Source organism: Alexandromys fortis, unplaced genomic scaffold (assembly GCF_014885135.2).
Source record: "Alexandromys fortis isolate MF-2015 unplaced genomic scaffold, M_Fortis_MF-2015_v1.1 scaffold_62, whole genome shotgun sequence".
NCBI lineage: Eukaryota > Metazoa > Chordata > Mammalia > Rodentia > Cricetidae > Alexandromys > Alexandromys fortis.
In genome coordinates this window covers 8132062-8203475 of record NW_026067942.1, presented here as the reverse complement: position 1 = coordinate 8203475, position 71414 = coordinate 8132062, and the positions used below count along the sequence as shown (strand labels likewise).

The 71414-nt window shown below is 46.5% G+C and overlaps 2 protein-coding genes across 5 annotated transcripts in view; both read left to right on the top strand.

Moving 5' to 3' along the window:
- The first annotated feature begins 15524 nt into the window (after positions 1-15524).
- Hsd11b1 (hydroxysteroid 11-beta dehydrogenase 1) lies at positions 15525-38661 on the top strand. Its single transcript, XM_050148288.1, has 6 exons — positions 15525-15742; positions 16450-16580; positions 17670-17781; positions 17891-18076; positions 36606-36749; positions 38270-38661. Exons 1-6 carry the CDS (start codon positions 15658-15660, stop codon positions 38485-38487), a joined length of 876 nt encoding a protein of 291 aa, XP_050004245.1. The 5' UTR covers positions 15525-15657; the 3' UTR covers positions 38488-38661.
- A 20367-nt stretch (positions 38662-59028) lies between these two features.
- Positions 59029-71414, top strand: part of Traf3ip3 (TRAF3 interacting protein 3) — a 25060-nt gene continuing 12674 nt past the window's right edge. The window contains exons 1-8 of one of the 4 annotated variants that reach the window (XM_050148246.1): positions 59030-59261; positions 62069-62269; positions 62781-63181; positions 64669-64816; positions 64921-64984; positions 65222-65246; positions 65477-65506; positions 65590-65685. In XM_050148246.1, the coding sequence (XP_050004203.1) occupies positions 62840-63181; positions 64669-64816; positions 64921-64984; positions 65222-65246; positions 65477-65506; positions 65590-65685 (705 nt within the window). In that variant the 5' untranslated portion in view covers positions 59030-59261; positions 62069-62269; positions 62781-62839. Of the gene's footprint in view, positions 59262-62049; positions 62270-62780; positions 63182-64668; positions 64817-64920; positions 64985-65221; positions 65247-65476; positions 65507-65589; positions 65686-71414 lie in introns of all 4 variants that reach the window. The other 3 variants (XM_050148245.1, XM_050148247.1, XM_050148243.1) reach the window with 3 other exon arrangements.

Genomic DNA, 71414 nt, shown 5'->3' with positions numbered 1-71414 from the left:
ATATAAACCCACACAGTTAGGGCCACCTGACTTTTAACAAAGGTACGCAAGGCATCCACTGGGGGAAGATAACTCTTCAGCAAACAATGCTGGGAAAACTAGATAGCACTGCAGAAAAATGAAATTAAATAGATTTCTTTCTCACCATGCACAAAACTCAATAATGGATTAAAGCCTGATACTCCAAGAATGCTGAAGAAAAAAAAATAAACAAAGCACTTCGTGATATAGGCACAGGCAAGAGCTTTCTAAAGAAAGTTCTAACAGCTCTGGAAATAATCCCAAGATTGGCATATGAGGCTTCATGAGATCTCAAAGCTTCTGTATTGCAAATAAAATAATCAGAAGAATGAAGAGGGAGCCTACATAATGGGAGAGAATCTGCCAGCTACACACTGGACAGAGGGTTAGCATCTAGGATGGATAAAGAACACACAAAAAGACAAGTCATCTAGCCAATAAATGGGCTAGTAAATAAAATAGAGAGTTCTCAAAAGAAGAAATACAATGACCAATCAATACTTTTCAACGTCCTCAACATCCTTAGCCATGAGGTTTCCCTCAAAACAGCTTGAGAGTTCATCTCACTCCGATAATATGGCTGTCAGAACGAAAACGAATACCACAAATGCTGGTGAGGGACCGTGGAAATGTAAATCAGCATAGCCACTGTGGAAGTGAGTGTGGAAGGTTCCTCAGAAAGCAACAGAGCAGTGGGTCCCCAGATATCCCACTCCTGGATGTTCACCCAGCTCTAAGTCAGCAGACCAGGGAGGCACTTGCACGCCAATGGCCATGGCTGTGCTATTCACAGTATCCTAAGCCAGCCGAGATGTCTATCAATGGTGAGTGGGTAAAGACACAATGGAATTTTATTCATCCATAAAGAAGATTAAATTATGGCATCTTTAGGAAAGTGGATGGAACTGGAGAGCATTATGTTAAATAAAATAAAACATCAGAGAAACAGCAGGTTTTCAAAACCTTTTATATAAAGTAGAGCATTAAAGAGAGGGGGATGAGAGAGGGGTGTGCATGTGTGTGTACATGGGTGAATGTGTTGTGAATGTGTGTGTGCGTGTGTGTGAATGTGTGTATATGTGTGTGAATGTATGTGAATGTATGTGTATGTGTGAATTGTGTGAGTGTGCATGTATGTGTGTATTGTGTAAATAATTGTGTGCATGTGTGTGCATGTGTGTGTGAATGTGTGTGTGAGTGTGCGTGCATGTGTGTGTGTGAATGTGTATTGTGAGACATGAATGTGGAAAGGGGACTGTGAGAGGAGACAAGGAGGTCTAAAGGGAAAGAGAAGGTTGAGAGAAGGTAATAGATTATGTGTCATGAAAACAGAAGGGGGAATATTTGGGGGAATTAAAGGGATAGTAAGAGGGGAAGGGGCAGAGGAGAGAAGTAAAATAAGAATAAAGTATAATGCCATATATAAAATGATATGTATAAAAACAACCCAATAAAACTGATTTCTTTGTATGCTATGCACCCCCTTCCCGCAAAATAAAACCTTAAATTCTCCAGCATCTTTAACCCAGAAATGGCCCCCTCTTCTCTTCCTACTAGATCATTTCTCAGGGCTGCTGCCAAGCCCTCAAACTCCATGAACCCTCCTGTCAGACATAAAATGGAAAATCAAACATGGGAAAGACTCTCTTTCCAGCTAAAGCACATTAAGATTGGGAAGGCAAGGAACAGAGCAGAAACAAGAATGAAAGATCCACACAGTGGTCAGGGCTAAGTTGGCAACATGGAAGGAATTTCCCTCCCACCTTTTCTCCACCCTTTCCCAGGATTTATGGGTATCTGGGGAAGCCACATTCGTCTGCTTTCCATAAATAGAAGGACGCAAACGAGTTGAGCCAAAGCTCCCTAGACTCGGGAGCAGAAAAGCAGAGGGCTCAGTATCCACACTCGCTTGTTTTCCTCGACACTTAGATGTGAGCTTCTTCGCCAGCGCCATGTACCGTGACGACTGGACTCGGACCCCATAAATCATAGCATTCCTTGGCTCTGACTTCATTCTCCACAGGATCTTCCTCTCTGCTTAGGAGATGCTCAGCATGTGGCTCAGAAGTATTTGCATGAGATCTTAAATGTTTCTGCCTCTTGCTTCTGAAGGTCCCTTAAAGGGCACATGCACATAGACGCACATACGCAATATACAATGCACACATATATACAGGACACACAAACACAGGCTCATGCACACAAAAACACACATATGCAACATACAAACACATGCTCACAGATACACACAAAACACATGTTCCTAAATACACACTCATACAATCATACACATATGCACATATACACAAATGAAGTTCACACACAACTCACACATTATAGTATTTCCTCATGCTCCTTCACTCCATACTCCTACTTCAGTGCCTTCAGAATTCCCCTCATAGATGCCCAAAGACTCCTGTGGTCTATGACCATTGTGTTCTTGTCCTGTCCCACTCTGCATGAGCTCTGTGACTCCTTGAGATTTGTCACCATTGGTTTCTGTATTCCTTCAAGTCCTCCTGGTTCTCCCCCTTTCTCCTTCACTGGCTCTCCTCTTCCCCATGACTTTAAATGTTCGTTTGATAAACCCTTCAGCCTCTTCTCTCTTCTTGTTAGTCTTAGGTATGCCTATAGTTTAGATGTCAGCTGGCTCATGCTCTCAAACTCATATCTGTAGACTGAACCTTTGCTAAACTCAAAATATCTGCCAGATACCTGCATCTGAGCCATGTCACACACTAGTACACCAAAGATGCTTACTGAGTACCTGGTAAGTGTAAGCAAGGCGCCAACATGAGAGATACAGTGTTGGCAAGATAGGCCGGGCATTGCAGGGCTGACTAGGTGGGCCGGGCATTGCAATGCTAGCAAGGTGGGCTGGGCATTGCAGGGCTGGCAAGCTGAGCCAGGCATTGCAGTGATGTGCAAGATGGGCAGGGCCCTGACCCTTGACCCCCTCAGAAATTCAGCTGTTGGTATGAAGGAAAGCTAGGAATGAAAGGAGATTTGGCTGGGAAGAGAAGTGGTCAGTTCTGGGCATATCTTGTCTGGTCCCATGAACAGTGAGGCAAACTTTCTCATGCGACTTTGAAGGCTAGAGTTTGAAGCACAAGACTGATGAAGTGGAATAGAAACTCCTGGGGAGAAAATGGGAGCCTTCTGGACTTTATCTTAAGAACCACAAGGAACCACTGGATCCTTCTACACCAGTGTGAACTGGGTGGGACATCAGGGAATTGATTGGCCTATGTTGCAAGCTGATTGGCCCACAGAATTTCTTTGTATTCTTAGACTTCATAAGTTATGTTTTCATATATTTTGGGCACATACCAAGCATTAACTTTTTTTAAGATTTATTTTAAGAATGAGTGCTCTATCTGCATGTACAACTTCATTCCAGAAGAGGGCATCAGATCCAACTAGAGATGGTTGTGTCTCTATGTGGGTGCTGGGAATTGAACTCAGGACCTCTAGAAGAGCAGCCAGTGCTCTTAACCACTGGGCCATCTCTCCAGGCTGAGGTCATCTTTTAAATAAGAGAGATGGTCTGAATTTGGAAACGAAGACGTATCCGAAGGCAGAATAGTTTGCATACGCAGAAAGAGTGGTAGCCTGGGTTAGAACAATCACCACGAAGCCGATGAGAAGGTGGTTCTAGAGATACTTGGGAGGCAGAGTTGGCAGGAAGGAGCATGAGCCTATGAAGAGAAGGGTCTATAAAGGACTTGAGGAGATTCAGATTGTGAACTGTATGGATGATGGCCATCCATCAAACTAGACATCGCTAGGAAACAGAACTACAAGGTCACCGAGATCAGACTTCTGTCCTTATAACATTAGACATAAGATGGCCATAAAGCCAACATCACCCTAGGCGCAGGCCAGGAATTAAAACCAAATGGCTACACGTGTTCATGCGGCTACGCATGTTCATGTGGCTACGCGTGTTCATGCGGCTACGCGTGTTCATGCAGCTACACGTGTTCGTGCGGCTACACGTGTTCATGCAGCTACACGTGTTCGTGCGGCTACACGTGTTCATGCAGCTACACGTGTTCGTGCGGCTACACGTGTTCATGTGGCTACACGTGTTCATGTGGCTACACGTGTTTATGCGGCTACACGTGTTCGTGCCAGTTCCTGTTAGGCTGGTCTTGGCAGACAAAAAGTGGATCGCTCCAACTGCTTGTGCTCTCTCTTGAGCAGGAGCAAAAGCAAGAGTCGGCACAGCACAAAGGAACAAGGGGCTGTGATGTGAGATGCCCTTCTGTGTGCTGTGAATATGTTTTATTACCTAATTGGTTAATAAAGAAGCTGATTTGGCCAATAGCCAGGCAGAATAGTGAAGTGGCATTTCATTTGTATTTTAATAAATACAGCTTGCCTGGAGATCAAAAAGTACAACAGCCCCAATGGTCAGCCTTACAGACCAGGTAGTGATGACACACACCTTTAATCCCAGTAGCCACTCTAGTTGCCATAGAAACTGGGCGATGCATGCCTTTAATCCCAGCCTTAGAAAGGATTATAAAATGGGAGGAGACAGCTGTCAGTCTCAATCTCATTCTGAGATGCCTGGAGGCAGGATCGCCATTTTCAGACTGAGGTGGAGGTAAAAGCCAGTGGCTGAACTGCTTTGCTTTTCGGATCTTCAGGTTGAGCCCCAATTTCTCTCTCTCTGAGTTTTTATTAATTGTGCTTTCAGAATAGAGCCAGGTGTAAAATCCAAGCAAAGATAAAGGGAAAAAGAAGTGGAGTCTGGGAAACACTAGCAGCCACCAGAGAAGCAAGATGTGAGGTAACAAACCACGAGCCGTGTGGTAAAATACAGAATAATAGAAAAGGGTTAATTTAAGTTGTAAGGGCTAGTTAATAATAAGCCTGGGCTAATAGTCCAAACAGTTTGTAATTAATATTAAGCCTTGGGTGGTTATTCAGGAACTGGCAGGCAGGAGAGAAACTTCCAGTTACATTGCTGAGCCCTGCAACCTCAGAGTAACACACAAGGTGAAAGAGTCAAACACATGAAGGACCTGTCTGGTGGCCCCTATGCTGCTGCCAGGGAAGGTCCAGAAAAAAAACAAGCCTACAAAGGCTGAAAGAGGGACTGTGGTTATCCACAGTTGGGGACTATCAGTTGATGGTGAGCTGCAGGAAAAGGTCTGTCAGGTAATAGGAATGGTCTAAAGTCGGGTTGTTGCAATGATAGCTTTTTCCTCCCTTCCTTCCTCCCTCCCTTTCTTCCTTCCTTCCTTCCTCCCTCCCTTCCTTCTTTGTTTTGTTTTTTGAGACAGTTTCTCTGTGCACACCTGGCTGTCCTGAAACTCACTCTGTAGACCATGCTGGCCTCAAACTCACAAAGATCTGCCTGTCTCTGCCTCCCAAGTGCTTGGATTAAAGCCACGTGCCTCCCACACCTGGCAAAATAACAGGTAACTCAGCAAATTATTAAAGACTATCCATTCATACACAAAATAAGGTAGTTTTCTGATACATATTGTACTTCAACAGTAGAACTGTTAAAAACTAGTTTGGGTCAAGATGGCTCAGTGAGTAAAGGTATTCTCTGCCAAGCTTGGCAACCTGAGTTCAATTCCCAAGACCATGATAGAGAATTGACTTCCACAAGTTGTTCTCTGACCTTCATATGTGCGCTACATCATGTACATACCTGCTAGATAAATAAATGTGTAACACTTAAAAACAGGTCAGTTTCAGCGTGTTGGATTTGAGGTGTGTGTGAGGCACTCTAAAGGAGGTGCTGTGTGAACAGGGCCTATGCTCCCTACAGCTGAGAAAGTGCCCAAGAGAAAAATGGCAGTAAGCAAAGCCACAAGAATGAGAGGCGCTAAAGAGAGAAGAGAAAGAGTAGAGTCAAGGCTGAGCCTGGCTTTTAAGGAATCAGAAAGGAAAGTTTATAGAGCAAGCTAAGGGTCAGTCAAAAAGACAATAAGATAAACCAGCAGAAAAACTGACTCGGGCCTAAGGAAGGATAGAAATGGAGGGCGGGAGAAGAAGAGGAGGAGGAGGAGGGTCACCAAGAGTCAGGCAACAGAGGAATTTGGTGGGCCCTGAGGATCCTGACAATGAGATTGGACATAACCACAGGGACATGACCACACAGGAATGGTGTGGTGGGCAGAGTGAAATTCCAGAGGGCAGGGAAGGGATGGATGAGCCTGAAGAACAATGAAGGGTGGAGTTGAAGAGGCACTGAGTTCAAATCTACATAGCTGGAAAGAAATGGAAACTAAAGAAATAGAACTAGTGAGTTCTAGAGGTGGCTGTTTAAGACCCTCAAAGGTCTGGCGGCTGCTTGTCTTTCTAACGACGCTTCTCACCTTGGAACCACTGTGCAAAATGTAAATGGTCCAGCAGACGGTGCCGTCTGCAGTTCTCCAGACATGACATTCTCTTCCACACTCCTGTCTGTTTTCTCCCACAGCTCCTTTACATGGAGTGTTCCCAAAACAAGCCTCCCCTCTCCCCGACATGTTTCTGGGCGCCTGCTCAGTGTTCATAGTCACCCTTCCTCCTTTGTCTACACAGTTCAATGCAGATCAAGGATGAGTTCTTTCCAAGATTTTCCTGCTTGCCAAACCCACACATCGATGATCTGCTTCCTTCCTGACAGCCCATTGCACCATAGACTTCCCACGGTGGACGTGTATGGTTGACTTTGGCACTGTCTTCTTGTAAGGCCTGGTCCTTTCATTCACAGAAGTAGACTTGTGGTGTCTTAGTTAAGGTTTCTACTGCTGTAAAGAGACACCATGATCACAGAAATGCTGAGAAAGGAAAACTCTTAGTTTGGGCTGGTTTACAGTTCATAGATTTAGTCCATTATTGCCAAGGTGAGAAGCATGGCCTTGTGCAGGAAGACATGGTGCTGGAGAGGCAGTTAAGAGTTCTGTGTCTGGATCAGCAGGCAGCAGGAAGAGTGAGCCACTGGGCCTGGCTTGTGCTTCTGAAGCCTCAAAGCCATTCACAGTGACACACTTCCTCCAACAAGACCATACCTCCTAAGAATGCCATTCCCTATAGACCATGGGGGCCATTCCCATTCAAACCACCATAGTCCACTCTGTGGACCCCACAGGCTCATAGCCATATCATAATGCAAAACACATTTAGTTCAAATTCAAAAGTCCCCATCGTCTCTCACAGTCTCAACAGTGTTTTAAAACCTACAGTTCCAAGTCTCTGATACTCATGGCAATCTCTAACCTACAACTCTGTAAAATCAAAATGACAAAAAGGAAATCACATACTTCCAGCATAGAATGGTACAGAATATACATTGCCATTCCAAAAGGGAGGAAAGGGAGCAAGGGAGGAAATTCTGGATGAAAGCAAGATGAAAAAACAGCTCGGAAAACTCCAAACAGCATCTCCATGTCTGATGTCAAAGCACTTGTGAGAGCTCCAACTCCTTTCAGCTTTGTTGACTACCACACATTTCTTGCTCTTGGGCTGGTTCCACACCCTGTTAGCAGCTTTCCTTGGCAGGTATCCCACAGCTCTGGCATCTCCAACATCTTGGGATCTCCAAGGCAATCCAGGCTTGACTACCACAGCTTCACAAAATAGCCTCTCTGGGCCTCCATGAAGGGACTCCCTGACACATGCCTGATCCCAGCAGCTCTTCTTAGTCACAGGGGGAGATTCCATAACCCTGTCTTGTATCCTTGACTCTAAAGCCAGAACCATGTGGCTGAAGCTGCCAAGATCTGCTGCTTGCTGAGGCTGGAACATGTCCCCCTTGTTCAAATATATTTTGATTATATATCTGCATAAGAAAATAGCCACACAGCACAGTCAATGCTAAATTGTTTGTAAACGTTCTCTGCCAAAGCTGTTAATATATTACTCTTCAATTTGGCCTTAGGCAGGTTTTTTATTTTAACAGGGGCAGAAAGCAACCACTCTTCACCAAAATATCACAAGAACTATCTCCAAGTAACATACTAAAATTCTTTTCCTCTGAAACCTCTTGAGCTAGGCCCTCACAGTTCAAATTATCTTCAACACCACCGTCTTCCACGCTCCTGCTAGTATGGCCCATTATTCCATACTTAAAGCATTCCATGGCTTTCCTAACCCAAAGTTCCAAAGTCCACATTCCTCCTAACCAAAACATGATTCAGCCTTTTACAGAAATACCCAAGTCCCTCATACCAACTTCTGTCTTAGTTAGGGCTTCTATTACTGTGAAGAGACACCATGACCATGGCAACTCTTATAAAGGAAAGCATTTAATTGTGGCTGGCTTACAACCCAGAGGTTTAGTGTAAGGGAGAATTGTCTGTATTCTGTCAATCATGTTTTAAATAAATACTGATTGGCCAAGCAGGAAGTAGAGGCAGGTCAACCAGACAGGAAGTAGAGGTGGGGCAATGAGAATAGCAGAATTCTAGGAAGGAGGAAGTCCATTCCTCTCAATCCTGCCCAGACCACCGAAGAAGCTGGATGTGATTTGCTCCACTGAAAAAGGTACCGAGCCATGTGGCTAACATAGATAAGAATAATGGGTGAATGTAAGTTATAAGGGTTAGCAAGAAGCCTGAGCTAATGGGCCAATCAGTTTTTGGTTAATGTAGAATTCTGTGTGGTTTCTTTGGGGGCTTACTGGCTGTGGGAACTGGGCAGGACATAAACCCCAATGAGCAGGCCCTAATGTTACAGAATGGCGCCCAACGTGGGGTACTGCATCCACAGAAAGCCTGAGAAAGCTTGGGAAACAAAAAAGTAAAGCATATTTTCTTGGTAGCAGCAATTTCTCAGGTCTGCACTGCTTGCTAGAGGCAAGTGCTCTCATCTAAGAGAGGCTTCCTGACTCAGCTTTAGCTGTAAAACTTTACAGCTCCTTTAAAATGTCCTGCCATGAAACACTTAAATGTTGATGAAAAGCTGAATGCATGCTTTTTGGTTTTCAGCTGTAGCAGGAAAAAAGCTGTGCTGTTTTAAAATGCTGGTGTTCTAGGCCGTCCTGCCAGTGCAAATGCTGACTCTTTGAGGCAGGAGGTCCAGCTACAGAGAGAGCATTTGAATGTTGTTTGTGGGCACACTGTTGCAGCTTGCTTGTTGGCTGGGACCTTGAAATGCCATAGAGTTGTGGCAATAAACATGGCTCTGGCCAGTACCTCTGCCACCAGGCTGGAAAGCTAAGGAATGGACTCAATCCAGCCGTCAAAGCCATGGCTTTAATCCTAGCCATAGTGCTTGGCAAATTAAAGACTCATGTGGTCAGAAAAAGAGAGAGATACGTAAGAGAGATTCAAAGATGAAGAAAACCTCTAAATGGTTTACACTGTGTTAAAAATATATGCAGGCTAAAGATTAAAGTCCTTAAAATAAAAAAGAAAGAGAGTAGTTGGGTGTGGTGGTACACACCTTTAATCCCAATGCCTGGGAGGCAGAAGAAGACAGACCTCTATGAGTTCAAGGTGTGGTAGCACAGACCTTTTATCCCAGCACTGGGGAGGCAGAGATATGCAGATCTCTGTGAGTTCAAGGACAGCCTGGTCTACACAGGGAGTTCTAGGACAGCCAAAGATACACAGAGAAACTGTCTCAAAAAGTAAAAATAAAAGAAATAGAGTTTAAAATAAAGCCACATAAAGATGAGAAATACACATAGAATCATGATACTGTATGTTATTATGGTCTCTTTGAATTGTTTGAATGCTGAGGAAGGAGCAACCGCTGCTAAAAGATATTTGCTATATAAATGCTGTTGAATTAATTCAAGATAGATATTTTGAAAATACCTTGACTTCAACATTGAAGTCAGAAGGTATGCTACTTTGGAGAAGAGATTTTGCTTTTGTTTCCACAGGAAATGAGAAGCTGTAGATTCATTCTGAGTTATGAAAAATCTGAGTTTTGTCAAGGAAGACTACCTGAGAAATCTCCGTTAGGAACAGATGGCCCAGGTGACAGAGTGCAACATCCAGAACAGGTTCAAGACTGCTACCTGAGATGATCAAGCCTCACAGGATACTTCAGTCAGGACTTGATCATAATTCAACATTTTCTTTAGGTTCCCATAAGATTATCAGTGCCTCTAACCAACTGAAAGTAGCCTGGAATACTATGCCCATGTTCTCAAAAAAATGGACTATGGATATTTTCTTTGTTAAAAGAAAAAGAGGGAGAAGTAGTGTGGGAGAATTGTCTGTATTCTGTCAATCATGTTTTAAATAAATACTGATTGGCCATGCAGGAAGTATAGGTTGGTCAACCAGACAGGAAGTAGAGGTGGGGCAATGAGAACAGCAGAATTCTAGGAAGGAGGAAGTCCATTCCTCTCAATCCTGCCCAGATGACCAAAGAAGCTGGATGTGATTTGCTCCACTGAAAAAGGTACCGAGCCATGTGGCTAACATAGATAAGAATAATGGGTGAATGTAAGTTATAAGGGTTAGCAAGAAGCCTGAGCTAATGGGCCAATCAGTTTTTGGTTAATGTAGAATTCTGTGTGGTTTCTTTGGGGGCTTACTGGCTATGGGAACTGGGCAGGACACAAACCCCAATGAGCAGGCCCTACTGTTACAGTTTAGTCCATTATCATCATGGTAGGAAGCATGGCAGCATGCAGACAGACATGGTGCTGGAAAGATAACTGAGAGTTCTACACCTGGATCAGCAGGCAGCATGAAAAGAGAGTGAGCCATTAGGCCTGGCTTGTGCTTCTGAAACCTCACAGCCCACCCACAGTGACACACTTCCTCCAACAAAGCCACACCTACCCCAATAAGGCCACACCTCCTAATAGTGGCACTCCTTATGGGTCCTATGGGGGCCGTTTTCATTCAAACCACCACACATGGTAAATGCCTTAATAAATGTCAGCAAATGGATATCCCTCTCAGCCTCCATGGGCCATGTGCCCACTTCCTCTTTTCCTATTGAGGCCCTGTCTGTGGCCACAGTGTTGGGCTCTACTATAGTGAAGGTAGCTGAGATGTTCTTAGAGGTCATGGCCCATAATGGTTTTTGTCCACATCTGAGACATAATTGCTCAGTGTTTCCAAAGCTCTGTCTTAGTGATTTTTCCTGTGCTGAGATAAAACACCCTGACAGAAACAGCTCAAGAGAGGAAAGGTTGGTTCAGTGCACATCTCCAGGGCACAGTTCATCACAGTGGGCAAGCACTGATAGCAGGGGCTTGAGGTAGCTATGTAGTAAGGGAGCAATGACATCTACCAATCAATCTATCATCATCTATCTACCTACCTATCATCTGTCTACCTCTTATCTATCATTCATCAATTATCAGATTGCACACCCCCTAGGAGGACCATGACCACAGCACTCTCTTCCTCACTTTTAGAGGACTCTGTGGCCACCCCCAATGTCTCAAGGTTGTAACAGACTTTATCGGATCACCAGCTCCCAAATTATGACAAAGAGACTTATCATTAGTTATGAATCCTCAACCTTACCATATGATTATCCCACTAGCTCTTATAACTTAATTTAATCTCTTTCTCTTCACCTATGTCTTGCCTTTGGGGATTTTTATCTTTCATTCTGAATGTTCTACTACGTGGCTGGCTGGCTGGCAGCTGCCTGGATGTCTGGCCCCAGGCATCTTCCTCTCTTTCTTCCTCATTCTTTAACTTATTGAATCTAAATTCCTCCTCCTCCTTATTCTCTCTGCCCACCAGCCCTGCCTATCCCTCTACTGTTGTAGGAGGCTGCTTGTTTGTCCCAGCCTCCCAGAACCTAAATAACCACACAGAAACTATATTATTAAGTCACTGTTTGGCCCATTAGCTCTAACTTCTTATTGGCTAACTTTTACATCTTAATTTAACCCATTTCCATTAATCTGTGTATTGCCACATGGCTGTGGCTTACCGGGTAAAATTCTGTCTGGCTCCAGTGGGCCACATTGCTTCTCTTCACTCTGCCTTCTTTCTCCCAGCATTCAGTTTAGTTTTCCCTGCCTACCTATATTCTGCCCTGTGCGGGCCTAAGACAATTTCTTTGTTAACCAATGATATTCACAGCATACAGCGGGGAATCTCACATCATTCTACTGCCTGGCTATTTGCTGTTCAGCTTTTAATTAGAACAACCAGGTGCCTAAGACACACAAGGTAAAATAGCAACACATCTTTACATAATTAAGCAAATGCAGCGTAAACAAATGTAACACACCTTTGTCTAGTTAAACAAATGCAAAATAAACAAAACACACCTTTACATAGTAAAATATTCCACAACATAAACAAATGTAACACATCTTTATATAGTTAATTTAATACTCCCCAATGTAAGGTCTGATCTCCGGGGATGTTGGTAGGACCTCCAGAAATGCTGTGGTGTATTTACCAAAGAATATTGCCCAAGCATGAGTTAAAGCCAGCAGAGTCTTTATTAGTCATTCAGTGACCACTGGGTGTCCGGGATCCCAGTGCAGCACTGAGCCTTTCTCAGGGTGAACTTTGAAGCACAAAAACCGTATCTTAGGTTGACAGACTTCGGTTAACAAGAGCAGTCAGCCAGAGGCTGAACTACAGAAGCCAAAAAGCAAACTTAGTACATTTAGAGAGTTTCCCAGAACTATGGACTTTGATGGATTAGGTCTTTGTTTCATTTTGGCCAGTGGTGTTATCTACAAGCTAAGTTTTATAGCCTGAATGGTACTTTCATCATGGAGTCTGTTGTGCGAGGGGCTGGGGACCTGTTAGAATGCTGAGACATTTCACTTTTACAAAGATCGCAAGACAGGTAACATTATTGCCCTGACTGTGAATGGAAGCTAGCCTTGTTATTTTTCAATTTTAAACAACACCTGCTACATTTCCGCATCAATATTAATCGGAAAAACACATGTGGAAGCTCTTTGACACTGGGGACTTGTGAGAGAAACAGCGTAGTTGGTAAAGTGCCTGAGGAAGGATCACTAGCCTCCACGTACACCTGCACCCACACTCTCACACGCAAACACTTGCACACACGCACACACACAGAGTTCCTTAGCACCATATGTGGTGGTACACAACTGTAACCCCAGCCCTTAGGAAGCTGAGGGAATAGAATCACAAATCCAAGGTCAGCCTGGGTTGCAAAGAAATACCTTGTTTCAAAACACCAGATCACACACACAAAAATAATAAATGTAAATAGATAGATAACTTTCTTTGTTAATCTTTAGGTGTGGAAAGAGGTTTGGAGACTCAAGCGTTTGAGAAGGGCTAAGGGCTGATTGTCCCTAATGTTTTGTATCCTTTCTCTTTGATGCAATTCTGTATGACAATTCTTTATTCTCAGTCCTGGAACCCCTGCTGCAAAAGTGGACTTCTGCTGCCCTCAGCTTGCCGTCCCCACACCCTCTGTTGGTATTTTCTCTACTAAACTACAACCCTCTCCCTTCTCCCCACTTGCTCTCTCTCTCACCTCTTTCTCTTTGGTCTCTCTCCCTTTCTCTTTGTTTCTTTTCTCTTTCCTTTCCTGTTTTTCTGGGGTTTATTCGCCCCATCTTCCTTTTGTATCAGCATAATGATATTTTAAAGCGACTCTTTCTTGTTCCCTATAATTTCTCTGTTAAGTACCTTTTTAAAATATAACTTTCTACAGCCAAGTCAATGATTCCACTGTTAATCAGATGAGGCTAAGACATGGGTCTTATTTTCTCCCCGTAGAGAAGAAAAAGGAGTCCAGTCTGTCATGTGTCTTAGTAACATAGGGCTTTTCTAACGACAGTCGTCAGCCTGGCAGTCCTGACAACTGAATGCAGCTCCTACTTACATTTCAGCCTTTCTATTTTGGTTTACTGCGCCCTCGGCTCCTGCTCTCTGCTGTTCTCAAACCCTATTGTCTTCCGGAAGCAACCCTCACAGCTGTGGCCTCTGTTGACAAATTGTTTCATCTCCTCTGGGCCTTAAATTATTTTCTCTGAAGTGAAAAGTCACTGGATATTTCCAGAGACTCTTGGGGTCATCATTTGGCTTCTCGGAACTCTGAGTGGTTCCAGTCTCTCCCACCCTCCGCCCACAGCCCGTCTCAGAGGACTCACTCTTGATACTACAACTTCCCTGCAGCTCTACTGTAACTCCCAGAGTCGAGGATTGCCTTTGTACTGGGGTGGCTTTCATGGTTTGGATAGTTGGTTTTACATAGAAGAACTTAACAATGACAAGTCTTAAATTCTTTAATAAAATCTTGCTGCAGATATACAAAGGTGGTTATTTCTGTCTTGTCATGATAATCAGTTCTTTATGTCTGGGGTGTCTCCCCTCTCGATCCTTCTCTTGGATCATTTTTACCTGCATTATTTTGCTTCACACATAGAACCTTAGGACCTTAGGACTACAGTCCTGAAATCCCCACTGTTTAAGAGGCTGAGGCAGGAGGATCACAAGTCTGAAGCCACAGAGCAGGTTCAAGGCCAGCCTGGGCAATTTACAGAGACCCAGTCTCAAAGCAGAGGTAAAAAGAAGGTTGGCACTGTGGCTTACAGGGGAGCAGACTGGCCATAGTCAGGAATAGTCGGGATCTTCTGGGCTAGCCTCTTCTTCCCAGCATCCTCTGTGCCCCTTGCTCCTCCCTAGTATTTGCATAACCCAGTTTAACAACCTGCTGTCTTTCTTCCTGTTTTGGCACCCACCGTCCCCTCTTTATTCTCTGTTAAAGTAATAAGGGTATGTCCCGTTGCACTTGCCTAAGAGTCTTGAACTGAGCTTGGGTTTCCCGCCATCTGGGTCTGGCTCAGTTGCAACTTCCCTTTGATGTTGTAATGCCTTTTCATTGAACTCGAGTGTGGCGTTTATATGGCTTGTTTGCTTTAATTTTTTTTCTCCTAAGACATGCACATTTTTTTCTTGAGCTTATTTTGCTGTTTTGTGCTGTTACTTTTAATTGCTTCTGACTAGGGGTTGGGGCTGAGGGTGAGATTTGGCTTGAGTTTGCCTCTGTTTGGTATTACTCACACACGCCCCCCCAAAGTCCCACATTCTTAGGAACTCTTAGGTGCATGTCTCTCTCTCCTCCCTCTTCCTCTCTCTCTTTCTCCCTCCCTCTTCCTCTCTCTCTCTCTCCCCCCTCTCTCCCTCTTCCTCTCTCTCTCTCCCTCCCTCTTCCCCTCTCTCTCTCTCTCTCTCTCTCTCTCTCTCTCTCTCTCTCTCCCTCTCTCTCTCCCCCCCCCCCCCCCCTCCTCTCTCCCCCTCTCTCCCTCCCTCTTCCCCTCTCTCTCTCTCTCTCTCTCTCTCTCTCTCTCTCTCTCTCTCCCTCTATCTCTCCCTCTCTCCCTCTCTCAATCTGACAACCCACTCCTGCGAGGCCACTGATGCCGTATGCAGAGGACGTCAGTAGGAGATGCTCAGGATCCCAGCCCTGCGCAGTCATGAGCCTGGCCATCTGGAACTCGCCTCTTACTCAATGAAATGGAGTAAACATTGTCCATTATGAAATCCACCACGCAGGCTGCCAGAGACGAATGGGATCCCACCCAAGGCCAATCGCTGCTCTGACAGGGAAGTTGGCTGGTGCTGCCTGAGACTACTCCAGCCTCCCCCGTCCCTGATGTCACAATTCAGAGGCTGCTGCCTGCCTGGGAAGTTGTAGAAAGCTCTACAGGTTTTCTCTGTGTGTCCTACAGGGCTCCCTGAGCCAGGTCCTTGACTGATGGCATTCCCGAAAAAATACCTGCTCCCCATTCTGGTTCTCTTCTTGGGCTACTACTATTCTACAGTAGAAGAGTTCAGACCCGGTGAGTACCAATGTGTCTCTTTCAGAGGAACAGGCTTAAAACAGAGGGGTGCTGGAATGTTCCTGAGGATCTAACTGAGTTTTTCATCCCTAAGTCACTGGGAAGGAGGGAACCCTAATGTGGGTCTGTAACTCTGTGCCCTCCAACTACAAGCTGGGCAAGAAGGGGTATAGAGGAGTAAGCCACACAGCCAAGTAGGCCTTGCTTCGCTTGGCACCCAGCTTGGAAAGCAATTTCAGACCTACAGAAGTGAGACCCGCAGCTCAACTGGAGATAGCTCGTGGAGAAACTGATATCTGAGAGGCCAAAATTTAAAAAAAAATCTAAGGGGTTATGAAGTTGATGACTAAGCAGAAGGGGCTGAAATCTCTGTGAACACATTTTTGTGATGCCTTTTAAAATTCCCTTTCAATTTAGCAAAACTGAAAATCATGCTGAAAGTGTCAAACTCGGGCAGTTTAGCCGAACTCTGACCTTTCTGGCCTTGTCTCTGTGCTGTCTGCACATGGAGGTTTTTCAGAAGAATGGCAGGAAGATTCGGCTCTGGACATCCAGGCCAAACCCGACTGAAGTGCCTGTTTATGAACAACTCCAAGTGTTGCTTCAGTGGTTGACATTGTGAGGCAAACTGATCTGGGCTCATGGCCTTTCAGTATGGACAGTGAGACAAGGCTTTTGGGGGTACTCACAGCCTTTGTGGTTCCCAGAAATGCTCCAAGGAAAGAAAGTGATTGTCACGGGGGCCAGCAAAGGGATCGGAAGAGAAATGGCCTATCACCTATCACAAATGGGAGCCCATGTGGTACTGACTGCGAGGTCAGAGGAAGGTCTCCAGAAGGTGAGCTTTCTGTACCCACGTAAGTAAGTGTGCCCTCCTCCCTCGTGGCTCGTTCTCTGATATACAGGCACAGATACTCACAGCAATATAGGACTGCTGCTTTTAAGCTTACATACACACACGTGAGTGCATTTACACTTGCATGCATGCACACACACACATGCATTCATGCATGTGCGCAGTGATAGCCACAGAGTTCTCTGGTTGCATATGTTCACAGTCATACCTGTTCACACACATTGCTCATGGACCTGTACAGATGCATACATTCGGGGACTGAGATTCCTGTACCTGCTCATGCATTTATGTTGTCATGCCCCATAGACTCGCAAACGTGAAAGTTCTGGGTCATACCAACATTCACAAGCCCCACTCTATCTCCATAGAAACCTGCTCCCACGCCCATAACGCATTTTGAAACATCTGTTAATAAACTCTGCAGAGATGAATCATGGACTCAAGCTCTAACACAACAATGATTTATCCTTTTAAGATATGTCAGAGAACCCACACACTGAGACAATGGGGATGTTCTATCGGGAACTCACCAAGGCCAGCTGGCCTGGGTCTGAAAAAGCCTGGGTTAAAACCGGTCTCGCTGAACATAGCGGACAATGAGGACTACTGAGACCTCAAGAACAATGGCAATGGGTTTTTGATCCTACTGCACCTATTGGTTTTGTGGGAGCCTAGGCAGTTTGGATGCTCACCTTACTAGACCTGGATGAAGGTGGGTGGGCCTTGGACTTCCCACAGGGCAGGGAACCCTGATTGCTCTTTGGGCTGACAAGGGAGGGGGACTTGATTGGGGGAGGAGGAGGGAAAGTGGAGGCGGTGGTGGGGAAGAAACAGAAATCTTTAATTAATTCATAAATAAATAAATAGAAGAAAAACCAAAAAAAAAGATATGTCAGAGAACAATGATCATCTAAGACTATTTAAGAAGCCCTCCCCGAATACACGCGCGCACACACAGCTTCTTATTTAAGCAGCTCTGTGAGCAAACTCTCATGTAAGCCCCAGTTACTCCAAAACTACACATGAAAGCCCACAGCCAAGATGGCCACCATTTCTGCTGTTTCTCTGTAGGTGGTGTCTCGCTGCCTTGAACTCGGAGCAGCCTCTGCCCACTATGTGGCTGGTACCATGGAAGACATGGCGTTTGCAGAGCAGTTTGTCCACAAAGCAGGAAAGCTCATGGGTAAGACTCCCCTTCCCTTTTCCTCCTCTGGTCTTAGAGTGTTTCAGGAATGGGAAAGGAACAAGATGGGCCCCAAGTGGTCTCTCTCAACCCAGACATCTCTCTTCAGGTGGATTGGACATGCTCATTCTCAACCACATCAGTTACTCCCCTCTGGGTTTCTTCCGTGATGATATCAACACCGTGCGCAAATCCATGGAGGTCAACTTCTTCAGCTACGTGGTCATGAGTGCTGCAGCCTTGCCCATGCTGAAGCAGAGCAGCGGCAGCATTGCTGTGGTCTCCTCCGTAGCTGGTGAGTGCATGGGGCAAGGGTATACGCTGAGAACAAAGTAAGGCCAGGATTATGCTAGGCTCTGTGACAAGGCAAGGTGATAGTATGCAAAAGCCAATAGAACACAAACAAGGTCACTCATGAGGGACTCGGGGTGTAAACTCTGCAAGGGACATGGATGTTGAAGAAAAGAGACACTGAGGAATGAGTGGCCCCCAAAGTAAGGATGGGTCAACGTAGACTGCAAAATCCCTGAGAGGAACCGACAAAAGCAGCAGTCCAGGATGCCCAAGGGAAGCCTGAAGTGTGAGCCATGCCTGGGAGAGGACGGGGACAGGAAGAGCCACTAAGGCACAGCAGTCCTGTCTCTTCATAAGAGAGACCTGGTCATACTGGATGGGAAAGACTTTGCTTCCATCATAACCAAAAGCCACAGATGGCCAGGTCAGTGGAGACAAAACAGAAGTAAGAATAAAACACCTTCGGGACATACGGTAAGATGCTGAGCTAGGGGAAAACGAACTGAAGACTAACTATGGAGAGGAAAATTGTTCAACAACAGTGGTTTCTCAACCTCCCTAATCTGCGACCCTTTAATGCCTTTCCTCATGTTGTAGTGACCCCCAACCATGAAATTATTTTGTTGTTACTTCATAGTTGCACTTTTGCTACTGCTATGACAGCAATGTAAATATTTGATGTGCAGGATATCTGATACCGTGTGGTACAGGACTGGGGGTGCTTGTCCAGCATGCGCCAGCCTTGATGTTAGTCCCCAGTACTGTGGGGAGAGGGCTGGGGTATCAGTGTATGCTGAGTACATTCTTCTAAACCTCAATCTGTAGCGTTCAAAATGAAATCTAGTCTGAGCTTGGTGACACACGCCTTTAATCCTACCACTTGTGAGGCTAAGGCAGGTGAACTCGGGGACAGCCTGGTCCACAAAAGGAGTTCTAGGCCAGTCTAGTCTATATAGTAAGACCCTGTCTCAAAAAGAAAAAAGGTGATATTTAAGCAGGTTAAGAAATGTGCAAAGAAATGATCTCACGGCTAGAGCGCAGTGGCATGGAGGGAGGTCCCCAATGTCTTCCATGGTGGCAGCATCCAACATCACTGAGTCTCCAGAGATGAGGATTCCTCCTGGACTCAGGGCAGAAGTCCTACATGTTTGCTGATTAGTAAAGGCGTGGTTGAAAGATCAGAACACAGAGATATAAACCAGCCTTATAAATGTAGTTCTTCTTATATAAAAAACTAATGAGCTAGGCGACCATGGACTGTTAAATAGTTCGCCAATGTCAGTTCCCCTTGAAATGAACAAGGCCGTCCGTCGGTGTGGTAAAGCAACCTCCTTTCTGGCCCAGGAAAGGCCTGCCTGGTGACTGGATAAAGGGACAGTGTGTCTGTGTGATTGATATGCACCCCTGTGCCTCCAACCAGCACAGACTCAGGCCCCTCCTCTCCCACAGACATGCTGGGCTGGAAGCAAAGGGGAGCTTCCAGATGCATACTGAGTGGGAGGGTGCTGGGCACATCCCCAGCGAGTCCAGCACTGGCCAATGTCATGGTGTGGGTGGCTCTAATGATTCCCTATTCCGGACATGAATGGAGACATACAGTCCCAGCAAAAGCTGCTTCACCTTTGCCTAGAGAAGGTAACCTTTACAGGGTATATCATCTGCATGTGCTTGGAAGGAGCACGGGTCACTGTAGACCCTAAGGGTCTGTGGGAATTCTGACAACCTGTGTTTCTGGACAGCACAGGCATGTGCAGAGTGACACTTAGTACCTTCCATGGGCTCAAGGAGGTAGAAATAGGGTTGCGCAGGGCTCCCTGTGTATGTCTTCTGTGCAGCCCAGAGTTCAGCCTTCTTGCTTTAAATCACATCTCTGAATTTACAAAGTAACTTCTCACCCTCACAGAAGAGCATTGTGTTCCGTGGTGTGCATGTGTGTAGTGCCTATGTAATGTACAAGTGCATGCATGCCAGAGGCTGACATCAGGTGCCTTCTCCAACCCCTCCCCACCGTCCTTTTTGGAGGCAGGGTCTTTCACGAGAACCTGGAGCTCACTGATTTGGCGAGACTGGCTGGCCAACAAGCCCCAGGGATCTCCTGTCTCCTCCTCCACAGTGATGGGGTTCATAAATGTATGCTCGGCTTTTTTCTAATGTTGTGGTGGGGGCCTGCACTCAGGGTCTCATGTTTGAATGGCAAGCATGAGAACTGATGGAGCCATCTCCCCAGCCATGGTGTCTTCTTCTAAGCCATCAGGGAGTGTGTTTAGTTACCTTTATTTCCAAAACTCTGAATCTCACCAACATCTCATTAAAGAGCAAACTGACCCTGAGGTCAGAAGAAAGAATTCACTGAGTTAGAGTTCTAATCGCTGCCAGTGTGTTTCGTTTTCTCGCTGAGTAACAACACGGAGCAATCAACTTTTTCCGAATGCATTTCTGGGCATTACTTCACAGTGCACCTCTTTCTTCAGGCTTGGCTATGCCCTTAGTCCTCTCAGAGACGGTGCTGATGCTTGCACCCACAGCTCAGCACGTTTCCTGGCCCTACTGAACAAGTTCTTGTCTTTATCACAGACTGTTACATTAATCAGTCTCCCCTCTTCCCACCCTGGCCTCTTAAAACCTAAGTATAGCTCCTATAACTGAGGCCTTAAGCAAATCTAAACTCATTTTCTACTATGAACAGCCTAGGGTAGGCAGCCAAGGCTGGGAGGATAGCCCTTACCCCATGAAGCTATACAGCAATCAGCTGAGTCAGTACTACCAATTCTGTGGTGTTATGTCCATCTCCATGTCCAAGAAGGCTCACTGTTATGTCTGAATTCTAGCTACAGATAATGAAGGACACATTCTGAAACCTGTAACCCATTGGCCACAGCAGACTGCAGATGGGATCTGGTCAATATTCAACCAAGTATCAGGGTTTCTCCTTCTACAGAAGAACACAAATTTTGCTGAATCACTCCCTCCCTTACAACCCATGCCTGGAAACAGATAAGAGCAAAAGAAAATGATCCCAAGCATGCCTGTAAATCACACGAGTTACAGGCCGTTCTTGGTTACAGATTGAAACTTGGTCTTGAAAAAAAAGAAAGGAAGGAAGGAAATGGAAGGGAAGGGAAAAGAAAAAGAAAAAGAAAAAGAAAAAGAAAGGCTACAAGAAAATGTCCTCCCACACCCATTCTATTACAGTCAAGGCTGCCACATAAGTAAATCCCCACCCTGCCACGAAACATAGTGTCGAGGACAGGCGGGAAGGATGAGGCATGGAAAAAGCATGCCCAGCTGGTATTTCTGAAACTGAGAGCTAGTACCTGAATTTTACTTTTAAAAAAAAATCACTGGCTTTGAAGAAAACACTAGAAAATGTGTGGGAAAAGTCTACCTGCCGGTGGGTAAAGTGACGCCTCTGTTTTGCTCTAGAAGGTAATGCTGATTCCACTTTTCCTGGTTCTGTGGGCTCCATAACTATGACCCATTGTGCTAGTCACATGCATGGCACAGAAACTGGTATCTCTGTGGCTTTTCCAGTCCTCCTTAATGTGTGGTCTCTCTGAGGAGTCAGGGACAAGTCCATCATCTCTCCCTCCATCCTTTGCTCGGCTCCCTAAATCTGTCTATCCCCATGTCACAGTCTACCCCATGTATGTCACGGTCTACCCATGTATGTCACGGTCTACCCCATGCCATGGTCTTCCACATGCCACGGACTACCCCATGTTACAGACAGTCTTTTTTGTTTTTAGTTGTTTTTATTGAGCTCTACATTTTTCTCTGCTCCCCTCCCTTATTCTTACCTCCCCTTCTACCCTCTCCCATGGTCCCAACACTCCCAATTTAATCAGGAGATCTTGTCTTTTTCTACTTCCCATGCAGATTAGATCCATGTATGTCTCTTTTAGGGTCCTCTTTGTTGTCTAGGTTCTCTGGGATTGTGATTTGTAGGCTGATTTTCTTTGCTTTATGTCTAAAAACCACTTATAAGTGAGTACATGTGATAATTGTCTTTCTGGGTCTGGGTCACTTCAGTCAATATGTTTTTTTTTTTTTTCTAGATCCAACCATTTGCCCACAGATTTCAAGATGTCGTTATTTTTTCTTCTGTGTAGTACTCCATTGTGTAAATGTACCACATCTTCTTTATCCATTGTTTGGTTAAGGGGCATTTAGGTTCTGGTTATGACAAATAATGCTGCTATGAACATAGTTGAGCACATACCCTTATGGTATAATTGAGTATCCTTTGGGTATATACCCAAAAGTGGTATTGCTGGGTCTTAAGGTAGGTTGTTTCCTAATTTTCTGAGAAATCACCATACTGATTTCCAAAGTGGCTGTATCAGTTTGCACTCCCACCAGCAATGCAGGAGTGTTCCCTTTACCCCACATCCTCTCCAGCATAAGTTGTCATCAGTGTTTTTAATCTTGGATATTCTTTCAGGTGTAAGATGGAATCTCAGAGTTGTTTTGATTTGCATTTTTCTGATGGCTAAGGATGTTGAGCATTTCCTTAAGTGTCTTTCAGTCATTTTAGATTTCTATGTTGAGAGTTCTCTGTTTAGGTCTGTACTCCATTTTTTTAAATTGGATTATTTGTTCTATTGATGACCAATGTCTTGAGTTCTTTGTGTATTTTGGAGATCAGCCCTCTGTCTGATATGGTGTTGGTGAAGATCTTTTCCCATTCTGCAGGCTGCCTTTTTGTCTTGTTAGCTGTGTCCTTTGCTTTATAGAAGCTTCTCAGTTTCAGAAGGTCCCATTCATAGGCAGTCATTTCAGTGCACCAGAGAAATTTAAACAAATCCTCTGTCTTCACTCCATTCTGAAAGGTTACCTTTGGAAGTTATGTTCTCTCTCTCCTTCCCTCCCTCTCTCCCTCTCTCTCTCTCTCTCCACCTCTTCCCATCCACAATATTCCAATATTACTAACCATAAAACAAAAAATAAGCACCTGAGAAGATATAAATGGACAGATACAAGTTATTCCATATCAAGGAAAACAAAGGAAGAGCTTGAACTGAAACCAGCCATGATAATAAAGACTGGGTTTCTTAGAACAAAATGAAAATACATTGAAAGAACATTGAACCTTGTTAGTGTCCTCTAAACACTTAGACTTTCTTTCAAAGCTCCTTAACTGTTTTTTTTAAAAGGTTAACTTTTATATATCTCTGGATGGATGGATGGATGGATGGATGGATGGATGGATGGATGGATCGATGGATCGATGGATCGATGGATCGATGGATCGATGGATCGATGGGTGGATGGGTGGATGGATCGATGGGTGGATGGGTGGATGGATGGGTGGATGGATGGATGGATGGATGGGTGGGTGGAAGGATGATCCTGTCCAAATACATTTGTTCTCTGACTTATTCGACTATCCACAGCGATTTTAGCAGTGTTTTAATTTAGTTACGAGTACTTCGGGCACACTGTCAAGGTTAAATATTCCCCACGTCAGTACATTTGTGAGAATGAAATCACTTGTTGGACTGTAACTTTTGAGTCAGCTGAGAGCTGCCTGTGTGGTCTAAACCAAGCTCAAGAATTTAACAGTATAGGGAGGGAAGGACAAAAACAGGTTTCTCAACAGCAGGTTTCTCAGCTAGCAGGACTCAGAATCTCCATGATGTTTTGCATAGAGACAAGAATATACAGATGCTAATCTTGCAGCTCTGCTACTATGGCTTCCAGAAAGGAAGCTGGCTCCTCAGTGTGATACTGTTGCTCAGGATGGTGGTGGGGAGCCAAGGGCGGTGTTAAAGGGTGTGGGCACCAGCGTAGGAAGTCATTCACCCCTCACCCAACTACTTCTGATTTCTCTAAGAAAATGATCGCACATACCTTTCAATCCAATAAACCCAGAAGTAGTTGTCAAGATGAGTGGAAACATTTATGGTGTATTCTGGAGGTGGAGTGTTGTGGGGGTTTGAAAGCATGTGTGTAGTAGCTAGAGCATCTGCAGGGCTTGGAAGAATGCCAAGGAGGTCAGAGTGAAACTTGCTGAGGACCTAAAGGCTCCAGGAGTCACTGGAGATGAACTTTAAGGCACTGCACTTGGGCGAGACCTGAAGGACTGAGGCAGTACCCCTTGAATTATGAATCGTGTCTCGTCTGCCACTGAAAGGAGACAGGGAGATCTGGAATCAGAAAGTCTCTCTGATGAGAATAGCAACATTTGCAGGTTAAGAACAACATGTTACCCATGGTGACAGCTTCCAGTTTTCCCTTTACAAGGCTGGGTGGCCTGGCGTGGTGACACATTCCTGCAAGCACAGACCTTGGGAGGTGGAGGCAGGGTGTGGACTCTGCTCTGAAACACTGTGAGTTCCAAGGTCAAAAAAATGAAAAGCACTTTGGAGCTGCAGCCCTCAAAGCCACCTCACTGCTGGCCTTGACTTTATTCAGAGTCACTTCTAGGTGAAAACATCAACCTCTTTGTCAGGGGTGAGGGGCGCGACGGTGCTGCCAGCAAAGACATCTTATTGGAGGCACACAAATAGAACGCTAAGGCTTAAAGACAGAAGATGCTGTGCCTAAATTAGACTCAACACAGATGCGTATTTATTTTGTTTAAAATCTGGCTCCTGAATTTCTCAACAAAACATATGCTGCAAAATAAGACTGTCCTCAAAAAGGGAGCACAGAGGGCAACAAGTGCATGCTGAGATGAATTCCTCATGAAAGACTAAGACTAGAAGGCAAGAGCAACAGGAAAAGCAAAAACATCGACATTTAAAGTTATTTCTATGATAGAAGAGTCATGGTACGCACACAGGGAGAATGAAGGTTGTGTTAAAGCTGAAAACGGAAGTCAGAGGTGGCCTTGAAGCCTCAGCAGAATCCCACAGTTGCAGGGCTCTGAAGAGACTGGCAGGACACCACAGTTCACGGCTGTCCTGACTGTCCAAATGCTTCAAAACAAACTTACTGCTCGCTTTGGCATTTTAAAAATCCTATAAGGGTCACAGGTAGTAGTACTTATAACCCTAGTACTCAGAAGGCTGAGGCAGGAGGACTATGTGTTTGAGACTCTGGGAAGAACTTTTAAAGTTTTAATTGTTTTATATTGCTACTAACATGAGATCTTGGGGGTGAACAAGAAAGGGAAGATTATGGTTTAATAGAGATGTTTTTGTATGTCAAGTTGACCTTGTCTCAAAAAAAAAATCAGAAAACCAAAACTTATGGCTCGAGTCGTAACTCGGCAGAGTGCTTTTCTTCTATTCAGGAAGCCCTTGTTTTCATCCCCAGCGCTGCACAATGCAGGTGTGGGGGCTGCATGCTGTGAACTTAACCGGAGGAGAGAGAGAGAGAGAGAGAGAGAGAGAGAGAGAGGAGGGCCTGTGCCTGAACTAATGGTTAGTTTTTGATAGATTTGCAGTTCTCATCTGAGTGGAATATGTGATAAGTGGAACAATGGTCCACTTAAATGGAACATTTGAGGTCATCTGTATGCGTTACTGAACTGCTTTAGAATGACAGAAGACTGGGCATTTAAAACAGAAAAGAATAAAGCCCAATGATGAACAATAACATAACAAAAAATGGATCCTAGTCTATTACATGCCACAGAAAACAATGAGTTCATGATTACATAATCACATGAATAAACAAATGGAGAGAGGAGGCGTCTCCCCCACATAATGGAAGGCCAAATGATAAACACAAAAAGCAAGAAGAACCTGGAGAATCTCCAGTTAGCAATCATTATGGTAATCATTCATCGAGGACACATTAATGAATGTTAAAACCAGAGGGCAAAGGTTTAATAACAAACAGAATTTGCATTAGTCTCAAAGTGCTACCAAATTACAACAACAAAAAAAAAAAAAACCAATGAAGTCAATTGTCCAAAGAACTTGAAAAGTTACTTCCCCAAAGAAGATATTTCAAATGTCCAATAGAAACATGCAAAGGTATTCAACATCTCTAATCACTAGTGAAACCCCAAGTATAAGGAGGCACCAGCCCATACTCATTAGCGTGTTGCTATCACGACAGGCAAGGAGGCAGAACGGCAGACAGAAAAAGGAAGGGAAGCAGAAGAAAGAGATGAGGGAAGCGAAATGTGGAAAAATTGGAAGCCCTGTATAATAGTCGTGGAAATGTAAAATGGTACAGCTGTGTGGAGGGAAAAAAACACAGCCACTCCTCGAAACATTTGGAGATAGCATTGCCACGCAATCCAGCGGCTCTCCTTGTGGGTAGATACCCAGGGTTAGCATCGGTCTTAGAGCGAGATTTGAAAACAGCTAAAATGCAGGAGCAGCCCAAGCATCCACAAACCCATGAGAGCATGACGAAACGGGGATAGTGTGCGGTCCTAACCTGGAGGAGATCCTGACATACAACACAGTAAGGCAGCTACAAAATAAGACGTCGGGTACTGAAAATAGAGTAGTGTCCGCCAGGCTTAGGAGAGGAGAAAACAGGAGTTATTGTTTGATGGGTGCGAAGTTCAGTTTCAGCATAAACAGTTCTGGAGATGATAGTGAAGAAATGTGCCCTGATGCCACTGAACAGTGTGTTTAAGGATAGGAATACACTTTCGGAAAAAAACACCTAACATATGACTGATTGCAAGGGGAAAGAGTAGTTCCATGCTAGAGAAACCTCAGTGTTCCTCTTGAGTCTATTGACTCCTGCTTAACATCACCAGCCACAGAACGGACCAGAACCACGTAGAAATCTGGTGGGGTGGGATGTGAAGAACATAGAATTACTCCTGAGACTACCAGAACTGCATAGCTCTAATCAAACCACTGCCAGAATATTAGACAAATCCAAATGGCAGGACAGTCACCGGAACTTTGGTGGCATATGTCCAATGTCCAGCTTCCCAGAAAGGAAAAAAAATTTAACAACCTGATTGGTAGCATCTCTATATCGTCAAATAGTCCCATGATTGCCATAGCCTGACATCACCTTGCTTGCAAAATTTGTAAACAATGAGCCGTAAGTTCTTGTTAGCTGGCAAAAGCCAGGCACAGAATATCGGCTGGTACAGAATAAGTACCATGAACTTCAAAGGACACTGAAGAATTGTTTCAAATAGAAGTGGACTGAGAAGTCCCAGCATGCAATAGAACTTGTGTTTTTGCTATGAAGGATATGGTGGAATCAAGCCTTGGCACCCCATGGGGGTCTGTGGACTATATACCAAGAACACATTGCATTCCTGAAATGGGTTGGATGGCGACCCCTAGAAATACATCCATATCCTAACTCTATGAACCTATGGATATGACCTTATTTAGAAGGATCTCTGCAGGTTTAATTGGATGAAGGCTCTTGAGCTGGAATGACCCTGAATAACCCACATGAGCACTTAATTCAATCATAAATAAGCACCCCATAAGAGACAGGGGACAAAAGGAAAGAGGGGCCACATGAAGACACACCCTTAGAGACTAGAGCAGAGGCTCCACCAGCAATACTGACGTCCAGGGAAGATTCTCTCTTGGAGCTTTTGAAGGGATCATGGTCTTCCCGACTCATTAATTTCACACATCTCCAATTCACAACTGTGAGAATAAATCTTAGCTATCTTAAGCTACCCGCTCCATCACTAGTTCTTACAGAAGCCCTGAGAATTGAGTGAATGACTTCCTTCAGTGTTATGCTCGTATTGTGAACAAGTAGGAAGGCATGAACACTGGCATATTCAAGGTGGTAGAACATGGGGTCAGCACTGACCTCTGTTGTCATGGAAGCCATGTGTGGCAGTACATGCCTATCATCCTAGCAGTTGGAAGAAGGAGAATCAGGAGTCCAAGAGGTCACCCCCAATACAGAATAGTCTGAGGCCAATGTGAGCTGTATGAGACCCTGTCTAAGGCCAGTGTGAACTGTATGACCCTGTCTAAGGCCAGTGTGAACTGTATGACCCTGTCTAAGGCTAGTGTGAACTGTATGACCCTGTCTAAGGCCAGTGTGAACTGTATGACCCTGTCTAAAGGAGGCTGGGGGAAAGAAATCTCTTTTGTGTACAGTGTTTCAACTTTACGAAAAGTTGGACATTATTTTAAAAGAAAAAGGTATTCTCCATCCTAGGAACCCAGTAAGATGTAGGAAGTGTGGGAGTGGAGACTTTGGGGGTTTACTGTGGGGCTTTTAGGTGAAGTCTCTGGAAAACACGCCCATCCATCCCCAGTGGTTCCCAGGCGAACTTCAGTCTGATCTCTCCTGTCTTCCATAACCAGCTGCTTTGCTGGATTTTCAGATGACTTCAATTTCAAGGGCAAATTTTTAACTGCTGTAGCTGAATGCTCAGAAAGAAAAAAGTTATAATGAATTAAAAAGCTTCATTCCTGCCCTTCTTCAGACTTTAAGAGGAACCCAGGCAAATTAATCACAATTGCTTGCTCCCCACTGGTGGAACAAGCTCCTGCTTGATGTCTACTGTGTTTCCACGGCCTGAGAGAGAAATTCGCCTAGACCCTGCACTCCAAGCTCCCCTTTTCTCTCTGGTGTTCAGCTAACAAGTCTGTGTGCACAGCTGTAGAGCTTGTCTGCCAGCTCAATCTGACTGTTCTGCAGTGACTGGAACCTACTGTTTGGGGGACAGATCTAATCACGGGCACTCTGTCCCATTTACATCTGCCCTCAGACATGGCAGGCTCCTTGTCCTATGTTCTGCTTCATAAAATATGGTCACCACAGCTCTCTTTGTGTCTAAATCTTCCTGGAAAAGAATCCACTGCATGTGTGTGTAGGTGTACGTGTGTGTGTGTTCTGCTGAGGTTTTTTGCTTTGTTTTGTTTTGTCGGTTTGGGGTTTTTTTTGTTTTGTTTTGTTTTGCTTTGTTTTTCAAGACAGGGTTTCTTTATATAACAGCCCTGGCTGTCCTGGAACTTACTTTGTAGACTAGGCTGGCCTCATACTCACAGAGATCTTCCTGACTCTGCCTCCCGAGTGTAGGGATTAAAGACAAGTGCCACCAGCCACCAACCGACCAACCCGCTTATTCTGTTGTTTTGTCAACCAAAACTTGACCTTGAGCAAAATGCTCAAAGTCTCCTCAGACCCTCAGTTATTGCTGCCTGGAGGACCCGTTTCCAGTAGAACAGGGCTCAAAAGGAAACCATGGAGTTGACCAATACTAGACTTTTTTATCTGAGGGAAAAAGACACTCACACACTCACTTGATGTTTTCCTTCTTTATTCTCTATTCTTTTTTGTGTTCTTTCTGTGTTCTTCCTACTGTATACTTTTTTCCTACAACTTATACACCCCAACAAAGTTTTTTGGGCAATATAGGAATTATAATATGGTTGCATTCTGTTTTCCAAGTGAATGATTACAATGATTTAAAAATAGCTGCATGTTTTCCATATCCCTTACATGATTAAACATTTTACGTATTACAGGTGAAAACAAATTATCCCAAGAACCCGCATATATTTATACCCAAGAAACTTGTTATAGATTAACTGTGTGGGCAACAAGGTATTCTTCTCAGGTCTTTTACTGGCAGGCTACATTTTGCAGTTATAAACAAAAGGCCGGTTACTTTATTACTTATCTTGAAAGGTGTAATCTTATAAAGAATCTTCAAGGAATCACAAACCTAAGCTTTTATACATAAAAAAAGAACCAGTTAGCTCTACTTTAAATCTTTAGGGTACGTACCCACTCACCAAGTCTTTTATATCAGGAGACTGAGAGCAAAAATGGGTACAAGGAATTAATCACCTTTGGCTATCAACCAGTCCAAGCAAGAAAAGTGCATCAAATAGTAAAAACTGGATTGTTTTGTTCTTGTTTCCTGACCTTGAAGAGATCTGCATTCAACTGTGTGTCCTTCTGAAACTTTAAATTATCTTTTTGGATTTTTTTTTTAACCTCAAAACTACTTGATAAAAACATACTAGTCTAACTTTAAGTTATTTTTAAAGCTTTGTTTCAGCTGTTATGCACTCTGAAACCTGTGATCACATCTCCTAACATTAAGGTTAAAAGAAATTAAACCAGCTGGGCTACCGGGACTCAGTTATTTTTCTTAATCATTAACCTAAGCCACAGTGTGTACAGCTCCTCAGTAGAAACCCATGTGTCCTAGCTGTGTGACACGTCCTTGTGTTTGTTTTTATCACCAAAACTCTATTTAAACTAATATGATTTATAATCAATTATACAGTAGAACATAAGAATAAATCATCTTCATCATAATCCGCAGGTCGACGCACCCAGGGGAATCTCCCCACACCCATTCACACCCTGTCAGATACCAGAGAAAGTTGGCTGGGCTCTGTGCTCTCAGGGCCTTGCCTGAGACTGACGGGTTAGACAGTTTCCTCTCAGTGGGCAGACACCTTGAACTTCAGTTGCTACCTGCTGCCCCTCTGGCAGGGCCCCCAGCACTCACTGTGACCCTGTCCCAAGCCTCTGAGAATGAGCTCCTCACTTATCACCTCCTTTAATGAGGTTCTGGTTCTGGCAAGGTTCTGCTTGGCAGTTAGACAAGAATCTTCTATGGAGTGTCATTGGGAACGATGTGACCCTTCCCTCTACTGCTGTGCAACCCCGTTCTGTGGGAACCTGTCCTTCCCAGAACATGCGTGGCCTGGTGACTCTGATGTGGAATAGAGCCCTTTCTCTGGCGGCTCCGTGTCTCACGAATAGTCTTACCTGGCTAGTAAAATGTCGAGACCTATGTAACTTAACTTTAGCAATTGTCTTTCCCACGCGATGCTAAACAGTTTATGTGAGGAAACCTCCCCATCTGCATCTAGTAAAATATATTAAGACATTTCCAAAAGCTAGGAAGGGCAAAACTCCTTGGAAAATCCAGATTCTTTTCATTTTCTTTTGGGACAGGATCCTGTGTAACCCAGGGTACCCTCCCACTTGCTGTGTAGCTGAGGAGCCTGGTTGTTTCATGGATGCCACCGTAGATGGTTTATGTGGTGCATTACCTGGGATAGGAAATAATTGTGACTTAAATGCCTGATGTTGTGAATGTGCTGGGGGCGGAGAGGCTGTCTTTTCTTTTTCCTGCTTTTGTGATCGGCCCCAGCTTTTCTTTTATGAGCCTCTGGCTCACAACTGTTAACCACAATTCCTAAGTCAACAATCTCTGGGGGGAAAAAAAAAAAAAAACAAAACTGAAAGCTCTGAAAAATCAAGGGTTTCCTCTCTGCAATTAAGCTGACCTGAAGTGAGACCTACTTATCTGTGTCTAAGTGTGGCAATAACAGCATTGGTTCCCCCAGGTACCTCCAGCTCCTCCAGGCCGCGGCGGGCCGCGGCAGGCGGAGGAGGGCGGGGTATGCACCCTTGTCACCTCCTCAAATCCAGACACTTTTTCCTGATGGTCATAGCACACCAGGCCTAAGAGTTTTAGCTGTGTGCTTGGTCCCCGAGCATTTTAGGTGCATACTTGGTCTTTGGTGTGGAAGCTGCCTGAGGTTTGCTGCTGTTTCTGTGCTCAGAGCTGCCCTGCTCCTTCCTCCTCCAGGTGGAGTTTCCTGGTAGAATGGTCCTGAAGACTCCTTTAGATTTAGAGCACATTGGCCCATAACAAACCTGTCTGAGCTTGAAAGAGACTTAACGACTGAGAACTCTCTGCAGATCTGCCCCCACCCCACCCCCAAGCTCCCTTGTGATTTCTTTCACAGTCCTAGGCCAGCTTCCACGGACTTACGCAACCACAGCTATCCTGCCCCCATCTCCACCCTCGGAACCCACCACAACTATGGTTCATAAACAAACTTCACTTCCTACAGAATGTCCAACACCACCCTCCCTCCAGAGCACTCAAGAAACAGGGGAACTGAAGGCTTGAGCCCTGGGGTTAACGGGCTCCAGCCTGATCCATGTATGTGTGGACTTGAGTTTGAGAACTGTTTATTTTAACAGAGATCAAAGGTGAGCTGTGAAACCCAAAAGGCAGAATGCGTTTATAATAGATGTCAGTAGCAGGTGAAGCCACAGTAGACACAGCAAAGGGGAACCCCATGCAAGCTTTTTGTCATATGGCTAATAAGTGTTCTGCAATTTTCACCAAATCTTGACCCTTGCTTAATTTTTTTTCTATATTTAAAGGCACCTTATAAACCAGATGGGATGGTTAGTGTTAGCTGTTGTCTTGATAGAATCTAGAATTACCTGGGAGATGAGGGTGTCTGTGCAGGATTGATCATATTGATATGGACTGTGGGTGGGAAAATTCCCTACCAGGACTAGTATTGTGTACTGCACAGTTGAGCACCAGCATGCCTGTGTTCTTCTGTCTCTGATTCTTGACTCCGGATTCAATGTGACTGGCTGCCTCAAGTTCTTGTCACACTTTCTAACATGAGAGACTGTAATCTGAACTGAGAGCCAGAACACACCCCTGCTCCTTCGTGTGGCTTCTGCCAGTTTCATTGCAGCGACAGAAAAACAAGATCCCGTATGTGACGCTGTGACTCCTTCAGGGAAACCTGTGCCGCTTCTGACTCCTTCCCTGCCTCTCTCCTTTCTCCTCTCCCTCTCTTTTCTCACTTCCTTCCTTTTCTCCTGAAAACCACTTAGGATGCAGCTCTGGGCATGTGGATATAACCTACAGCTTGTTAAAAGATGGGGCATGAGATGGAGCGAGTTTCATGAACAAACCAAAAACAGGCCCTGTATGGCTTCTTGTTTCCATAGCTCAATCGTTAACACCCAGGAATAAACACGTCAGTTGCCACAGTCTGTATCCTCATTACAACTAAGGAAGGTATAGTAGGTGACAAGAGACTGTCCCCAGAAGAAATGTCCCCCGGAAACCTGTGAGCATAAACTTACCTGAGCAAGGGTCCTCAAAAATATAACTCAGATATCCAGATGAAATCATCTCCGATTCTCTGAGTGAGCCTAACTCCAATATCAAGAGGTCTTGTAGAGACACAAAAGAGAGAGGAATGGGAATAGAATGTGCACAAGGAAAGTGAAAAAGCCAGGATCAAGGTATCTATGTGAGGGGCTGGAGTCCACAGCTGGGCTTTGGTCAGTGAGCTGTGGGAGGAGGGATTATACCATCAGTTTTCAACCTGTGGTGGGTCAAAGCCCTTGGGGTGTGGAACTACCCTTTCACGGGGGTAGCATATCAGATATTTGCATTATGATTCATATCAGTAGCAAAATTACAGTCATGAAGTAGCAACAAAATAATGTTATGTTTGGGTTCACCCCAGCATGAGGAACTGGGTTCAAGGGGTGCAGCATTAGGAAGGTTGAGACCCACTGTGACCATATCATGCTTGTGACTAATTTGTTATGATGCCCTAGGAAGCAAATCTACAGGGCCAAGAGTGACCAGCCTGTGTGTGTGACTTCGCCTGTAATCTGAAAGTGAAAATAATACTGGTGGTCATAAAGTTTGTCTGTTTAGGACTTAAACATCAGACCAAAGAAAACTTCCCCAACACAGAGGGTTTGGAACTGCTTTTAGCACGTGATTCCTGGAAAATGTGGATATAAAGAACAGGGGCCCAGTAATGGCAATCAAAATAAAACCATAATAATCATAATAATAAAAGAAAAATAAAGGAAACAGTAGAGGAAACATCAGAGTGTAAGAGTGGCCCATGAAAAACAGATCTGAGTCTTGTTTGTTCTCACCAACCTTTCAACTTTGAATAATTATTCAGCCTTTGAACTTTAGAATGAGATATACAAATTAAAAAAAAAGTTAGCAACTATTTAACCTCAGCCCCTGTAGCTGCTGTGCTCCACACCTCTGCCCTTGATAACTTACCCTTTTTCGTATCTGAACAGTGGCTCTCTGTCCTAGCCTTACATAACTTGGTTTTTTAGCTCAAAACCAAGTGGCCGTAATTAGGATCCTGTCATTCATTTCACTTTCTTGAAAGGGGCCATGGCATGAGTTTAAGCCGGTGTGCACATTGTCTGTGGCTGGCTCGCCCTTTAAGACTAGGAGAGGGGTCCATTTGAAGAACGTGCACATATAAGGGCAAGGTGGTCGTCTCCAGCACCAGACAGCTTTCCAAGGTTTGCGTCTGCCCTCCTGCCCTTCCTTTCACCAAGTGCGCCTGCTTTCCCGAGTTAAGTGTCTGTTGAGATGGAAAACTCCTGCTTCTCTTTACTGCTATCCTACTTCCCACATATCCTCTCTAATGTGGTTGGCATTCATTTATGACGGGGTCATTTTTCCACTCCTCTGAGTAATTAGCTATTTGTCCCAACAGGATATTCTGAATAGCTCATACATTTTTTTGCTGATTTAAATACTAATTCTGTTGACGACAACAGCATTCTCTGAGTGTCTTCTCAGAGTCACAGTTTATGCTAAGCATATTACGTGGCTATTTCAGCTTTATGATGGTATTATTCACAAACTGTAGCTAGGAAATGCCACGCTTGGGATTTATATCCATGCTACCTGTTCCCTAAAGTTCACATTTTAATCAAAAACTATTCCTATAAATATTTTGGATCTAATTTTGGACTAAACATTAACTGAAATTATTGACGGATTTGGAGTTCCAATGTAGGGCAGGCTTCACAGATGACCCAGTTCAAGCTGTGTCCCATGATCCTCGTGGCTCCGCTTGCCTCCCCATATGGTTTCCCACTCAGCTGCAGCAATTCTAGCCCCATATTAATGCCCAAAGTGTCCATCAGGAGAGAAATAGGACCCCTACTCTCAGAAGCTTCCAGGAGGGAAAAGAACTTTCTGAGCCCCGCAACAAAAAGTTCCTTGTCTCATTGGTCCAAACTGGGTCACATGCCCATTCCTGTAGCAGTCCTGGGTAAAGGGGTGGAGCCTCAGCGATGCCAGCTTCCTTCTCTCACGTGGTCTATCCATAACAAGGTTTGAGTCCAGCTCTCAAGTGTTGAAAGTTAAAAACAGCGGTGGGCTAAGCAAATGAGAAAGTTAAGTCAGGGCTGTCTGCTGGTGATACGGAGCTGGTGAGGCCGCTCCAAGCCACCGTGTCTCCCTTGTGACTCTGCGTCGTCTTCTTCAACGTGTGCCTGCTACCTCACGGTTCAAGGAGCCATGGCTATCACAGCCACCTTCAGACACCTAAGAAGACAGAATGGAAGGCAGAGACTTCCTTCTGCCCCTGTATGGAGCTGAGCCGCTCAGCAATAACGGGCAGAGAGGACTGTGAGGCACCCATTTCACTCTGGATAACTGTGTGCCCACGATAGGAACTGGGTTCCGCTGCTATGAAAGAGGCGTACTGAGAGATCGGCAGCACCCCGGCTGGCAGAAATACGCATTTGTTAGAGGGTCTAGGACAGTCAGAGAAGCAAAGTGTCTGCCTGCTGTCACCCAGGGCTAGTGCTTCTGCTGGCTGCATGTCACATTCTCTCAGACGTCTATGATTGTTATAATTTTAGAAGAAAAATGAGTACTGTTTGGAGACACATCACATAATCCTGGGTCTCTGTACTATATCCCTTTCTCTGGATTGCTGATTGTTCACAGTGATGCAGATACCAAGTGGCCAGATATATTTCAGCCAGGTTAACTGCTCACTAAGCAGAACAGTTAACCAACCCTCTTTGGAGGAATGAGACAATTCCAGAGGACTCTGCAATGCGTTGCTCAGTTTCCAGAATACAAGGAAAAAGTGTTACACGTTCAAGAGAAGGGAAGCTGTCCGCAAAAATGGACCCTGAACTGGCTCCGCCTCCAGAACTAGCAGACAAGGATGTCTTAGTCTGTCTATCAGTGTTCAGAAGTACACACATTCTCAGCTCACGTCTGTTCTACCCACAGAGCATGTGAGATGCTCACCCTATTATGTCTATGTTCGCCTCAGAAGACCGGAACGGGTCTTGACTGATATGATGGAAGCTCAGGTTTTGTGTAAAACTGAAACGCAGGTGTTTCATCCCCCCACACAGAGAGAAAACAGCCACTGAGCTGGTCCGCCAGGATCAGCACTGGAGACAGCAGCTGTAAGAACACATGTCTGTCTTGAAGCCCAGCTCGCTGCCTCTCATTGCTTAGCATCTCTTTCCAGTGACGTCTGTTTTGCAGCTCACCCTGTATGCTATTGGTCCTGCCTCAGTTACCACTCTATTGTGGGTGACAAGACACCGTGACTACGGCAACTCTCAAAATAAATTAATTAATTAAATTAAAAAGCATTGAATTGGGAGTTTGCTCGCAGTTTCAGATGGTTAGTCCATTATCATCATGGTGGTACTGGAGAAGCAGCTGAGAGTTTTAATCCTGAGGATCGGTTGGGGTGGGGTGCAGTGGACCTGGTGTGGGCTTCTGAAACCTCAAAGCCCATCCCCTTCAACAACACTGCTCCAACAAGGCCACACCTCCTAAACTTTTCAAGCATTTCACCAACTGGGGACTGAGCCTGTGGGGAGGGGGCATTCTCACTCAAACCACCAAACCTGCCTTCGGATATCCCTGAGATAATTTAGGGTCTAGTGAGAAACTGAGACTCAGTGGGCAAGGAAGGAGACCCCTCAGGGGTTGCCAGCCCCCCCCCCCAAGTCAAACCCTGTTCAGTCTGAGGACAAACTGGATCCTTATTTAAAAACTTCTTTCTCTTGTCATTTAGGGAAAATGGCCCAGCCTTTGATTGCTCCCTACTCGGCAACCAAGTTTGCTCTGGATGGGTTTTTTTCTACCATCAGACAAGAACATTCACTAGCCAAGGTGAACGTGTCCATCACTCTCTGTGTCCTTGGCCTCATAGACACAGGTAAGGAAAGGAACAATGGCCTTAAATTGGTCCATCAGCTTTACCATGTAGAAAAAGGGTTTTGTCCTTCTCAGAAGTACATTAGAATGCATCAGAGACCACAGCTAGAAGCCCCATGCCCATCATTTAATCAGGCACTTTGGTCACTGGTGGAGTCTAGTCCATTTGACCTTCCTTTCTATTCTGAACACCATACTCAGTATATTCTACCCTGAGCTCCTTATGCCTGCACGAACTCCTCATGGTCATTGTCAATGACTAGAAGACACTAAACACTTGTGTCCTTTTCTTACTGGACTCAGCAGTAAGGAGACATAGGTTCATGAGCCCCACAATGTGATACACTGAGAGACACTCCTTAGAAACAACAATTAGTACTCATCAAAGAATCAAGGCCATGAAAAACAAAAAAGAAAGAAAGGAAGGAAGGAAGAGAGAGAGAGAGAGAGAGAGAGAGAGAGAGAGAGAGAGAGAGAGAGAAAAGAACCTTCACAGTCTAAGAAAAAAATGGAGAAATTAGTACTGAGTGTGCTCATGGACACAATCCCAGAGCATAAAGGGGAAATTAGTTTTTTTTTTAAAAAAAAAAAAAAGCCAGTGACATTGTGCTGAATCTACTAGATCTACGGTACTCATTTCTGGTCATTACACAGGGCTCTGCGTGATATTCAGGAAAGGTGAGGTAACTATAGGAACAGTGATTTCGATATTTACACATTTATCTAGAACATACATCTAGAGCTGTGAGAAATGTCTGCTTCAGGAGTGATGGATGATCTGGGCTGTAGCTCCATTGTTAGAGTGCTTGCCTAGTACTCATGTGGCCTGGGTGTGATTCCTAGTCCCACACTGTGTGGTGGGACACACCTGTAATCCCGGCACTCAGGAGGTAGATCCAGGAGGATCAGATAGTCAGAGTCATTCTCAACTATATATTGAGTTTGAGGTCAGCCTGGACTACACAAGACCTTGTCAGCCAAATAAATAAATAAATAAATAAATAAATAAATAAATAAATAGGACTAAGTAGTGAGAACAGAACTGGAAGTCAAATAGCATGGAGAAGAAGGGAGGAAAGGTGTGCCTGAAGGGCATGACCACGGAGGAAGACAGAATAATTCCTGCCAGCTCCTTCTCTGCAGCTGGGTCAGGGCTGGGACAGAGCCAAAGCTTGGTTCCACTCTTCCCGTCTGGAAAGCAGAGGGTCACAGTCTCACCACATTCTCCTTTGCCATCTACATTCTACACCAGCTCCTTCATCTCACTCTGCACCCCCCATGTTAGTGTGTCACCCCAACCAAAGCACCCAGAGAAGAGCATCTGGACCCCCAAGCTGTCATCTCCACTGCCCCACAGACCCTTTGCCCACACTTGGCATATCCAGTTGACCAAGTGTCCCCCAGAGGGCCTATAGGGCTCAGACATGCGCACACGGTACCTAACAGTTAGGGGTCGAGGAGTCTCCGTCACTTAAGCTCTGCTAACCCTGAATAACTCCAGTCTTTTCTGTGGTCCCACAGAAACAGCCATGAAGGCAACCTCTGGCGTGTTCACGGCCGAAGCCGCCCCCAAGGAGGAATGTGCTCTGGAGATCATCAAGGGAACGGCTCTGCGGAAAGATGAAATATACTACCACAAGTCGAGCTGGGTCTCTCTCCTGCTAAACAACCCAGGAAGGAGGATCATGGAATATTTGTCATTAGGGCATTATAACTTGGAGAGATTTTTTGAAAACTAGGAACTCCTGAAGCCTAGTGAGAGGCCTTGGAACAGTCCTGCCTGATATTGCTGGAGATACAGAAATCGTGGGGCACCCATCACCAGGAGAAGTCCCTTTCACACTTGCACAGTAAAAAAAAAAAGAAATCATTATAATAAATGTCACGAACCACTTTGGAGCCGGCAGTCGTGAGCCTGATAGTAAGCACGGATGTAACTACAAGGTAGTTATATCAACTTTACCTCATGTAGAATGATATAATTGTGCCTAATATCACATTAAATATAATAAAGGTAATGTCTACTTTATAAATGTAAAACTGGTAACTATAAATTGAGTTTGCTCAACATGCTTCCTTTAAAACCATAATCTAAGCAAATGAAAATTGCCCATGTTCATTTCCTGTTTTGTGGTCTGGGCTTTTTATCTGAGTTAGAGAAATCCCATCATCCTTTGTTTGGCAAGCATCCTGTCATTACTGTCTCTGCTTATTTCAGTTGTTCCTCGTGCATCCACACATTGCTCATTTGGGCATGAACCGCTGAGGTTGTTCAGGGCACCGGAATTCATGGGAAATATGAGTCTCCGGCTTAGCCTGTTCTATGCTGCTTAACCGAACGGTCCCTGGAGTCTACTGGGCATGGGAATTCTCAAACGAATATCAGAAGTGTGGAGAAGAGGGGCCATAGCTCAGACACTGTCATTCATTCCAGAATAATTCGCCAAATACTTGCCAGGTACTGTGGGACTACACTGAAGTGGGAAAGAAAGCACTGACCGTACTGACGACTCCATAAGCCCTCAACGGGTCAGGCCACAGCCCGTAAGAGACGGCACCTCACAGTGCATAATCTCAGCACCATTTAATAAACGGGGCCAGTGGAAAGGCTCAGTGGGTAAAAGTGTTTACTGCACAAGCATCACAACCTTAGCCTGATGCCCCAGACCCACAAAAGAAAAAGGAAGACTCTTGTTCTCAGGCCAGGTGGCACACGCCTTTAATCCCGTGACTCGGGAGGCAGAGGCAGGTGGAGCTCTGAGTTCCAGGACAGCCTGGTCTAGTGAGTGAGTTCTGGGACAGCCAGAGCTACACAAAGAAACCATGTCTCAAAAGATCAGAAAAACAAATTTAAAAAAAAAAGTTGTTGTCAGACCTCCACACACGTACTATGGTGCACACACGGAAGGTTTAATTAAGTTTTAAAGGTTGTGCTGGAATGGAGTGGGCGACTTACAGATTTACAAAAACAAAAGTAAGAGGAGTGGGAGGACAAACTGAGCAGTGTCTGCACTGGGCTCTAGCTCCTTCCACCCAGAGAAGCGAACAGAAAAATTGTGCCCCAGAGACAGGAAGACCATTTGAAGACTGTCACCCGACTGGATCTATGACAGTCCCTGGAGGGAGCCGGGCGCAGTGACCTGTGGTCCCAGTAGTCCCAGGTACTCGGGAGGGCATGGGGCCTCCCTGGTAAGCAACACAGGGACCTGGACGCTCCGGGAAAATGTTATTCTATTCTCCTGCCTCAGTCCCAGGGTCGAAGCAGAATGATATGTCAGGTGCGGCCGTCATCTGAGCTCCGGGGGGGGGGGGGGGGGGGGGGGGGGGGCGGGGGGGGAACGTGAGGTTGGTGAGTCAGAGGCCAGCTTGAGCTACACAGTAAGAACTTGTCCCAAGTTTTTAAAAGAGAAAAAGAAGGGCAACCCATAGTCAGCTGTGCCTGCCAGCCCCAGTGACAAGGAGAGGAGAGGGTGTACATGGCTGCCCTCTTCTTAGAGAGAGGCCCTTCCTTGAAGTCAGCGGGAGGGCTCCAACTGCACCTGTGAGTGAGGAACTAGACCAATGTGAGGAGTGGGTGGGTCGTGACTAGATAGATCACACACCAGTCCACAAGTTCAAAGCACCCACAGCAGCACACATGACTCACACATCTTAAACCCAGTAGTACACCTGGTTATAACATTCATATGTGTACACAGTGGATTCTACTCATCCACCCCCATTATTCTCCCTTGTCCCTCCCACTCACACGGACCGCTTCCTCTTCCTGACCACCCCTTTATACTTCCAAGTCTTTTTCCTCTCTGTGTCTCTGTCTCTGTCTCTCTGTGTCTCTGTCTCTGTCTCTCTGTGTCTCTGTGTCTCTGTCTCTCTCTCTCTCTCTCTCTCGTGAACCAATGCATTTCATCAGAGTTGCCTACAGAACTGTAGGTGAGAGGTTATTTTCAGGGTCATATGCACCTACCAGTTACCCCCACTTCAGCTATCCCCCTGAAGAAAACGTCTTTCCCTCTCTTGTATAAATCCTAAGGAGTGGTGGGGTCTTGTGCGCCCTTCCTCCCTCCATGGCCGTCTTATCGCTGAAAGACAACATTCTACACTATTGCAAGCCGTCCTCTGGCTCTGAGCATCTTTCTGCTCTCTCTTCGCCAATGCTCTCTGAGCACTGGAGCAGGTGACACAGTTTCTGGTTCTCAGTATTTTGACCAGTTTCACATCTCTTCCGTTACCACTGCCCACCACAACAAGAAGTCCTCCAAACAATGTAGCGGGCAACACTACGAGTCTACAAGGAGAAACGTAACTGCTTAGAAGGCAAGGAGATGGGTGCGTCATATCCACTAAGCAAGACAGCCGTCCTTCTCCACTAGGACCTCTGACCTCCTCAGCCGTGGGCTTCTCCCCAAATCTAATCAAAAAGTGATTGCTTAGCCCAGTAACACACCTGCCACTTGACACCAATCGGACCAACCTACTGCTCCTCCTAGAGAGATGAGGGTGTCCCTTCATGGCATGAGGAGGTGGGCATGGAGAATCCTTCTCTGAAGGATGGAGACAAGACCTCTGAGACTGTCTGCTTGGAGACGAATGGAAATTTTAAAAGCAATTTTTAGAGGCATTTATTTTATATGTGTGGGTATTTCTCCTGCATGTACGTACACCATGTGAATGCATTGCCCTCGGAAGCCAGAAAAGGGTCCCCTAAAACCAGAGTAACTAATGGCCGTGAGCCACTGGGAACCAAACCCAGATCCTCTGCAAGAGCAACAAGTGTTCTTCAGCCCCCTTAAACCTTTCTTAATTTTAAAATATTTTCTTATTTGTTTTAGATTTTATTTTTTATTTTATGTATATGAGTATTTTGCCTGCATGTATGCATGTGTACCACATGCAGGTCTGGTGCCTGCAGAGGTCAGAAGAAAGACGTGGATCCCCTGTAGCTGGAGTTACAGATGATTGTAAGCCACTACCGGTCCGAGAACCCAAACTCAGGTCCTTTGAGAGAGTAACAAGAGCTCTTTACCACCAAGCAGCCCCTTGTTTTACTTTGTTGCTGTGTTCATATGCTTGCTTGGGATACAGTCTTACAATATCTGTTGTCTAGTGGGCTCCTAACTCATGCTCCTCCCACCTTTGCCTTCTGAGACCTGAGAGATGAACTCCCCCATACCTGACAGGAGCATTCTCTTTCTTAATGAGGCTTTTTCCCCAGAATCCAGAAGGAAGGGCTCAAAAAGTAGGTCTGAGAACAAAAGCATCCACACCCCAAGGTTTGCTGTATTCATTAGCATGCCATTAAAATTCCACCATCTTTATCAGTAAGCACTCTTTCTCATGCCAGGACACTCTTGTCCATGAAGATCAAAGTTGCAAGCCCATTTTCAAATGTTCAACTTTTCAGTGGGAAGCACTGAATGACTGTCACTCTCAAAGATACTGGAACCCTCAGCGTAGGTGTGGGGTACTCCAGAGGCTCCCCAAACAACACAGGCTGTTCCCATTGCTTATGCTGCCCACCAGAACTACATGGGAGAGCTCTGTTGCTGGAGATAAGTCACTTTTGTGCAGGACACAGAAAAACCAAGCTGCAACCGACCTGGAGGTTCCCTCCCTGCTGGATAGTTTTACATAGCACCAGAAAACGCAATCCACAGAGCTGGGGGAGGGGAGAGATCATCAATGGCCCTACCCAGCCATGGCCCTGGAGGTGACAACACAGACCTGCCAGGAAGTATGACAAGGCTGTGAAGCTAACCAACCACTGTCTGGCCCGCAGGAGGAAATGCATGTCCCGTTCTGTAAAGCTAATCGAAAGCCCATGGCTGGGGAGGTCATAGGCCTTATCGGAGAACCTACTACTGTTGTCTTGTTAAGCAGACACATTGCCAGACCTCCTTCTAAATATTTATATTTTCACCCATAGATTAGTGCTGGTCTCAGCCTCAGGGAAAGAAGCTGCTCTGATGTGGGAAATGCACTCATAACTAGTCAGTGATAGACACAAGTGACGGCTGAAAGCTCTGCCTTAAAAGGGACAGCCCTATCACAGGGAACACAATGGGAGATGGAGCAGAAACAATGTAAGAGCCTGACTGTTGGGAACTACTGGGGGCTGTGGACCCCCGCACCCTGAATTCCCTGTGAGCGGCTTGTTTTTCCTATGCTTGTAGCTGCTCTGAGCACGAGACCCTGATGGCAGGCTGGTGGGTCTGCAGCTGGAAGATCCCGAAAGCTGGGGCGTGGCCAGAGCCCTATATAAGCTCCCCCTGAGCACACTAAACTTGGCACTCTTATATCAAGAGTGACCCATGTCTCCGTCTCTCTGCGTGTCTTTGTATGTTTAAGTCTCAAGCTTGGTTCCTGGCTCGCGCAACTGGCCCTGTTGTGCAGGCACTACAGGACCGTTGGTTTTCACGTCGGACAACAGGAAAGAGGGCTGTGAGATGCTATTTTCCGGGCATGACATGTCCACTGCCCCCATTAACTCTCAGCAGCTGTCTACACAGGGCTCTCCCAGGCCTGGGCCTATCAGCATTCAGGCGTGGGTTGGGGATAGGGCCATGGGGGAACGGTCGGCTGCTGATGGTGGCTGAGGGGAAGAGGAGTCATTGTCTGCGGTGAGGTCACTACTGAGTACCCTGTGCTCAAGTCCGTAGCCCCACACCCATGCTTAACCTTCATGTGGGCAACCACAAAATGAGAGGCCATGAAAGCAGAGGGACTGGCAGAGAAGTTTGAAAGAGGGTTAGGGTGTGATCAGATGCACTACATGCGTACTTGAAGTTGTCAGAGAATAAAGTTAATTAACCAAAATGAAGCACAACTAATAAAAACTCAGACAGAAACTGGAATTCAACCTGGAGATCCAAAAGGCAAAACAGCCAGCCACTGGCTCTTACCTCGACCTCAGTCCGAAATGGTGATCCTGCCTCCAGGAATCTCAGAATGAGACTGAGAGCTGTCTCCTCCCATTTTATAATCCTCTCTAGTTCTGGGATTACAGGTGTGCACCATTATTGCCTGGTTTCTACGGCAAACCAGTGTGGCTACTGGGATTAAAGGTGTGTGTCACCACTGCCTGGTCTGTAAGGCTGACCAGTGGGGCTGGTTTACTCTCTGATCTTCAGGCAAGCTTTTTTTTTATTAAAATACACATGAAATGCCACTACACCAAAACCTTGACTGCCCTGGGCTCGCCAATCCCAACGTACTGTGTGGTGATCTGACCCAATCCTCACAGAGCTGAGTCCAAACTTTGCCATAATCTCCTTAGGTACGCTCTCCTTGCCTGTCCAGGCAATGCACCAGCTACGTCTGATCCACAGTCACTTCTGCATCTTCCTAAGGCACATGTAGTCCACAGCTCTTTGCCAGGATACAGCTGTGATCTTTTTTCTCCTCCTCCCTCTTCTTGTGACAGGTTCTCTAGACCATGATGGCCTCAAACCGACTGTATAGCTAAAGATGACACTGAGCTTCTGATCCTCCTGCCTCCAACACCGTGCACCACCGTGTCCAATCTGTGGTGCTGGGGATCAAAGTCATGGCCTCGAGCATGTCAGACAAGCATTCTGCCACCTTAATTATGTCTCAGCCCCTGAAGACGGCCTCTTAAGGGTCCCCTTACTCAGTTCCCAATCTGCTTCCCAGCTCTTTAGCTACCAACCCCACCTCTCGGGTCTGGCTGTGACGGCTCCACTAGCCCTTGCTGTTAGTCAGGTCCTACTTGAAGGGACCGGTCCTTCCTAGTCCTTGTCACCACAGGTTTGTGCCTCACACAGCACATGTGGAACCCTGATATTTATCACTCACCTCTCTCCTACATGGGCATTAAATCTCAACCTCAGTTTGTGGGTTTTAAAAGCAATCTGGTTCTCACTGAAATTTATCAGTGAACAGTGCAATGTCTTCCTAGTACTCCAGAGACAAGGAAAAGTGAGTCTGCCCTCATTCGCTGCCCGTGAGAGACAGAGGAAGATGTCTCATGGGCCCCAGTGCCCTACCGGCCCCACCTCTCAGAGTCCAGCCTCCCTCCTCCTCCTCTCTCTGTTAGTACTGGTTATACCTTGAGGCCAGCCATATTCTTCTCGACAGAAATAGTTTCTTTGCACAAAGAAATTATTGTGTCAACTATATAGAAAATACCTTTTCGCCAAAGCTAACATTTTCTTTGAATGGGGCACCTTTGTGCTCCTGAGTTTGAGAAGGAGCTAAGAGGTTAACAGGCCTTTGGGGGTCTCCTCACAATGCTGGCCTTTGGATAAGCCTGCTTCCTTCTCCTTCACTCTCATCTCCCAGGATGGCCCCCTGCAGGCATTACCGGATATCAGTTTTCATCACTGTGACACAGTGCATGACAGAAACAACCCTAGAAACCAGGTACGGTAGTGCATGCTTGTAATCCTAGCCCTCGGGTGGAGGGAAGAGGATCAGAAGTTCAAGGTAACCTTCAGCTACGTGAGGAGTTCAAGGCAAGCCTGGGCTATGTGAGAGAAGGAATAGAGGGAGGAGGAGAAGGATACCAAGGAAGGAGGCCCGCAGAGCGGGAGGCGCTGTTCTGACTCGGAGCTTCACATCCTTAGCATTTGGCCCTTGATGCAGGGCTGTGGTGAAGCGGAGCATCATGGTGTAGGAGTGAGAGGGAGAGTTTCACCCTCTGTGAAAGCACACACTGAAGAGGGGGCCAGGGACAGGAGGTGCCCTTCAAGCCGGGCACACATGTAATCTCAACACTTGGACAGGTGAGGCCGAAGGGTCAAGAATTCAAGGTCATGCTTGGCCACATAGCAAGTTCAACCAGCTTGGGCTGCATCAGACCCTGTCTCGTGTGCCCACAATGACCTACTTCCTCCATCCAGGCCCCACCTACTCAAGATTCCAACACTTCCCACAAAAAGCACCAACAGCTGAGGAACAGGCTGTCAGCAAGAGCTGATGGGGACATTTCACACTAAACCCATAACAAGCCTGGACTTATATTTCATAATAACCAGACACAGGGAGACACAGTCAGAGCAGGACACAGTACTTAGAGTCCTATCGTGTGAGACACACACCAGCTGTCCCCACATGCTGGGGGGCCGTGCTAGGTCTCAGACGGCCTTTGGGAAACTGGCTTCCTTTCCAGAGGAGAGAATGTCATTGCAGGCCCTATACATGGGGTAGAAAAGGGAGCCCTGAAAAGCTCCCCACTTGCTTCTCACAGGTACTCAGGACAGTAAGGTCCTGACCACCAACCTCTCCCGAGAGCTTCTGGACCACCATTGTCTTAGACTCACCCCAGGACAGCTGCTACACTTTGAATGTGTTCCCCAAAGCCCAAACATTAAAACTGCCTCAAGTTTGGCATGGTGGCGCTCATTCCTGTCCTCCCAGTCCTCAGGAGAGGTAGGAAGGAGCTCAGAGTTGACCTGTGTGTAACTGTTGGTCTGACAGCAGCAATGCTGTGTCTTATAAGGACACAGAGCATCAGGAAGTCCGTGCCTTCGTGAATGGATTTTGATTTAGCTCAGACTGGGGTTCACAGCAGAACTCTCACATCCCACATGACTTCCCAGCCCCCAAGCCTTCCCTCTTAGGAAGGGTCTCCCTCAGAGAGGTCCACTTGCTGCAACTGATCCTTCTCCAGCGGAATACTCAGAATGGACACTTGGACTTCAATCTGTGGGTCTCAACAGGCATGTGATGTGCGTCCACCATGTAAGACTGACACATTCATAAATTCCTGTGCCCCTTCCAGGCACCCCTTGCACACACACCACACACACAACTGTTGACCTTTTAACTTTGGAGACATCTTTCAAAAGCGCCTTCTGAACAAGTCACAGAAGTTGGCAAAGGATTAGTCTTGGGGAAGAAATGTATGTATAAATTTTCCTACAACTAGAGAAAATTATAAAATATTCTAAAAACAATATTACTACAGTGATATAAGATTATAAATCTCTATGTCTAAAAGAACAAAGTATTGAGGAATATTATTTTAAGGTGTGTTACTTTTGTTTATGCTGTGGAACATTTGTTTAATGATGTAAAGATGTGTTGCTTTTGTTTATGCTGCATTTGTCTAATTCTGTGGAGCTGTGACTCTTTGCCTGGCTAAAACACCTGATGGTCCTAATAAAGAGATGAACAGCCAATAGCGAGGCAGGAACAAGGATAGGCGGGGCTGGCAGCTAGAGAGGATAAATGGAAGCAGAACTCTAGAAGAGAGGAGGGAAGAGCAAGAGAACAAGGAAAGGAAGACATCAGGGACCAACCACCCAGCTACACAGCAAGCCACGTAGAAGTTAAAAAAAAAAAAAAGTATACAGAAATAGGGAAAGATAAAAGCCCAGAGGCAAAAGGTAGTCAGGATAATTTAAGTTAAGAAAAGCTGGCAAGAACAAGCCAAGCTAAGGCCAGGTACTCATAACTAAGAATAAGCCTCTGTGTGTTATTTGGGAGCTGGGTGGTTGGCTCCTCAAAAAGCCGAGAGCAAAAACATCACACAACAAAGTGGTTTTTGAACATTGATCTACTTTTAATAAAAGTTTGAGTGGATGGCAATTACTTTCCAGTGAACATTACATAGACTGTTGACAAATGTTGAGGCAAAACATAAGGTAAAGTTTACATAAAATTTACAAAAGTCTGGCAGGCCTGAAGTGATGCTATAGTCATGCCCATTGCCTTAAAAATCCTTCAGGTCATGAAAATAATTCTATTTTCCTGTAGCTGCTGGACACTTACCAAGGATTTTTCCCATGGCTAATCAACATCTTTTGTTATCTAAGTATGGTTTCTCTTGGAAACATCTACAATCAGATTCATTAGAAATTTCCCAACAAGTGCTCTTAAATTTAGCTTTCTAGTAAAACCACATTCATTTTATAAACATATTTATTTTTCTTTGATTATCTTTGCTTTAAAAATATTGATTTTTCTTTGATTATCTTTAATAAAAAAGGTAAGGATGTAGAAAAAAACATTTCTTGGTTCAAAATTATTTTCATTTTGCATTTTCCTTTTTAATCTTTGCACTTGCTGTCTGTCAAAACTCTACTGAATGAAGTACAATCCCTGACAAAATAACACTGCCTCAGCCCTCAGGAGCTAAGGCGAGAAGTTCTCTTCCTGCACTCTGTTGATCCAGTGTAGGCAAAAGGGATTGGATGCTGTCCCCACCCATTCTACCACCCAAGACAGGTATAATAGAGGAACAGCCAAACCCTCATTACAGGACAGTGGACAGCAATGTTTGGGTAGAAAAGTCTGGATCAAAAGTAAGGGATGTAAAAGTTTCAAGAATCAAAATGAAGTCATTGATGCAAACCCGGAAAATAAAAGTAAATAAACTGAGGAGAACCATGGCTTTGGCTGCGCAGGAGACACTCGAGGAAACGGAAACCTCCCAAGAGGCAGTGAGAACACAGGGCTCTCTAACTGGGCCGAGAGGCACCGGAGGGTGAAGGCAGCAACAGGACTGGTCTAGTTCGCACAGCTTTCCATAGTCTTCCTCTCTGTCTGGGAAGGGCGGCTTCTCCCCGGCACTGGCAAGCTGTAGTCTGCACAGGAACTACAACTTTTGTTTAAAGAAAAGGCACAAGGTCAGGAAACCGGAGACTGAGTCCACAGAAACTGTGAGCCAACGCAAACTCCAAACTCCGAGAGGCGGGAACACTCCAAGGTCAGAGGGTGCGTCATTGGCTCCCACCCCTCCCCTCCCCTAGTTCCAAGGTACTTTTAAAGGAAACAGTCAAACGCCAACAGCATGTGTCTGTCTATGGGGGGATGACAATGGGCAGGCATCACACCTGGCTCAGGCGGTGACAGAACCCAGGATCACTTGCATGCTAGGCAAGCATTCTGCCAACTAATCCACATCCTCAGACAATACAGAAATGAATGCTGAATGCTTAAAAAAAATCAAGCATCAGATGTACAGGAGCTGAGCAGGTAAGGCTGTGAAGAGAGGATTTCAGGAGGCAGGAATCACGGAGGAGGACCCAGGGGTATACTGAATGACCTGGGGCCAGAGATTAGGATAGGATAAAATGTCCCACAAGCCACCTACATTTCTTTCCCAACTACCCACATCATATTACAAAAGACAGAGAAAACAATAGTATCCCTGAGTCTCCCCTGGGTGACTAGCTGGTGAGAGGCATATTTCAGGGTTCGCTCGCTGTCCTTAGATAGACTTGAGGAAACAGGGTTCAAGAGTGAACCCTTACACCTCCACCATGCCTAAAGTGCAAGGCATTAACTACCAAGGCTATCACCAGCCTCCTGCTGGCAGATAGGCGCAGTAGCGCCACCCAGTGGCCCCACGCAGGTGGGCGGCTTCACGACACAATCCTCTGATAAGGTTCTACTCAGAGTCTATCATCATTCAAGCCAGAGCCCACGAAAGGAGTCGTGATCTGTGGGCCACGACCAGATCGGGAGAGGGGTGTCAGCTCCAACACCTTGACCCCGCTGCCCCAGCCACCCCAGGAGATTAGCCTGGAGCTGTGGAAGCTAGTCCTATTCAATAGCGACCCTTAGTGGTGCTCTCAGAAGGGAGTGCCCGGCCTGGCAGGGAAGAGAATCGACAGGTTCTCTGCTGTGAGAGGAGGCTGGCTTCTGTCCAAAGCCAACCTTGAGCAAAATGGAACGCTGGGTACCTGCAGGCACATCCCAGGCCGCCTGCTCTGCTTCTGACTCTCCAAGGACGGGGAGAGTGGTCCTCTGTCAGTATCCCCCATCCCCATCTCCTCTGCTCAAACCACTCTCCATCCTATCGCCCACCAGAATTATTTGGGTATCTTTCTATCAAGAATCTGGAGAGTGGGAGGCCCGGGGATTGTTAAGGACGAGTCTGCAGAAGCAAACCCCCAGGCACTTCTTAAAGCTGACCATCGGAGGGCCCGTTGTGGTGAAGCTAAGTCCTGGGGTCCTGGCCTGCCTGCATGGCTCCATGAATACAGCTCTGGAACAGACGGAGGAAACAGTGTGCTGCGCATAAGTGCACAGAAGCCAGGGATGGGAAGACGCCAGGAGCAGCTCTCTTCACAGTTGGATGTGCTTCATTATGAAGAGTTTGGTTTTCTTGTTCTTGTACGATCCTAATTGGCCTGTTTTCATAGTGGTTGGTGTGTTTTGTTCTGTTTTTTAATTGACATTTAAATCAGATGGAGGTGTTGGGTTTCAAATCAAATCTTAAACTTTTCATGTTCACATTTACTCCTGTCTGTACAGAATATTAAAATTAACTGAGAGTCACCTCGGTTGACTACTGCAAACTCTTCTTCAGAAGACATTGGGAAGCCTTTCAAATCTTTCTCCCAAGCACAGTCACATGGCAGGCATTCTTTAAAGATCTTAGCTAGGGAGCAGGGGAGTAGCTCAGATGGTAGCTCTGGCATTGCAAAGCCCTGGGTTCCATACCCACGCCACGTGAAACCCGCTGTGAGGTGCACACTTGTATCCCAGCTCTTGGGAGGAGGGGGACCATAAACTCAAGTCCTTAATGGTACAGTGAGTTTGAGGCTGTCCTGGGCCCCATGAGACCCTGTCTAAGAGAAAAGAAGAACTTGTTTAATTGGGTTGTGTTAGATGAATTTTTAAAAGAATGTTTTAACTTTTGCTGTCATCCTATGAAATGTGAGGCCATATGCTTATGAATCTTCCAGATGATTGGTTCTTATGGCTATACTTATAGCATTATATCAAGTAGGAACAAAGCAAAGGTATAAATGTTCATGTGCGATAATGAAACCCGTTTCTGTTGACAGAGGTTCCTGTCCTGCCCAGTTCTCACAGTCGTTAAGTCCCAAAGAAATCACGCAGAGGTCTACATTAACTATAAACTGGTTGTTCCATTAGCTCAGGCTTCTTATTAACTCTTATAACTTACATTAGCCCATTATTTTTGTCTGTGTTAGCCACATGGCTCAGTACCTTATTCAGCAAGGCAGTCACATCTTGCTTCCTCTGCATCTGGGTCACGACTGAAGACTGAACTTTCCTATTCCCAGAATTCACCTGTTCTTGTTACCCTGCCTCTACTTCCTGTCTAGTTGTCCCGCCTCTACTTCCTGCCTGGCTACTGGCCAATGAGCATTTTATTAAAAATAATACAAGTGATAGGATAAAAAACCATTGTCCCACAGCACGTTTCTTTGTGAACTAATTAAAATTAATTTTTAAAAAGCACATCAGACAGAGTGCACTAGTTCCCCAGGTGGCTCCTTGGTTGTCACAAAGAGACAGATCTGAAGGGGTCTGTTAAGTCACAAGCCAATGGTCTCAACTGCAGGTATCACTGCTGCAGTGTGACAGTTATGTCTGACTGCTGTTTGGTTGGCTGGTTGGTTGATTGTTTTTTGAGCCAGGGTCTGGCCTTGAGTTCACTACGTAGTTAAGAATGACCTTGAACTCTGACCCTCCTTCCTCCGCCTCCTGGACTTTTGGATCACAGGCCACTCCTCTCAGGTCACATGGTGTCAGAGACTGAAGTCAGACATCACACATGTTAGATAAGCTCTCTCCAACTGTGCTACATCCCAGCCCCTACTGAGTGTTCTGTGAATGGTATCATTTCAGTAGAATAAGGTCTCCCCAACACCTGGTACTAAGGATAGACCCGGGGCTGAGCCCACTGTGCCCCAGAGCTGCACCCCAATCTACGTCAACATTACTGCTATGACTATTAACAGTAAAGGAGCCAAATGGCCCAGAGGTTGGGTACTTTTCTGCGAATAAGCCCTCGTGGTAAAACCAGTCCAACTCAAGCCAAGGCAGTCCAGCTCCCCAGGTCTTCTGTAACCTGTGTCCCAGGCTAGCGCTGTGGAAGAGCTTGAGGAGCAGGTAACAGAGGTGCTCTGTAGGGGACAGCTATCTCAGCTCTGAATTGCTGGACCCTTAGAACACCGAGGCCATGTTCACCTGAACTGCGTGAACTGAGACGTGTTTGTGTTGGGTCACTGGTGGTTAATAATTGCTGTGAGTGATGCTGGGGCCATGGCGGCTGCCCAATAGTGAAGAAATCATTAAACATCCCTAAAGGTGAAAATTATGAAATGCCTCTTGATTGAAAAACAGATACAGAAGATGTGGTACACTTACACAATGGAGTACTTCATAGCAATAATAATAATAATAATAATGACATCTTGAAATTTGTAGGCAAATGGATGGATCTAGAAAACATATTGAGTGAGGTAACCCAGACCCAGAAAGACAATTATCACATGTACTCACTCATAAGTGGCTTTTAACATAAAGTAAAAAAAAACCAGCCGGGCGGTGGTGGTGCACGCCTTTAATCCCAGCACTAGGGAGGCAGAGGCAGGCGGATCTCTGTGAGTTTGAGGCCAGCCTAGTCTACAAGAGCTAGTTCCAGGACAGGAACCCCCCCAAAAAAAAGAGCTATGGAGAAACCCTGTCTCAAAAAATCAAAAAAAGAAAAAAAAACAGTCTACAAATCACAATCCCAGAGTACCTAGACAACAAAGAGGACCCTAAGAGAGACATGCATGGGTGTAATCTACATGGGAAGTAGAAAAAGACAAGATCTCCTGAACAAATTGGGAGCACGGGATCATGGGAGAAGGCAGAAGGAAGGGAGTGGAGAAAAATATATAGATCAATAAAAACAATTTTAAAAAGAAAATTATGAAGACATGGAACATATATATAATTTTGTGCCAAGTTTAAGTAACAAACACAGTGCTGGGTACCAATACATGAAAACAAGACAGGAGACTATGGACATGGAACTTTCTGTGTTGAGTTGTAGGGCTTTTTAATTTTTTTTTTCTCAAGACAGGGTTTTTCTGTGTAGTCTTGGCTGTCCTGGAACTTGCTCTATAGACCAGGCTGTCCTGAAACTCAGAGAGATCTGCCTGCCTCTGCCTCCTGGGTGCTGGGATTAGAGGCATGAGTCACTGCTGCTCCGCTTAAAGTCTCTTAAAGCAAAGCATGGTGGTATACACACTTACAATCCCAGGGCTTGGCAGAATCAGAAGTTCAAGAGCGGCTTGGGCTACATGAAATTGTAAAAAGGAATTTTTTAATGGTGCTATGTTATACTTTATAAAACAGAGAGAGAGAGAAAGAGAGAGAGAGAGAGAGATTCTGAATGTTTCCCAGACATTTTTCAGGGTGCCCACCTTCCCCCCACAGGCTGGCAGCATAGTATATGCCCCCCCCCGTGCTTTGGTGGCTTCATTTCAGGGAAACTCCCCTACACTGCTGCCCATGACAGATCAGGTTGAATAAAAACAGGCTTGAAAGGGCTCTGGGGAGGAGACTCCCTCTGGAGCGGGATGCCACTTGTGACATCATTAGGATGGTTTTCACTGAGGGCGGGCCTGTTCGGTAAATAATACTGAAACGCTATTAAACAACCATCATCCTCTAGTACCCACGTCTCCAGCATCTGAAAGTGCAGTCACCTTGGCTGAGTCCCTGGGACTCTGAGCTAAAGCCACCAGTGAGGGTTCTGACCTCGAAGGCCATGTGGGGAAACGGCTCCTACAAGACAAGCAAGTGGAAGGAAGCACTTACTGGACGGCTCACGCAGCCTGGAGAAGAGGAGGTGCATTTTCCGTATGTAGGATGAGGGGGGATGCTTAACGCATGAGCACACTTGTGTTTTTCTGACAGCACCCCACCCTCCGCCCAGGGGGAGGCAACAGACACCGAGCTGCTCTGAAAACTGACATCATCTTTGTCCTGTGTCTCCCAGATGGTTACTGGAAGGCCTGCTTTAGTCAGCCTGCCTTCTGCTTTGCTTTTCTCTCAGTTAATCATACTACATATGTGTGCTCATTTATATGTTACAAACGCTATGCCAGGCCTAAGGCTGTACCCTATGAGATACTAAAATTAAGGCCAAGAATTCACCCTTCTTATCAGCCTAGAACAAAAGGTAATTCATCTTCTGCACAGCTGGACCCTAAGAACAGGCCTTGTCGTTGGTGCACGGTGGCAGGCCTTCAGGCCTTCAGCACCGTTGAGCTAAAGAGCAGATAGATTCCTTAGCTCTGCCGATTCAGGACTAGCACCATGGCAGGAACAATAAACCACGTAAAACCATGAGGCAGTTGGAGGAGAGGTGAGCAGAGTCTTTAAAAGCAAAAATGAGGATTAGATGAGTTCTCTGAAATAATCCTAGTGCCAAAGGCCAAAGACAAGGGTGGCATCTGTTCAAAATTAAACAAACAGCAGGGCATTTGTGCAAGTTTATGGTTCTGGTTCTGATGCAGTCTTTTAAAGTAAGTCATACAGGCTGGCTTCAGGTTAACTACGTAAAACAGAATGACCTTAAACTCCTAATCCTTCTGCCTCCACCTCCAGAGTGCTAGGATTATGTGTGGACACCACCACGCCCAATTTATGTGGTTCTGCAGATGAACTCGAACTCCTGCAGGTTCGGTGGATATTAAGCAGGTTCTTGTTATCAGCGTTTGCCTCCCTTGTAGCCTCACAACCCCCCAGAATCTATACAACAAAGACAGCTCTTGCTTAGATTGAACATTTCTTACACAAACATACGAGGCTTTTATATCTAAGAGACGTTCTGCCAACAAGGCCCCCACAGACCCCACAGAGGGCTGAGAGTCTGTTCTGCCACAGATGGGAATGGCATGTAGTTCCACGTGGCAGACAACCTTGCAAATGTAGGAAACATGGAACATTGCCTCCCTCCTGAGGAGTGGAAGATACACTACCTCAGAAATGTGGACACTTGATTAAACTGACCATCAACACCCTTGAAAGACCAAAGAGCAAACCCTATGAGAACCTGACAACAGTCTGCCCACGCTGGGACCTCCTGTGAGATTTGGGATATATCAGTCAGCTTCCCTATACCTTAACAGACTCCCAAGAAAATCAGTTATGAAGAGACAAGAATTTGGAAGATTCAGTCAGTGATTGGTTACCTCAGACATTACCAGGACTGTGGTTTCCATAACTTCATGATGGGGCAAAAGCTCACCTCATGACTAGGAAGTGAAAAGTGGATAGAGGAGCCGAGATGGCACTCTCCCCTCAAGGACATGCTCCCAACAACCTAACTTTCTCCCATTAAGCCCATTCCTAGGATTCTCTGAGATATGGGCCTCTGCGGGGAGCCACACTACAGTAAGGGCCATGGGTACCACTAAATACTAATAAAAACTGTTTGGGACTTTCTTCTAGAGTAAATGACTCGGGCTTGAGAATGCACTGCTGAGAAACAGGGGCCAGCTGGGAGAAACCCCAAGAATGAACAACTCTGATTAACAATACCATTTTCCGAGAAAGAAGCAATCAGCTAGCCGAATGAAAAAGTCTCAGAAGCTCCCGAAAGGGAGGCCCTAGTGGTCAGATAAGAGTGTCCAGTTAGCCCAGTGTAAAGCTTTTGCTTTGGTCAATAGGCTGATTAAACCCTCCCTCCCCACCTAAGAGGCCAGCTGCGGATGAGACTCTCTCTGTGCATTTGGTTTTCTTGAATCCATTTGATTCTGGTTTGCAAAGCCATCGGCACAGTTATGCAAATTGACTCTTATGCCATTTGCAGGGAAACTGATGAGCCAGGAATCATCAGGTCAAGTGAAACAGGCCAGACTCAAAAATCAAAAATCACGTCTTTTCTCTCCTGTGATATATATGTTTTGAGGCAGGTTTACTTCATAGCCCAGGCTGGCCTCCGATTTATGCCAGTCCTCCCTGCCTCTACCTCCCAAGTGCTTAGAATACAATGTGAGGTTTAGACAGACAAACAGACAGACAGACATAAAAGTAGAAGGGAACTAAGTAGGTGAAGTAGGTCTGAAAGGAGGGGGTACAGAAGAGAGGACTGTTGGGATAAGTATGTTCTCTCTCATATAGAGAACATAGATTCAGCAATACACATACTCTGTAAAAGACCTGAGAGCAGAAATGGGCCATGTCTAAGGAATTGGAAACCCATGGGAAGAAGGGTTGAACTAAGGAGGATTAATCAGGGGTTGGTGCGAGCAAGCTGAAATCACATACATATGTAAATGCTACAATGAAGCATCATTCTGACTAAAAAGTTAGTAAGATGAAAATGACCCGATGTATTAATTTTCACCATACTGTTGTTGCTTCCTAAGGTTTTATGTATGTCCTTACTCCTATATTGATTAGAATAGGCAGTAACTCACTTTTAAGTTTTGCTTTCTGTTGGTATTTATACCACCACCTCCTACACAAGATCGCCCATGCACACAAATGCCCAAGCATCCAAACACCTATTCATACAAAGGTCCAAGCATCCACACACCCATGCACACAAATGCCCCAGCATCTGCACACCCATGCACACAAATGCCCAATCATCCACACACCCATGCACACAAAGGTCCAAGCATCCACACACACATGCACACAAATGCCCAAGCATCCACACACCCATGCACACAAACACCCAAGCATGCACACACCCATGCACACAAATGCCCAAGCATCCAAACACCTATTCATACAAAGGCCCAAGCATCCGCACACACATGCATACAAATGCCCAAACATCCACACACACATGCACACAAAGGTCCAAGCATCCACACACACATGCACTCAAATGCCCAAACATCTACACACCCATGCACACAAACACCCAAACATGCACACACCCATGCACACAAATGCCCAAGCATCCACAAACCTGTGCACACAAACATCCAAGCATCCACACACACACATGCACACAAATGTCCAAGCATCCGCACACAAATGCACACAAACACCCAAGCATGCACACACCCATGCACACAAATGCCCAAGCATCCACACACCCGTGCACACAAATGCCCAAGCATCCACACACCCGTGCACACAAACGTCCAAGCACCCCCACACACATGCACACAAGCATCTCTGCACATGTGCACAAACTTCTGCATTCCCATCACACCTGCTCACTAGCCTAACTTAACATTTTCTTCTTTCCTTCTTAATTTTCACCTACTTTCCTTGGTTCTTATGACCAATTTTAGAAGTCTGCTTGAACGTAAGTAAGCTCATAAATAATTTTAATCTTATTTAAATAATGAAATGATTGCAGCTATGGGGCATACCTCCGCAGTGCCTCACAGACTTTGGTCTTAATGTCCCCATTGTCACCGTGCTCACTGGATTCTTAATTTCAGACTCAATTCTCTATATTTCAAGACTGATCTATATTTTTTAATTCCAACTTTTATTGTTAATTTCTAATTTCATTGTACTATGGCCAGAAAATCTTATTTCAAAGGCTATGTTTTTGTTTTACTTTAAAAAAAAATCTCACTAGCTAGCCCAGGCTATCCTCAGGCACACTTTCCTCCTGATCAGTACTGGAATTATAGGCATGTACCACCACACTCAGCTAAAACATTTTTTTCTGTCAGCATGCTCACTCTTATAATGCTTTATGCATATTTGAAAATAAGATACACTCTCTATTCTCAGGGATAGTGTGTGTCCATGCGTGCATATGCACTTTTTCCATGTAGATAGATCAGTAGCCTATGGCAACTTCATGAACCATTAATTCTCAGAGCAGGGTTAAGAGTTCTGGATTTGGAACTGGAGAGATGGCTCACAGATTAAGAGCACTGGGTGCTCTTCCAGAGGTTCTGAGTTCAATCCCCAGCAACCACATGGTGGGTTACAGCCATCTATAATGAGATCTGGTGCCCTCTTCTGGCGTGTAGGCAAACATGCAGACAAAACACTGTATGCATAATAAACCTTTTTTTAATTTTTTATTTATTAAAGATTTCTGCCTCCTCCCTGCCACTGCCTCCCATTTCGCTCCCCCTCCCCCAATCAGGTCCCCCTCCCTCATCAGCCCGAAGAGCAATCAGGGTTTCCTGACTTTTTTTTTTTTAAAAAGTGAGTTCTGACTTTGCCTGGCAGTGATGGTGCACACCTTTAATCTGAGCACTTGGGAGGCAGAGGCAGGCAGATCTTTGTGCATTTGAAGCTAGCCTAGTCTACAGAGTTCAAAGACAGCCAGGACTACACAAATAAACCCCATCTCAAAAACACAAAAACAAACAAAGAGTTCTTGCTTTGACGCAGAGCAAGCCTGGGTCCAGCCCTTGCTGCATGACTTTGAGCACGCATAAAAACCTACTAGCCCAGGCAGCACGAGTGTAGCCCCCAAAGAGTACCCAGCCCTAGGAGGGATTTTGACCTCTGTATACATTTCTGCACAGTTTTTAATACAGTTCAGATCTGCTGCAATTCCAATACAATCTCCTGTCTTCCCTCGTGTCTCTCGCCGTGGGCCCCAGTGTAAGAATCTAACCTGTGTGCCTCTTGCCTTTTTCTCTTCAGACACGAGGGGAAGTAGCAACCAGGAGGACTGTGATAACTTCTCCGTGTTAACGAAACTTAGCACAGCTGTGTGAGCGTCTCACTGCCTGCCTCACGACTGCCTCCTTACGTCCCCCTTACACATCTGCAAACCCTACATTCACAGCAGCCACATCTACCACCTAACCCCTTCATGCTGAGGGCTGAGAGGTCCCAGTGCTGTTCGTGAGCTTGGACCAACCCAGTTTCCTGCTGATCTATCCTGAGCTGCTCCAGATTGCCTGTTTGTGATAGTTTCTTTCTAATGCATGTGTTCTCTTTAATTTTCTCCCAAATTTCTCAGTTCAACTCACTGGGATTTTTCTCTTTTCCCCCCAGATTATGTTGGTTATCTACTGTCTGCCTTCTAGCCACCTTTACTGTCCACATTGCTTCAAAAAGAAATGAATCCAGAACCCCTTAAGGATCTAGAGCTCCTCAAAACACAGAGATCCTTCAGACATGTCAACACCGGGGAGAGGTGCCCAAAGGAAAGAGAGCTTCCTGAACAGATAGCTGGATGGCATGGGAAACATCCCTCCTGGGTCTCACCACAGAAGTGGCAAGGTTTGGATCTGGCCCAGAGCTCATCCCTGTGTAATCCCAGATACAAACAAACAACAACAACAAAAAGTTTTGAAACAGGGTTTCAAGTAGCCCAAGCTGACCTTGAACTCAATACCTAGCTGAGGATGACCTTGAACTCCTGATGTCAGGGTTTCAGAGCTGCACTGCCAGGTATGGCTTTTAGTGCTGAGGATGGAACATGGGGCTTCATGCATCCAGGCAAGCACTCTACCTACTGAACTCTATCACCAACCCCTGGAAATGGATATTGGCTTGAAACTGCTAGGGAGCACAGACCAATCAGGTAGCGGGAGAGTGGGTGGCGGGGTGGAGTTCCTCACCAGCCCTGGAGGCCCCAAGGGTGAAGGGGCCCCTCTCAAGTTGCTGAGAGCAAGGAGAGGAACTGAGGTTTGCAAGCACTGTGGCTTGTCTGTTTCCTGTTTCACCAGACTGCTGTGCCAAAAGAATGTCGGTACCGGAGAAAAATGGAGAGGGGGCTGAGAACATCTGACTGGCCGCTTCCCTGGACACCTGAGACCAGAGAGGGGGCTCAGAACATCTGTCTGACCGCCTCCCTGGCCATCTGAGACCAGAGAGACACTAGGGACAGAACCTAGGACCTGAGGTAATGGTGGAGAACAATGTTTTCGATCCAGGTTTGGGTCTGTTGGCGTTGGGGGTGGGGCAGAGGTGTTCTGCCCATGCCAGCCTCCTGCACAGCAGCAGGTGGTAGGGTCTGAGTGCTGGGCTTTGTGTGACCGAGAAAGCATCCTTGGGTAACCACTGGGATACGGCTAACAGCTCTATTCCACCTGTTAGATTAGTAAAGGTAACGACAAGCCTGTAGGTGAGGGGCAGTGCCCTGCTGCCTCCCTGTGCAGGGAGGAGAGCCTCCTTCCCTAGCGGGTACTACCCCTTCCTCCAAGGCTCTAACTGGACCCTTCGTGTTGCCAATGGAGACTCCAGAAAGCCTGGGCAAGCGGCCTTGTGACCTTTCTCTGAACCACAGGACCAGTTCCTTTATTCTGCAGCTAGTCCCTGTCCATCAGATCTTCCACAGCCTTTTTTTTTTTTTTTTTTTTTTTTTGTTTTTTTGAAACAGGGTTTCTCCATAGCTTTTTGGTTCCTGTCCTGGAACTAGCTCTTCTAGACCAAGCTGGCCTCGAACTCACAGAGATCTGCCTGCCTCTGCCTACCAAGTGCTGGGATTAAAGGCGTGCACCACCACCGCCCAGCCCCCACAGCCTTCTTATATTGACATGAGCCACCATTTCACACCATTCCAGAAGGCTATGTGGTTCTGCGCAAGCACCACATCAAATCCCACCAGGGTGGAGGGGAGTGGGAGGCCCTGTGGGTCGAGCAATGCTGCTCTTTCTAGGGAACCATTCCTACTGTAACTTCCCTCTTGGTGTTAAGTCCTAATGATGCAGAGAGTAGAGCAGCCATATTTCAGTAGACCTACAGACCAGCTAGATGGCAAGCAGGGAGAGACGTCACCACAGCCTTGCCTCAACCCCATAAGATGTTTCCTCTTCCTGTCTAGAAGGCGAGAGGGTCCTAAACCCAGAGAGCTACCTCCAGTACAAAGCCTATATGGAAGTAAGGCCCAACAGGGAGGAACCTAAACCCTCACACTCGTGAGGCCGTACCCATTCTTCACCTGCCTGTTCTTTGCCTTCTTGTCTGACCTACTGGAGTTGATGGTTATGTCCAGACCACTGAGAAGCGCTTTGTCCTTATAACCCAAACTCAGAGGCCACAGGAAAATTATTCCAAGATGGAGCTATAAGGCCTGTTCAGAACTGAGAGAAGGAATTAGGGGAAATCAGACGGTGTCCTAGAGTCTGGCTTTGCCCGGGCGTTTGATTTACACCAGCAAGGATAGGTAGGATGCTTTCTGTCTGTTATTTTTAAAAGCTATCATAATGGCAGTGCTAAGTGTATGGTGTGGATGTCATCATTAATGCTCATATCCCTTTCACGGGACATTTTAGCTCCATTTCATTAATGAGAACCCTGAGGCTTAGCAACACTTAACCGTTTCCCCCCTGTTTGTAGGCAGTGACAGCCTGGAAGTGAGTCGCAGACTGGCCCAAAGCAAGAGTTCCTATCCATCCATCCATCCACCCATCCATCCATCCACCCATCCACCCATCCATCCATCCACCCATCCACCCATCCATCCATCCACCCATCCACCCATCCACCCATCCATCCATCCACTCATCCATCCATCCACCCATCCACCCATCCATCCATCCATCCATCCATCCATCCATTCATCCATCCATCCATGTTAGTATTCAGGCATCTGTATGTGGCCTGACACTAAGAACCCCTCTGTGCACTTTTAAAAGGGCCATGCCTACCTCCCATCTCTCCCTCTCTCTCTCCCTCCCCCCTCCCTCCCTTTCTCTCCCTCTCTGCTGTCTGTCTCTTCCTCTCCTTCCTTCCCTCCCCCCTTTCTCTCTGCCTCTCTCTTCTGCTGCCCCTGTCCCCAGAGGCTGCTCTCCCCTCTCCCTTTTTAAGTTCCCTTTCCCCTATAAAACCCCCTCCACCTGAGTTCTGTCACACTGCATCTTTCTCTCACATACCACATTTTTTTATTACAACAATCCATCCATCACAGAACATGTGTAGAGCTTTTGGCTCCTTTTCTACATGATTAAATAAGCAGAGAGACTGGTGGGAAGTCTAGAGAACCCCACAGAGCGAGAGTGAGAGCAAAGCCTTGGGGGAGGCACTGAGATGATGAGGAGGACAAACACCAGCTCACAGTCCATGGGGTAAGCTCTGCCCAAGGCAGAGGCTGCTCCTCTGCCCTCAAGAGTCAGGTAACAAAAAGCATCCAGGACTTGGCCATATAAGCCCCTCAGAGAGTGAGACTGTCCACCCACAGGCTTGTGAATGAGTGCAGTGACCAGGGACAGAGCAGCCGCTCTGCACAGAATTCTATCTTGTGCCAGGATAGACATCGAAGTCCCAACAATGAAGCATAGGGCCTCTGCCTGCAGATTCTGTGCAGCCTATAAACAAGTCTCAGGGGTCAGAGCTGGCCAGTGCCTCCTGGTCGGTGAGGCTGGGATACTTCCTCTGACCACCCAGGAGCTGAATTCCAGGGCAGTGGGATGAACAGTAATAGAGAAGAGGCAGCAGCTCTGAGGAGGACCTTCCTCATCACCCAGTCGGGCTCCAGAAGGCAGAGGAGGCAGGGAACAATCTCTGGTGCTAGGGTTAGCTCATCTGAGTCCAGCCCTCACTCCACCAGGCTGCCAGAGCCCAGAATGAGGCTAGCCAAATCCGCAACAGGTAGGTGAAGATGAGGGTTTAGGTACTAGACAGATGGCAGGTAAGGTCACCTAACGGGGCACCAAGGGTGGCCTGTCCTGAGGACTGTTCCTTGGGGACAGGTTTCTCTTGTCTTGGCAGGGAGGTGGCACTGAACCAGCGTCTCTGCAGTGGACCAACACTGAGCATCGTGAAAGATGCTCATCCCATCACTGACCTGATCAGCAGCTGACGTCAGCACCTCGCCCTAGATACATAGCAGATGACAGAGAGAAAGGCCAGGATGTGGCGATGGAGGAATTAGGGCAGGTTCTCTGAGCCATGCCAGTCCGGAGCCACAAGGTGACTGCTGAGAGCGAGATATGGGGCAGAGGGTGCCAGTCACAAACCTGATCACTTCCTGGGGGGTTGTGGCTAGACCTCCACTGGGTCTCGAGAACTGCCACTTAGCTATTTTAGGGATGGTGTGGGCAAGAGAACAGTCAGGATGACATCATCCTTCATTTTAGACTAGAAGATGAAGTAGGCTGAGGTGGCCACAGTTCTGCAAGCCATCCAAAGGGCTGTACGCTCATTGTGACAGGTATCATTTGTCCCTTGCATACCCTCACTCAGAGAATCTAACCAAAGAAGAAGGGGCTCCAGAGAGAGCTGCCAACTTTAGGGATCAGTGCTAGAGAAACCTGGCCTTGCTGGATTCCATCAGTTCATGCAGGATTGAGGCCAGGAGTCCTCACCCCGGGTTTTCAGCACACACACGGATGGAGCCCTGTGCTATTTCTGCCCTGACCTGGGGAGAGAGATTGTCAGTTTTTGGCCCATCTTCTGACTCCTCCCTCTTGGCATCTGCCAGGTCCAAGCAGCTGTTCAAGGAACTGAAAGCCAAAGACAACAGGTGCTCGGGAGGTCACCATGATCAGCTCAGACCCCAAGTCCTCCCCTGGCTTGGCTTGGTGGGCTGAGAGCTACGAGGCCAAGTGTGAAAGACGTCAGGAGATCCGAGAAAGCCGCCGCCGCCGCCGCAATGAGACCACCTGCCGCCAGCCGGGGAAGGTGCTGAGGACCCAGCACAGGGAACAGCTTCAGAGAGCTCGGCAGCTCCAGTTCCTCAGAAGGAGAAACCTGGAAGATGAAACGAAAGGCCAGGTCAGGGAGCAAGGGCCTTCCTGCAAGACAGATGGAGGGACATGTCAGGTGACTGTCCTCAAAGAGTCCTTGCCTGGTGCCAACAAGACGGCTTTCCCTGGACAGCAGGTGGGATATGTCCAAGAAAACACTGCTCTAGACCGGGGGGGGGGGGGAGTCTGAGAAGCACAAAGGCCGAAGGTCATTAACAAATGATTCCTGTAAGCCCCTTCCTCAGCCATGCAATCAAGTTTCCATCAGTCATCAACCATTGCTCTTTAGAGTTTGTGCTGTGTCTTTAATGTCTTTTGAAATGGGGAATGGGGGTCCTACTCCTGGCTGTTAGGAGAAAGGAAATAACTGTTCAAACAATTATAAATAATAACTAGTATAAGATCTTTTTTCCCTAAGATACGGCCTTGCTATATAATTCAAGATGGCTCCAAATTTATGATCTTCCTGCCTCCCTTTCCTGAGTTCTGGGATTACAGGTGCACTGTAATTCACAGACTCTGCTTTTTCTTCTCTCAATGCTGAGGGCCTTGTGCATGGTCGGCAAGCATCCTGCCACTGAGCCACATCTCCAACTCTATAACATCTTCTGTGGCTATGTTACGGCATCTACTTGACCATCATTCACCAGAGACTTACTAAATGCTTTGAATATGCCAGGAACACAAGCCAATGTTTTCATGTCTCAACATGCATGTGTGCATGCATGCACATGCTGCCACACGGCTGCCCAGAGCAACCATCCTAGAACATGCCAACAGCCTGTTTACATGGTAACAAGGCCTCTGAATGGCCTTGACAAAGGGGCAGAGGTGTCGAGAATGGGAACAGAAAAATGCAGTGAAATAATTGTCTGCCCGTGGCTCTTTAGTCAGCCCGTCATGGGATCCCATAGATATTTCTTAGCCTTTTAGTGCTGGGTTAGCTACATAGACTTTTGATTTTGTAGAAAAGAAGACAAAAATAACAGACATTCCCTCCATCCAGGGCAAGAAAGAACAAGCACCGAGGTGACCTCGAGGCTGTGAAGCCTTGGGTGGTTTAGGCTTTCTAGGTGGAAAGTATCATTTGGACTGCTGTGACCAAATGTCACACAGGGAGTAGCTGGAAACAGCAGAAATGTATTTCTTGTCATTTTTGAAGCTCAGGTCCAAGCCCGAGACTCCAGTCCATCTGGAATCTGATGAGGACACTCTTCCTGTGCAGATAGTCACGCCACCATGTGCACACATGGCAGAAAGCGGGCAAACAGGCGAGCTCTTACACAGCTCTTCTGGGAAGGCACTGACCTCACTCGCAAAGGACCCATGTTCAGACATAAGTGCTTCCCAAAGGCTCCGTCTCCTAAAAACCGCTACAATATCAACACAGGAGTTTCGCGAAAACCACTCAGTCCACACAGATGTCATTAGCATTTGCTTTGTTTCATTTTTACTTTGGTTTGTTTTTCCTGTGCTGAGAATGGAGCCCAGGGCTTTGTATGTGCCCAGCAACCCACTAGCACTGAGCTACAGCCCCAGCCTCTGGCTCTTCTCTCTGCAGTTCTCTGGAGAGCTTAAAAGGCCCTTCGGAGTGTCATTCCGTGACCTTCCTCTGCTTTCCAGGTAACAGGGACCAGCGCCGCCATTTTCCCGACCCTGCGCCATTCCTCCTCAAGCCTCCAGAGAGATTTGGATGGCCTCCATTCCTCACACATGACAGTCTGTCCAACACAGGACTCTGCCGTCAAGAAGCCACACAGACAGCACCGGGGTGAGAGCGCGGCCCTGACCTACAGTGGCAGCCCAGTTCTCCCATCCCTCCCTCGTCCTTCCTCCCTCCTCCTGGCCTGCTGAATCGCCCTGCCTGTCTCTCAGGTACTCAGACAAAGGCAGAAGAGGCACAGCCAAGAGTAAAGAGTGATGCCAGTCAGCAAACCAAGTGAGTTCCCTCGCGTTCTGACCCCAACAGTTCACATCTCCTTCATCCCTCTCCTCCACGTGTTTATTGGGAACACCTCCACTGGACAGCCCAGCTGAGGAGGAGGAGGACGCCCCTCCCCACCCTACTGCTCTTCCGCAGGGATGCCAGGGCAGCTTACACCCCGCCTGCTTGCAGGTTTCATTTTTTTTTTTTTTTTTTTTTTGGCCCACTGTCATGTTTTCCTTCTCTTCCCAGCTGTGGAGTCGCAGTTCAAGATAAGGTAAGAGAACCCTCGTTTGGAGGGGTATGGGTCAAATGGTCCCTAAGAGCTAGCTAGCATCCCGGGATTCTGGGATAAACCCGGGCTGTGGTGGAAGGTCCTGAGCATAGATGTGGGCCTAGAAGGACCCTGCCAGATCCAAGGCAAAATAGATCTGCTCCGTGTAAGCCAGCCAGGGCTCTCTGGTTCTCTGCCGACGTCCTCCTGAGCCTCTTCATCTCTCTCTCTAGGACATCATCCAACTCTCTGAGTACCTCAAAGTAAGTATCACAGCAATGCCTGCGGCAGCCTCATACCCACTCTTCCTCCAGGTTAACCTTCCCCTGTACGTTTTTCCTTCTAGGAAGCTCTCCAAAGGGAGCTGATCCTCAAACAGAAAATGGTGTTTCTCCAGGACCTGCTGCCTGCCCTGATCCGGGCCTCTGACAGCTCTTGGAAGGTAAGAGTAAAATCTTCAGACCAGGTGTGCAGACTTTCATGCATGCTCACCTTGTGTCTCAGCATCCCACCCGACATGGGAAGGGCTGTCTCACTGGGAGGAGGCAAAGGTGGGGGTACTTAGATGCAGAGGCCCAAAGGTCACAGTAAGTGTGACCAGGGGAGACCCAAAACCAAAAGCAGACATAAGGCCCTGCTTTTAAACCGTGGGAAGAGATGAAAAATGAGCTCCGTCCAGTGTTGTTACTAAGTATTGTCGAGGCAACGGCTTTCACGTGGGATTCTGTATTAGTCACTTTCTTAATGCTGTACCAAATTACCTGATACAAGGAACTTTAAAGAAAGGGCTTATTTTGTTTATGGTTCCAGAGTACAACCCATCATAGTTCGGGGATGGGGGGGGAGTCATGGCTCCGGGACTGTGAGGCAGCTGGTCACATTGTATCCACAGACAGGAGCCAACTGAGAAAGGCTGGTGTTCAGCTGGCTCCCCTGCCGTATTTTTTTCCACTGGGAACCCCAGCCGGTGGAATGACACTGCTCCATTCCAAGTGGGTCTAACCACCTCTGCAATCTAGAGGCTCCCTTGCAGGCATACTCAGGGGTTTGCCTTCGCTACGACTCTAAATGTCATCAAGCAGATAATCAAACTCAACCATCACGGATCCTTATCAAGACCCACACAAGTCAGCCTGAACAATACTCAGCCTCAAGAGGACTTCATGGGTGTTCTGGTCTGATTTTCTCTTTGCCATGATGGGCCAAGGCCCTGCCCACAGTCACATAACTACTTAGCAAAGTCCAGGTCTCTGATGTTGGTCTGTTCATTCTCTAGATAGCCAAAGGCCATGCTCCTGATACCAGGCACTGGGAAATTGTTCTTTAGGCAGACACCTTCATTTATTTTGTAAACATCATCTCACTACGTAGCCCTGGATGACCTAAAACTCTATGTAAACCAGGCTGGTCTTGAACTCAGGGAGATGCACCTATCTCTGCCTTTGCCTCCCAAGTGCCGGGATCAAAGCCGCATACTACTGTGCCTGGCTCAGGCTCCTACTTTTCAGAGGGTTCATAGTTCTGTAAGCAAGACACATAACAAAACAATACAGACATGAGAAATAAGAGATGCTTCCAGGGTGGAGCAGGCTACAGGGAGAACAAAGAACCTGGAGAGGGGAGCCAGAGGCACAAGGACAGTTACAAAGCATTGCCAGGCAAAGGAGGACTCAGTGACAGGGTGGACAGGTAAGAGCCAGAGTGTGGCTCCATTTGGCACAATGGCTCTCTAACTTTCTTATCTCAGGAATCTTTATTAATTTTTCATTGATTAATATTTTCCTAGAGTGACCACACTTCCCCTCCCTCCCTCCCTCCTCTCCTCCCAGTACCCCACCCACTCCTCCTTTCTCTTCAGAAAAAGGGCAGGTCTCCCCATGTATATGGGCCAGCCACGGCATATCGAGTTGTCGAAAGACTAGGCGCCTCCCTTCCTATTAAGTCTAGATGAGGCAACCCATCTTTATACTAACTTTTAACTAAAAACGCCAAAGAACTTCTGAGGCGTACCATATTAGGATTTGCCATGTTAAAACTTAAAGTGGAAATTTATGAATATTAATTTAGAAATAACAACAGTCAAGCATCATATGCTAACTTAAGTTATGTATTTTGATGGAAAGCTTTGTTTCAAAAAGGAAAAATTAGAGAAGTACATGGTTGTACATTCTCAATACCTAGTTAGTGGGTTTTCTGTAATATGATAATACGTTTCTCCACCAATGCAGTAAGCCAGATCAAGTTGAATTAAAAAGTAAAAGAACAGGTATATTTGAGCAAGGCCTGGAGAAGTCACGCAGCCAAGCTAAAGCAGAAAGCTATATACCCTGTTGGCAAGGAGTGATGATGTCCTCCACAAGCCCAGGTATAGTCAAAAACTGACCACTTTAGGAGGGGTCTTGGGCTACTGGCATCTTCAGGGGAGGAATTGTTGGAGGAGGCCACTTGTTTGTTTCCCGGCTGCCCAGAAACCGAAATAATCACACAGAAACTGTATTAATTCAATAACCTCTTGGCCTAATTGTTGTAGGGAGGGGGCCACTTGTTGGTTCCCGACCACTTAGCCCTGAAATAATCACACAGAAGCCACATTAATTAAATCACTGCTTCGCCCATTAGCTCTAGCTTCTTATTGGCTGACTCTTACATATTAATAATCCATTTCTATTCATCTGTGTATCACCACATGGCTATGACTTACTGGCTAGAGATCCCTCTGGCTCTGGTGGGACTACATGGCTTCTATCTGACTCCGCCCCCTTTCTTCTCCAGCATTCTAGTTTAGTTTTCCCAGCCTAGCTCTGTTCCCCTATAGCTCTGCTATAGGTCCAAACCAGTTTCTTTATTAACCAACGATATTCACAGCATACAGAGGGGAATCCCACATCGAGGAGCTGCTGCTGCAACAACAATACACAACTGGCCTTCTTAGCACTTTTGGAGACTCTCTGAGAGGGCAGGGTTTGGAGAGAGAATTGGGGCTTTCCAGATCAAGCAGGAGTGAGCTGCAGGTTCCAGACAAACACTAGCTGAACAGAAGACACCTAAACTCTATTTCCTTCTCAGTTCAACCTCTTGTGAGCACTCTTTCAATTGCAGTATTTGAAGGCAGTCAGTGTCATGGAGAATGTCCTGAAAAGGGAAAGGCCTTGCAGATAGATCCCTTGAAAGAGTCTGTAGAACCCTCCTGTGTTCAGCAAAGGATAAGTTGGTGCCACCAAAGTCTAAGGCAGCAGGTGTGTTCAGCCAGAACATGCAGCCTCCCAGGCCTCCCCGCAGCTCACTGAGGAAGGTTTATGCTTAAAGAAATGAAGGCGGGCAGCTGGAACAATCCCAGAGGTTTGTGGTGACACAGAAGGCCACCACTCGCCCTTGGAGCCAAGTCATCCCTCCTTACACCAGTCACCGAGCCTGGATTCGGAGTCTCTCTGGTGCAGGCCCTGTTTGCCTTTCCCACTGGCAGAGCAGGAGCCAGAGTCCGCAGCCGGGCACTCCAGTGGCTGAGCTAAATTGAGATCATCTCCCCCATTGGTTTATAAGATGCTCGGTAATGTCCAGCTCTAGGCTGGGGGGTTCAGGAACAAAACGAAACCGAGTCCTTACTCTGAAAGACTCATGCCTCAGTAAGGGAGAGATACAGCAGGCAGCTCTGGTGAGACCAGGCTGCGAGTGTGTGCGCAGCCCGACAGAGAAAGAGAGCGATTCTGTCTGAGGTAGAGAAAGGAAGGCTCTGTGGAAAGAGGCCATTTCTGCTGGGTCTTAGGGGTCACCAGCTCAGGAGTGGCTCGATGATGGGGGCAAGCAGAAGAGTGTTTAAGGAATTGGGATATTTATAGGCCTGGGTGTGGCAAAGCGCTGGGTGTAGTGCAGTGTGACGGACAGGAAGGGGTCCCATCTGAAGAGCGGCAAAGAAATACCTCTCTCACACTTTCAGAACAGGAGGCTTGACCCTTCGCTGTCAAGGTTTGTTTCAGACCCAATGTGCAGACTCTGTTGCAGAAAACACACGTGCATGTCTGTATGTGGATGTGCATATGTGTCCCAGCAGATACCTTGTACTGAGGACCCATGAGATCGCACACCACCCCCGGTTGAGAAACACAGTCACAGGCAGGAAGCGGGGCGGAAGTTAACATTCACTCAGAGTTGAAAGCAGGGCCTTACTTATTCTGCCATGCCTGCTTGTCTTTCTGAAGGGGAAGAATCTGGTCTGTGCTTGTAGTTTATCTAAACAAAGGCCTGTGGCTGAGTGAGGGGTGGAGCCCTAGAGAGGCCTAGAGGAGCCTAGGTCAGCTGTGCTTAGAGAGTGGAAGTGAGGCAGATACGTTAAGAGCTATTTATGTAGCGCTCAGGAATCTGAGGCAGGAGGATTCTAAACTTCAGGCCAGCCTGGGCTGTATGTTGAGACCCTGTTTGGCTGTTGTTGCTGCTGCTGTTGTGTTTTCAGCCTTTTAACCATAAACTTGGAGGGGGCGTTATGTTACCCCGGGCTCCAGACGAAGAGCTGCGGCTCCTCTGGCCTTGTTTCCTCTCTCCCACCTTCCTATCCTTCCCAGCTCTCACATCCACCCTTTTCTTCATCCTCCCACCCCACGCTCCCTGCTTCCTGTTTTTAAGAAAAGTCATTGTTAGCTGTTCAGTTGAGAGTCCTTGCTTCTCCCAAAACAAAACACTTCAACTCCATCCCTCCCAAGAAGGGCTCAATATTAGCGAAACTGTGGCCCCATTTGGTGATTCTGAGAAAATACTTGAATGAATGAGGCCAGCATTGGGACTCGGACCTCAGCCAAGTGTCGTCTTTGTCCTTCCATTTGATTCTGTGTATGAATCTCCAGCTTCTCATGTAGAGATGATGTTCACAGCAAGCTCTCCATCAGAGCCCCAGAGTCAGTGCCCCCCGAGTCACTCCTGGAGCTGCTGGGAACCCAGAGCTGGGTCTGACCACTAGAACAGATGCAGCTATGCAGGAGAGGAAGCTGGGGTGGATCTGCGAAGCGGAACTGAGAGCTTGAGATGACAGCGCAGGGGGAACTGGCTCTGCACCCTATGCAAACTCTGTGAGAGCAGAGATGAGCCATGGGCTAAGGCTTCCAGGGTGAGGTGTGCTGTTTCTGGAAATAGATATGAGGCAGGGGACGGACCAGCACCAGGTGTGTGTGGTCTCCCCATTGCCTTTCCCCACCAGGGTGGCCTGTCTGAGGCGATCCAGACTCCTGGATAGGGTCCACAGCAGCCTGTAGAACTTCTTAAGTCTCCAACACTAAAGTCAGCATGGGGAGACTGAGGGGTAAGGGACTGCTCTATTTGCAGCAACTTGGCTTCAACATTCCTGCTTGCCTTAGGGAGTCTGGAGCTGTGGGCCAGGGATTTTGTTCATGCTGTAGATTTGGGTGGCAGCCCCTAGCCCTACTTGAAGGGGCTACCATGAATCATCTTGTATTGCAACATAAATGGAAAAATAATCTGGGGTTGGGTTGAAATGCGCAAATACTTGGAAGAGGAAAATACTGAATGAAAGTGATCCTACAGACTAGGGAACTACCCAGAGGACATTTCCAGGATACTGTCTGGAGCCTGTGTTCCTTCCAGGCTATAAGGCGGCAATCTTTAAACTTGGTGGGTGTAGCTGGCGGAGTCTGTTGGGAGACCAGCACAGAGGGTGGCAGGGCGGGGCTAGCTGGGTTCAGGGCCTGCAGACTGACAATGAACAGGCCCCTCTGGGGAATGTAGCTGCTCTACCAGTTAGGCCTGGGCCTGAACAGTGGGAGCCTTTGTCCTCCTCTCATTTGTCCCAAGCCCTGTGGTTATTGTAAATGCCAAATCTCTTACTCTCGACGCTTTCCCACATGCAGCTGAGAAAAACATTAATAATAGGGGGCACTTTAAAAATTGTTTTTGGCAAAGGCTTTTGCTTTTTGCAAGGTCCAGCTGAGTAACACAGGAAGCCGAACGGATGGGGTCTCCCCCTGGTCCCCACGGTCAGAAGACTTAGACAAGTACAATCAAAACAGGAGTGATACCACTTCCTGCCTTCCCCAGGCACCTCCAGTCCCAGCACCAGAGGCCCCCCTCACCCCGGAGGCCCTCTTCTGCCCCTAGTCTTTACAGCCGTGGCCCACCAAGAGTGTTGGGACTGTTCGCCAATGACAGGAGCCACGGCATCCAGGGCTG

Bases quoted from the DNA above. Each gene is read 5' to 3' on its own strand.
- Hsd11b1 (XM_050148288.1), top strand. From the start codon at position 15,658: ATGGCATTCCCGAAAAAATACCTGCTCCCCATTCTGGTTCTCTTCTTG. The intron at 15,743-16,449 runs GTGAGTACCAAT...TGTGGTTCCCAG, and splicing joins AGTAGAAGAGTTCAGACCCG to AAATGCTCCAAGGAAAGAAA. The intron at 16,581-17,669 runs GTGAGCTTTCTG...GTTTCTCTGTAG, and splicing joins CAGAGGAAGGTCTCCAGAAG to GTGGTGTCTCGCTGCCTTGA.